This window comes from Xenopus laevis, chromosome 6S, assembly GCF_017654675.1.
Source record: "Xenopus laevis strain J_2021 chromosome 6S, Xenopus_laevis_v10.1, whole genome shotgun sequence".
In the NCBI taxonomy this organism is placed as follows: Eukaryota; Metazoa; Chordata; class Amphibia; order Anura; family Pipidae; genus Xenopus; species Xenopus laevis.
In genome coordinates, this window is record NC_054382.1 from 101,333,932 (window position 1) to 101,406,020 (window position 72,089).

At 37.4% G+C, this 72,089-nt stretch overlaps 1 protein-coding gene across 4 annotated transcripts; it reads right to left on the reverse strand.

Annotated features, from left to right (window-relative positions):
- Positions 1–11,781: 11,781 nt before the first annotated feature.
- Positions 11,782–37,512, reverse strand: plag1.S (PLAG1 zinc finger S homeolog). 4 transcript variants are annotated; one of them, XM_018223732.2, is made up of 4 exons: positions 37,148–37,508; positions 15,375–15,474; positions 13,658–14,021; positions 11,782–13,314 (listed from the first exon to the last, which is right to left on the reverse strand). In XM_018223732.2, exons 3-4 carry the CDS (start codon positions 13,897–13,899, stop codon positions 12,066–12,068), a joined length of 1,491 nt encoding a protein of 496 aa, XP_018079221.1. In that variant the 5' UTR covers positions 13,900–14,021; positions 15,375–15,474; positions 37,148–37,508; the 3' UTR covers positions 11,782–12,065. The 4 variants fall into 4 exon arrangements, with proteins under 4 accessions (XP_018079221.1, XP_018079220.1, XP_018079223.1 ...); XM_018223731.2 differs by having other exon boundaries at positions 15,337–15,474; XM_018223734.2 differs by lacking the exon at positions 13,658–14,021 and having other exon boundaries at positions 37,148–37,512.
- Between the last annotated feature and the right edge of the window lie 34,577 nt (positions 37,513–72,089).

A 72,089-nucleotide genomic window follows, 5' to 3' on the forward strand; every position in this document is an offset into this window, starting at 1 on the left:
TAAGAAAAAAAAAAAAAGACGACACAAGTGAACTAAATTTTTCACAGAGTTTCGCCACAAAAAAAAAAAAAAAAAAAAGACACCCGTAGAATCCAATGGGTGAAAAAAATTGTTTAAACAATGGTATATTATATTATTAGGTATATTATGTAAGGCATTCAAAGCAGAAGAAAATGAGAGGGACCAGGGAGTGTGTTAGTAAAGTTCCACAAAGCGACCACTTATTCCATTGTCAACAAGGAAATGCCAACCTGCAGTGTATTGGAATCTTAAAGGGGAAGGAAACCTAGTCGGCGCAAACCCCCCACCCCCCCTCCCGTTTGTTGCCCACCCTCCCTCCTCCCCCCTGGCCTACCCGTCCCGTTCACAGCAGGAAGAAGATCGTGTGGAAGAAGATGTCCTCTGTGAACTCCCTGGACTGGACATGCGCAGAAGGGTAAGTAACAAGTTAGGGGCATTTGCCCAGCGGGGCATGTAGGCCAGGGGAGAGGAGGGAGGGTGGGCAACAAACGGGTGGGGGGGGGTTTGCGCCCACTAGGTTTCCTTCCCCTTTAAGAGACCCACCAATTAATTGGCAAGATATGCAGTCATATGAAAAAGTTTGGGAACCCCTCTTAATTCTTTGGAGCTTTGTTTATCATTGGCTGAGCTTTCAAAGTAGCAACATCCTTTTACTATATAACAGGCCTTATGGAAACAGTAGTATTTCAACAGTGACTAGGTTTATTGGATTAACAGAAAATATGCTATATGCATCAAACTTCGTTGAGCCTACATTTGCAAATATAACGGCCTCTAGACACCTCCTATAATCTTTGATGATTTTCTGGAATCTGGATGGCGGCATTTTTGACCATTCAGCCATACAAAATCTCTCTAGTTCTGTTAAATTTTATGGCTGCCGAGCATGGACAGCCTGCTTCAAAACATCCCGTAGATTTTCGATAATATTCAAGTTGGGGGACTGTGATGCCCATTCCAGAATATTGTACTTCTGCCTCTGCATAAATGCCTTAGATTTCAATGTGTGTTTAGGGTCATCGTCTTGTTGGAATATCCAACCCCTGCTTAACTTCAACTTTGTGACTGATGCTTGAACATTATCCTGAAGAATTTGTTGATATTGGGTTAAATTCATCCAACCCTCTACCAACAAAGGCCCCAGTCCCTGAACTAGCCACACAGCCCCACAACATGATGGAAACTCCACAAAATTTGACAGTAGGTAGCAGGTGTTTTTCTTGGAATGCAGAGCGCTTTTTGTTATGACCAAATAACAAAATTTTTGTCTAATCAGTTCAAAGCACTTTATTCCAAAATGACTGTGGCTTGCTTTTGCATACAACAAGTGACTGTTTGTGGAGTGAGTGCAGAAAGGGCTTCTTTCTCATCACCCTGCCATACAGATGTTCTTTGTGCCAATTGTGCTGAATTGTAGAACGATGTACAGATACATCATCTGCAGCAAGATATTCTTGCAGGTCTTTGGAGGTGATCTTTGGGTTGTCTGTAACCACTCACAATCCTCCACATATGCCACTCCTTTATTTTTCCTGGCTTGGGTTTTACAGCAACTCTGCCTGTTACCTTTCATTTTCTGATTACATTCCTTACAGGTGAAACTGACCGTTTAAACCTCTGAGATAGCTTTTTGTTAGCCTTCCCCTAAACCATGATACTGAACAATCTTTGTTTTCAGATCTTTTGAGTTGCTTTGATGATTCTTCTTCAGAGAAGAGTCAAACAGAAGCACAATTTGCAATTAGCCACCTTAAATACCTTTTCTCATGATTGGACACACCTGCCTATGAAGTTCAAGGTTTATTGAGCCAATCCAGTCAATTAAGTGTTACCAGTAATCAGTAATGAGCAGTTACATGCATTCAAATTAGCAAAATTACAAGGGTGCCAAAATTTTTGCACAACCAGTTTTTCACATTTGATTTGATTTCATATAACTGAATACTGCTTCACAAAAAATCTTTGTTTGGAAAACACCCCAGTACTCAAGATGTTTCTGGTAAATGAAGACATATCACCATTATCTTTTTTGTGAAAGTGGAGTAAATTATTATGCAGGCTAAGGGGTTCCCAAACTATTTCATACAACTGTATACTTTCTACAGTGGCTTGGTGCAGAGAAAAGGGTAGTGACAAATATTGACCAAAACCCTCTATCAACAGCCTCAAGAAGACAAATTCCTCCTCCTCTTCTTTTCTACATTAACAATTTTACTTACCACTCTGTTCCACAGAAATCTTTATTTTAAAGGGCATGTAAAGTCTAAAATAGAATAAGGGTAGAAATGCTGTATTTTGTATACTAAATATTAACATGAACTTACTGCACCACAAGCCTAATCAAACAAATAACTTATGCTTTCAAAGTTGGCTACAGGGGGTCACCATCTTGTAACTTTGTTAAACATCTTTGCAAGACTAAGACTGTGCACATGCTCAGTGTGGTCTTGGCTGCTTAGGGATCGTCATAAACAAAGCTGCTTGAGTTCTGCATGGCTGGGAAGTAAGACGGGGGCTCCCCCTGCTGTTCATAATTATGATTGTTTCCCTGCTCAGCAGTTAGGGACTATCTGACAATTCCTATCCACAGCAGTAAATGAAGGGAGTATTTCACTGCATACAATCAGGTTTCTTATAAAAACGGTACACATTTTTTAATTAAAGTATATTGGAGATAGGTTTCTTTTTCATTAAAGAAAGTAAAAATGGGATTTTATTTTTTTGCCTTTACATGCCCTTTAAGCACCTTCTTTCTATGGTGGAAATATTGCACTTCCTCTTCTGGCTGCCAGGTATTTATTTTGATAGCTGCCTGTGGGGGCATGTAGAAGTAGTAAAACAAGATTGAGCTTTTGTAACCATTTTGGTTGCATTTTATCAAATACGATACCTGTAGCCAGTAGTGTTTTATTCAATGGACTAGCTTAATGTCTTTCAAACATTTCTTATTTGCATCTACCTTTAAATGTTTATTTACTAGTCACTGATTGCATAATGAGCCATTTATGAAGAAAAAAAACCCTCAAAGGAGAATCATACAATGTACAGTCGAATGGTAGCCAGCAAATTCACTCTGCCCCACATTCTGTGAAAATCATGAAGCAGGAGACCACATATAGGAAATACAATACTGAACTGAATTGATCTGACATTATGTCATGGCTGTTTAAAATATAAAAGAGAGAGCTCCTACAAACCATCTATAAGACGATTATAAAAAGAAATTAGTTACCCTTTTGTACTAATAAAAAGTTATTTTCGCTAACTGGGAAAGGCATCACAAAAATGTTTTATGGATAACTTGTTGGCAGAACAGCTGGTTCATTACATGGATGGGAAAATGTGACAGACATCTCTTGATTTTCAAAAATATGTAGTATTGCTGAGGCCCATTCAGAAGGTAAACCACGGAGAGGCAACATTCAGTGCTAAAGTTGAAGAACAACAACAATCAGAATACCTTAGAGTTTAGATGTCGAAATGGTAGGGGCAGAGCCAGATTTGCAGCAAGGCCACAAAGGCCCAGGCCTAAATTATGGCATAAATTAGGGGTGGCATAAATTGGGAGTAGCATGCCACCCAATCACATGGGTGATTTGTTTGATCTCAGATCATTGGAAAAAAGCTAAAGTTATAAGGAATAAAAAATGGTATCAAAAGAAAAAAGGCAAAGAGGTATGAGGCGATTGAGGAAAATGGGGAAAAAGACAAGGAAAAGAGACATTGAAGGATGAGAATAAAACTGTTAGACAGCAGGGAAATCACAGAGAAGTAGAATATAGGGTACTTAATAAGCTATTAAAGGGTAATATACTCACTTTTTAAAAAACAGTTTAAAATGTTTAGAAGGTAGTTAGCGTAGTTGATTCCACGTATAATGAGCTCCTTGCTTGTAAACTTGGCGGAGGGGGGGCGCTTGTTTATACACAGCTCATTACATCTATGTAACTTCTACTGATAATAGGACCTCCTCTGATGAAGCGCCCAATAGTGCAAAATGCATCAGGAGGGAGTGGCCGACACAAGGTATGCAGACAGGGAGGGAGACAATGCCATGTGGTATGTTATGCATGAACACTTGTATTGACTTTGTATTTCGGTGAATTTGCACAAATAAAATGTTTGATTTGAGATTCTGTGCATGTTGTTTCTAATTTGAGTGCATTTATATTTGGACCTGTGCACAGGACCCAGACATTGATAGCAATAACCCATATTATATATAAATTATTAAAAGGAGCAGGTAGTAAGAGTAAACAGCACTGCAACAATCCACTATATTTTTTGAAAATGATTTTTTTTTAAATGCAATAAACATTAAACACCAAGTCTTAAAGGGATACTGTCATGGGAAAACTTTTTTTTTCAAAACGCATCAGTTACTTGTGCTACTCCAGCAGAATTCTGCACTGAAATCCATTTCTCAAAAGAGCAAACAGATTTTTTTATATTCAATTTTGAAATCTGACATGGGGCTAGACATTTTGTCAATTTCCCAGCTGCCCCCAGTCATGTGACTTGTGCCTGCACTTTAGGAGAGAAATGCTTTCTGGCAGGCTGCTGTTTTTCCTTGTCACTGTAACTGAATGTGTCTCAGTGGGACATGGGTTTTTACTATTGAGTGTTGATCTTAGATCTACCAGGCAGCTGTTATCTTGTGTTAGGGAGCTGTTATCTGGTTACCTTCCCATTGTTCTTTTGTTAGGCTGCTGGGGGGGAAAGGGGAGGGGGGTGATATCACTCTAACTTGCAGTACAGCAGTAAAGAGTGATTGAAGTTTATCAGAGCACAAGTCACATGACTTGGGGCAGCTGGGAAATTGACAATATGTCTAGCCCCATGTCAGATTTCAAAATTGAATATAAAAAAATCTGTTTGCTCTTTTGAGAGATGGATTTCAGTGCAGAATTCTGCTGGAGCAGCACTATGATTAATTTTGAAAAAAATTTTTTTCCCATGACAGTATCCCTTTAAGTATATAGGTATATATTTCCCTTTAAATAAGGATATATTTTACAGGTTATTAAGGGATCATACACTGTAGCCTATGTTAAACATGGTTAGTATATTGGAAAAATACCAAGTGCCTCAATGCCTGCTCCACCTGTACTTTGCCAATGTATATGAGGAAAAAAAAACACAATCAGAACTGCATTAAAAGCAAGTGCATACATTTTCTCTAAAACCATTCTGTAATTTTATTTAATTTGTGGATTTCACATATTTTGTACAGCAAACACTGTAGGCCATGAAAAGCTGCAGCACTATTGTTAAAAATAGCAGCAAAGTATCTTTATATCAGAGAATCTGGACAATAAATAGCCTGTCTCTTTGGATGTGAATGCTTAACATGAAAAATTGCTGCAGCTTCATAACGTGATTGCTATTTTACAGAGCTTATACACAAAAATATATATGCAATCTTTTTGTCTATATTTTTATACAAATACAACAGTAGTTTGTGAATACATTGTAAGTACATTTACATGATAAGCAACACAACTTCCCATATCTCTTGATAACATTATTTAAATGCAAAAAAAAAAAAAGATAAAACAAAATTCAGTCTGGAATGCAATTTCTTCTACTTTAAAACTTTTACAAACTAGAACAATTTTTTTTAGCATGTGAGTCCTAACAGGTTTCCTTTTTTAATTTTTTTTTAACCACGGAATAACAAATTTAAATTTCAGCAAAAAAGTAAGAAGCGCATCATCCATTCTGATACTTTCCCAAACGATGTAAATGTTGAAGACTTCTCTTAATATATAGTAGGATCTTCACTCCACACTATATTTCATGCCCATCTCAAACACTTGTACAGAGGTTTAATGAACAAAAAGCTGTGTGTTAGAGAAAAATAAAGCGGCTTTCTGCCACCTTTCCATTTTTTACTATTTTTTTTTTTTTTTTTGCAAGTGCATATTAATACGCTGTGGTGTTTTACAAAGTTCAATGAGGGCAAACTAAGTCACAGTATAAAAATAGATCATACAACTATTGCTATAATAAAATAGTAAATTTTTTTTTCTATACGTAAAAATACATCTGTAAGTGACAGAAAGGTTGTAGCACCATGAGAGAGTTGTATCCCAAGTTACATTAGCAGCATGATGATCCAATATAACAATATTGCAGGAGTGTTTTTTGAAAAGAAACATTCATTCTGGTTGGATTGTACCACTGAAGCTTATTTCAAAAAAAAGTGTTAACATATGATTAGCAATAGTACTGTCACTTCCAAGGTTACAAAACTTATCAAAAGACACTGCCTTCCAACAATGAGAAAGGATTTTTTTTGCAAGAGTTTTGCCAATCCAAATAGGAGTACTAAATGACTGATATATTCCCCTTTTCCACAAGATATTATATAGAATATACAATGGTAATGAGATTTGATGAATAACTGCCGTTGCCCAGTGTATATTAGTCTTAAAATTGTAAGTGTGTGTATACATAATTTTTTTTTAATAATCTTATCTATGAAAGCAGCAAACAGATACACACAAATGTGTGCATGCGAGTACAGTAGAACACCCATTTTACGTTTTTCAGTGGAACAGAAAAAAAATGGTGTAAAATCTGAGAAAATGTAAAATCAGTGAACTGTATTATGAATTATAAACTGGTGGGATCAACGAAAAACAATGTAAAATGCAGGAAAACTTGTACTGAGGTTATATTTCATTTTATAAATATATACATGCATTTGAATGCAATTTAAGCACTATGTGCTTTGAAGCTGGGGACCCTGACAAATAATAGCGGTGTCAATAAACACTTCTTGTTATTGATAAGACCAGTGAGTGGGGATCCTAATCTCATATGGGGCCAACTACTACAATATTATATATATATATATATATATATATATATATATATATATATATATATATATATATATATATATATATATATATATATATATATATATATATATATATATATATATATATATATATATATATATATATTATATATATATATACACACACACACACACAAACAAACACACACTTACATTTAAATTGGGTTGAAAAAAGACAAAGTCCATCAAGTCCAACCCCTCCAAATGAAAAGCCAGGATCCATACACACACCCCTCCCTACTTTCACACAAATTATATATATCCATACCTATACTAACTATAGAGTTTAGTATCACAATAGCCTTTGATATTCTGTCTGTCCAAGAAATCATCCAAGCCATTCTTAAAGACATTAACTGAATCAGTCATCACAACATCACCCGGCAGTGCATTCGACAACCTCACTGTCCTGACTGTGAAGAACCACCTACGCTGCTTCAAATGAAAGTTCTTTTCTTCTAGTCTGAAGGGGAGGCCTCTGGTACGGTGATCCTCTTTATGGTTAAAAAGGTCCCCTGCTATTTGTCTATAATGTCCTCTAATGTACTTGTAAAATGTAATCATGTCCCCTCGCAAGCGCCTTTTTTCCCCAGAGAAACACACACACACACTTATTTGGGTAAGAGCTTATGTTTGATAAATTGGTCGGCATATTCACCAGACCAAACTGTTATTTCAGAGAAAAATGCCCCAGAAGTGGCACCTCTAGGAAGATTTACAGAAGGCACAGGTTGAACCCTCCACAAAACTTCAAAAACTGATGGCTAGAATACCAAAAGTCTTCAACATAGAAGATTCTTTGATGAATGTAATTTCTGATCAATTTTATGCGAAATAAAATTATCACATTTCTCTAAAAATTACGAAGAATTCTGTGTGATTTGAAACTTTGAATTATAAGTATAAATGCGTGTATCTGAAAAAGCAGCACCTAATACACAGCACCGTTTCGGAGGTGCGGAGAGAGCAATTGTGCTCTCTCACACTAGTAAAGCCGAATTTCGGATTTTAAAGGTACCAGGAGTGGCTTTTTGCCACCCCTGATAACCTATCTGGTGCTGATGCCTGAGGCGAGTTTTTCATTGGCTGAGCACCCCTGCTGATACACTTATATTTTGTGTGACATACTACAAACTATAAATGGGCTATTGCCCATTGTACAATAGAACATGTCAATGAAGGGAAGGTGCATATATACATAATAAATCCTGTGTAAAATACAAGAGAAACAATAAACACCTTGGTGTTGGTCTTTGGATTCATTGAAGAAGGCAGTGTGGATTGAAATGTGTAAACCTAATCAATAACCATTGGAGATAACGCAAAACACTTGTATCACCAGAATCTTTTATGAGATTCAGTAATGCTCCACAAGTGTCTCTGGCAGCAAAGGTGTTGACATTTTATATATATTTAAAAAGACACCGGTTTTGTGCAACATAGCAAACTGATAAGCAAACACTGTAAATAAGTTGTACCTGTTCCAAACTAAGGTCTATCATGTTGTACACTAAGCATTATTACCAGAGGCCTACATATCTGATCTAATGGCACTTGAAACAAATTATTCAGAAAGATTCTATAATAAAAAGCATTTTCATTAACGGTTCCATTGTTTTTAAAAGTGCTATATCTTGTAATAAGAGTGACATCGAGGTCAACCAAGCGAAGTTTCTTTACAATATTGGCCTATGACATATTTAGCTAACTAGGCCAGTGATCCTGAAAAGATCTATTAACATTCATTACTTTAACATCACAATCAGTTCTGGCTCATGTATCAGTCAGCACACTGTTTCTAACAAACAAAAAAAAAAAAAAAAAAAAAAAAAGAAAGAAAGGTACTGGCTAGATTTAAAATTCAACGTCCTCCACAAATCAAAGAGGGGCGAATATGTAACATCTGGAGTAAAAAAAAAATACATCAGTGATCAGAAACCAACAAGAGATGTTGCACAAATTAAACTGTGATGTAGCTTAGTAAAACAATATGCGTTCATTTAAATATTTGAACTTTTTCTGCCATGGAGAGTCTTGTAAGGCTCCAGAGAGGAGCACACAACATTGTTCCCCAGTAGAAAACGAGCAAGGGTCACCAATAACAACTGGTTACAAGGAGAGAGAAAAAAAAAAAAAACAGATTTACTACTACTATGAAGTGCGGAGCTAGATAATCGTCAGGCATTAGGAAAGCAGTAGCTTGTTAGGTCAAGGGTAAGAAGAATACAACATTATAGCCCATCTAAAGCCATGATGACCTTTTGAGGTTCAACATATTGTCCTGACTTTTTAATGGAATACAATTATATTGTAACCTAATTTTTTCCAATGAAATCCAATAATTCGCCATTTTTTTTTTTTTTTAAGGGTGTTGGCGAGCAGATACACAGAATATATATATATATATATATATATATATATATATATATACACATACATACATACATACATATATATATATATATATATATATATATATATATATATACATACATATACATACACACACACAAATACACACACATTACATAAAATAACTTTTGGAAAGATTAACTGACATGTTATACTATAATATTATAAATATATGGCACTTCCATTTGACCAAAACAAATCTCTTATAAGGCCATGATTTAAAGAGGTGTGGTTAAAGTAGGTTTAAGCCTTAAAATGCGGTCTTGAAATTTATATTTCCTAGCAAAACACTAGGTCTCCATGCAGCTATAATTTTTTTAGGTAGTCTTGCTTATAATTTGGATAATTTGGGAATACACAAGAGCAAATATGTGAAATATTTAAAGAGAAAGAATGGAATCATAGATGACCTATGATAGTAACCCCAAATTACACAATACAAGCAATGCTTCAGTTGTGTTTATCTATTATTCAAGAAAACCTGCCCTAGGTCCTTAAAATAAAAGGTACAAGTTACCAATTAAAAAAAAAAAAAAAAAATCATATTCCCTTCTGTAGTTTTTGTGCTCTGCTGGGTTTTTCTTTTGAGATAAAAAGGCACCTTTGAACCTCAATAGCTCAATAGTTTGTTTCACAGAAACCATAGGGTGAATGAAAATCATAGCTGAATAGATATGTCAGAGGTGTACAGAATTGAAACGGTTACTAAAAATGAGCAGTTGTACATTTTGAATTAAAGTTCCCTACAATATAATGCCTTTAGAAGAAAATACTGTTAGAAATAAAATGGATATATACACAATACATGAAAAAAATAACTACAGATTTACCAAGAAAATATAATATTACATTTTAATTCTCTTATTGTTTATATTTTTGCCCCTGCCATATTTTTCTGGTACGCAACTTCAACACAAATTCAATATATATTAAACCATCTAAATCTTAGGATATAGACTTTGTCTTTTTTCCTAATGCCTATAATTAGACAGCAGAGCAGGTTGAGGGGCAGACAAATATTGTGCTAAGCAATATGGTGCAAGCAATATGCTCTTACTTAACTCTTTAGAGTCCTATTTTAAAATCTTGGTAATAGGGAAAAAAATCCTACACCAAGTATTTATATTGCAAGTGCTGTATGCATCAATCTGTTGCATGGCAAAAAATGTCCTGAATACAGATTTCTGCTTAAAATAATATAAATGCTGTTTACACTTTCCTTATTAAAGACACACTTGTACATTTTTGATGCAAATATATATATATATATATATATATATATATATATTGTAGAAAGGATCAGCACACACTGTATGTCAGGTGAAAAAATCTTGTCATTTATTGTGAAAATATCAACATAATCCGACGTTTCGGTCCCACCTGGGGACCTTTTTCAAGGATTGAAAAAGGTCCCCAGGTGGGACCGAAACGTCGGATTATGTTGATATTTTCACAATAAATGACAAGATTTTTTCACCTGACATACAGTGTGTGCTGATCCTTTCTACAATATATATACTTCAATTGATCTTGCACCACTGGAATTACCTTCGTCTGGAGTGCTGGTACTGAGGGAAGAAAAAAAAAAAAATTATATATATATATATATATATATATATATATATATATATATATATATATATATATATATATATATATATATATATATATATATATATATATATATATATATATATATATATATATATATATATATATATATATATATATATATATATATATATGCTCTTGGTAAGAACAAACTGACTTACCTAATTTTTAAGTCTCTGCTTTGCAAAAAATAAAATGGCAAGCAGTAAGAACAACAAAAGGGGATAAGTACATTGTTATGCTAAGCTTAAAACAATTCTCATTAACAAACATTACAAGTGCCACTAGTTTTTCTAATTTTCAACTGATGCATGATAAACATTCAAAAAAAAAAGTTTGCAAAGACAAATAAATGGAGGTTTGGATATGCTTCACCTTGTGTCTTAAAATATAAAATCCAATTACATTTATTTCCCCCCCAATGACAAATTTTCAGCTATTTTTGTTATTTTAGAACAAATTTAACAGCAATGCTTAGAAAGGAGTTGCTTCTAAGGAGCTTCTAAGATATGACTTATGTGTAGAGTAATGCCGCTCTGCTTTACAGCAAGCCGTTCTCCCTTTCCCTTTTTTCCCCCCCAGCTACTTTTAGAATTTGCTAGTTTACAGTATTGACACTCAGTTGACCTTTTCATCTCCAGAGGACACATTGCCTACAAACCCAAAACACATCTTTGCCCATATAGGGCATCTGTCTCACTTACTTTGGAAGATGACCACAATAAAATCTTCCCAAGGAGAAATGGGGTTCTGGAAAGGTTGTCAACAAAATTAAGATATACAACACTAAATACAGAGCTCCTATATTAATATATGCACAATACTGTTGTTCAAACAAAAGCAACTGGATTTTAAGCAATACTGTTTTGAGATCAAGTCATACTTTGATTTTTTTTTATCAATTTATGGAGATCAATGTGTCTTTCCATTAGTTTTTTTAAAGCATTAGCTTTTTCCTTATAGAACAGAAACATGGCAGTGAAAAAATGCTAAAAGGAAAAAATCTCTCAAAGTAAACACATACACATTTGTAAAAATGTGAAAAGCTAAAGATGTACTGGCTTGAGGAGACTTAATGTATCAGATATTTAAAGTGTTCATTGGCACTAAGGTTAAAAACAGGCTAATCTAAATCAATCCATTTTTACCAATCCTATTGGAAAGCTTGATGGAAACGTGGCAATGTTGTTGTAGTGCTTAAACTACTTGTAAAAGCAGAGGACAATGGGTGTAGAGAGCCAAAACATAAATTATTGCTGGGGTCTTGAGGATCTTGTGGTTGCAGCATGAGGTGTGGCATTGAGGAATGGGCTTCCTCTGAGGAATAGCCCATTCCTAAATTACCAACAGATACAGGGACGTTGTATGGAGGACCATTGGCAGGTATAAAATTGAAAAGCTGATTAAAATCCAACGATGATGATTCACTTATCGAAACTGAACTTTTCGAGAGGGATACTCCATCAGAACAATCATCCAATGGCCCTACTTGAGGATCCATTCCTAATTTTGAAGAGGATGATGGAGAATCCTGGGATGAGGGTGGCATGCCACTTTGCAATTCCATAAGGTAACTTTCGATTTCCCCTTTCAACGGCTGTTCTTTCTCAGGCATCGAAATTGCATATGAGGTAGAATTAAGTGGGTATTTCAGAGACAGCTGGTGAGAAGGATGGACATGATCCATATCTATTGGGCAAGGCATACCCAAAGACAATGTTGGAGCGACCATTTGATGAGTAGTTGCAGAACTCTGCATGGATTGAATTTGTGTATTGTAAAGGTTTAATTGCATACTATTTGTGAATGGCTTTGATGTCAGCTCACTGGAAGATAAAGACATCACAGGAAGCAGCTCATCTTTAATAGGAACACCGCAGGTAAAATGGTCTAAGAGGTCCATGGGTTCTGTTTTGACTTTTAGCAGTTCTTGATTATGACTTTTCTTCATATGACGAGTTAGATGATCCTTACGCCCAAACCTCTGTGCACAATATTGACAAAGGAAGTCCTTTCTCCCAGTGTGCACTACCATGTGTCTACGGACATCTTTGCGTGTATAAAACCGCCGGTCACAATGCTCACATTGGTGTTTTTTTTCCTTAACACCACTGGAAGATTTGCCTGCATGGGTTTTTAGGTGCTCCAGCAGCACAACTGTGCTTTCAAAAGTCTGCAGGCATACTTTACAGGTGAGGTCTCCACTTGTTGCAGCATGCAAGGCCAAGTGACGTTTAAAACCAAGCTTTGTGTTATAGTTCTTTCCGCATTCTTCACACTTAAATGCCTCTTTATTAGGATCGTGGGTATGAAGGTGATTCTTTAAGTGATCTTTTCGGTGAAACATTTTCTCGCAATAATTGCACTTGTGTGTTTTCTCTGGAGAATGAGTAGCCATATGCCTATAAAAGAAAGATACCACCACATAAATTATTTGGGCTTAAAAATAGGAAAGAAAGAGAAAAAGAAAGAAAGAAAGCTAAAAAAAAAAAAAAAAATTAGTTTGTGCACACATTTTAAACTTGTGTGCAAACTTTTTAAAAATGGTGTGCGCAGGTCAGAATGAATGTAAAAGTTTGTGTTTTCAGACAAAATTCTTTGTGCGCACCACTGTTTGTGGTGTGCGCTGGCCTCAAATTTTGTGTGCATGCGTACAAGAGCACAGCTTAAAGGGAACATTGATATAAATTATTGTTATTCGATTTTTAATTACTTTAAGCGGAAAAGGTAAATAGAATGTAATACCTTAGTAATTTGTATTTAGAAACAAAGGCCTTGGTGCAGTCTTGTTGTGAGCACTTATAGGGCCTCTCTCCTGTGTGAGTGTAAGAATGAACTTTTAATTTTTCAACACTGTTAAATGCCTTTTCACACAGTTGGCAAGGGAAGTTTTTTCTTGGTTTTGTTTCACCACGCTTACGCTTCCCTGAAGGAACTGTTTGGGTCTCTCTTACGTCTGACAAATCACCAGGAATGACAGTGGCCATCGCAGCCTACACTAGGCCTTCTTGCTTGACACTTGGCAATCGCCCAATTCGACAAAGTGACAGCACTTTAGGTGGCTTCTCAAGTTCCATGTGGTCAAGAAAAAAAAAAAATCAAAGGGGGACTGGAAAAGAAAAAGAAAGTATACATTCATATATTAACTCTATTGCAGATGAGTTTCACTGTGAACAAGGTACAACTAGCTTTCAGTGAGCAATAAGTTAAATGTATTTGGAATGAAAAGTACTGTGTTAGAACATTCATGGTTCTGAATATATAAAGAAAACTATCACTTTATTGGGGAATAAAAAGTAAGGGCTCTAATTAGCCATATTATACAAATTTAAAGGGAGTAAGATGCCCAAATGTTTTAATTGTTTGAGGGCAGGGGGTTCCAAAAGGTTACCCTTTTACCCAGTATACATTTTATTATTAAATTTTCACAGTTCCAAAAGCCTAGAGAAAATTTTAATCATTTTGAATACGCAAAGAAAATTAAGGGAATTATGATACAGGACATTAATAACCAAATGCTACAGATTTAAAAGGAAAGAAATTGATGTTTGGAAAAAGATGTCAAGTGGTTATTTATAAAACATTTCACCCTTTTTTCCAGTATAAATGTTTTATTTTTGCTACAATTGTTTTTCAAAATGCTAAGGGCTATAAAATACTAGAAATTGCTGGGTGTGCTATTGCGCCTCTATTGTATTGTCAGTGGCCCACTTGGATGAAGCCTACAATTGACTGGACTGGCTATTGTATATACATACCAGTTCAATTTAAAGCACTTGGTTCTGTTCTAACTCTTGCCTAGGGTTGCCACCTGGCCGGTATTTTACCGGCCAGGCCGGTAAAAATTATGGTTGATTCCAGTGTTATTAATAGGGAAAAAAGATAAATATATAGGAACGCTGGTATTTTTTTTCCAGAAAAGGTGGCAACCCTACTCTTGTCCCAAACAATGGTCTATGCAATTTCAGGAAGGGTTATAATGCAACCATTGTTGTACTATGTACAAAAAAAAAAATCTGCTTGTCTACCCACATTATGCCATAGTTCCTGAAGACACTAAGAAAGCACACTGTAAAATGCTGCATGTGTTTTGGGGGATTACTTTGGTCTTTTGTTATGTGGTTTTCTAAGTAGTACCTGCGCCAGTACTTACCATTGCCATGAAAACACTGCGGTTTGCCGTTAAACAAAAATGGCCATGGGTCAACAGGCACCCAGGGTTTTGAAGCAGAATGTGTTTACAGCAGTAGAAATTAATTGCTGGAACCCTAATGGGGTCCCCCAACACACAGGTTGAACTTTTATGCTTGCACATGTCTAGGAACATACCATAAGAATGCCCTGGTTTTATTTCAATTATACAACAAAAAAAATTGGATAACAACAAATATGCTAACACAAATATTATATAAAATCCGTCATACTTAAAATTGTAATTTGATAGATTCCATAGGGTTCACACCTGGCGGTTGTCCGAAAAACTTCCCAGATCCTGTTCTTAACCAGTCTCACTAGCACTTCTTGGGGGAGACCAGACTCTAGACATTTCCATTTTTGTATGCCTTTAAGGATGAAAAAAAAAAATAAATAAAAATAAAAAAAAAAGTTACCAACACTGCAGCAATACATTGTGTTACCATTAGATGGAGGAGGAGCATATTGAAATTATTATTATAACTGCAAGTTCTAATTTTTTATGACAGAGGTCTTGTTTTGACATCTTTGTATTGTATTTAGTATTTCCTTTGTTTAAAGAGCAGATAAAATATGACTGAAAATCACACAGTCTTATATTTAGTGGGTCATCAGTTTATACTTTTTTCCCCAAAAAATTAAGAAAAACCTAAATGGATGTTACTGAATTTTACTTTTAAAAAGGGCTTAATAAAAACCTGTTTAACATACAAAAATACAGCTTGCCTATAAATGTATGCTGCTAAATAATTTAATTAAAAAAAAAAAAATCTTATCATGCAGCACAAAGAACATTGCTTTGATTTTACCTGCCAACTCATTATAAGGGTGGTGGCACATGTAGCAATTCAGGTAGAGGAGATTTGTCGCTGGGCGACTATTCTCTGCCCGAATCTGAGCATGTGCCACCACCCTAAAGAAAGCTGGTTTAAATGGAGATGATAAACTCTCTATAAAAAGAACCACACCATTTCCACCCTTGTTGCCTGTGCATTTGGTTTTCAAATAAGGAGAAATTCATTATACATGGGGTTCAAAGAATGTAATTTTCTGTGTAATGATAAAACAGTACCTTGTAATAGATCCGAACAAAAATGCAATTAATCCTTATTGGAAGCAAACCCAGCTTTTATTATTTAATGTTTACATGATTTGATTTTCTAGTAGACTTAAGGTATGAAGATCCAAATTATAGAAAGATCCATTATCCAGAAACCCCCATTCTGGATAACAGGCCCCATACCTTTACTTATTAATAGGGTAGATTTCCTTTTTCTGTGTAATAATAAAACAGTACCTTGTAAAAGATCCAAACTAAGATACAATTAATCCTTATTGGAAGCAAAACCAGCTTATATTGTTTATGTAATGTTTACATGATTTGATTTTCTAGTCAAGACTTAAGGTATGAAGATCCAAATTATAGAAAGATCTATTATCTAGAAAACCCCATTCTGGATAACAGGCCCCATACCTTTACTTATTAATATGATAGAAGCATGTTCAGCACAAGCCTAGTGAATTGAACTTTTGTCATACACATAATTATTATGAGCAAAAAGATCCACATTGTCATCAACTATTGAATGGGGGGGGGGAAGGTTATACTTCATAATTGATGTTCATGAACAAAAAGATGAACATCACTATTCAGAATTAATCATGTGCTATCTGAATGAACAGAGAATTGGGTCAGCCTTAAAATTTAGGGTAGAACTAAAAACTAAAGTTAAAATTGCCTCCTTTTCTTGGAAAAAAGTAGCAGCCTCCTTATTGTACCTTATCGTATCTATTAATATAATTCTATCATATCTAAAAAATTGCATAAATTTGCCAATAGAAAATTGCAAACTATATTTGGGATTTAGCTTATTTACTTTAGGTTTTACATTATGCAGGAGGGTAAATGTTTTGCTAAACTTTATTTCAGGTAGTCCGCTAGAAATTATTTCTTTAGCAGTTTAGTAACTGGCCAGGGGTACTAAGGTTCCCTAGTGTTTAAAAGCCACCAGATGCACTGTCGCTTTGGCCACTAGCTGGAGGAGATGGTGTGCTGAAGTGCCTGAGGAGGAAGTCAGCCTAAGTAGGTGAAGTGAGTGCTAAAAGTAATAGCTTGCTCTAGGAGAGAGAGGCAGGATCAGGGTAGTTAGTAATGTAGCAAGAGGCTCGGAGGAGGTCAGTAAGGGTTAGCACAATGCAGTGTCACCTGCCAATATAGGGACACAAGAGGTCAAGCTCAGGCATAGGAGATTCCTGGAGTAATACACCACTATTATTGTCTCGTGCAGGGGACTAGTTCACCAATTAGGATAAATCACTCCGGAGAACCATAGCCATCAATCAAGCATTTTTTTTTATTTAGTTGCACTTTTATTTATGCACCTAAATCAAAAATAACTTGTTTGATGGCTATGGTTCTCCAGATTGATTTATCCTTATTTGTGAAAACAAGTAAGTTTTGGCTCCTAACTCTTTTTGATACAGTGAGAAGCAAAGAAAGTTTTAACCTACACCGTATTGAACGGCTAGTTAACCAATCTGTGAGTACTACCACTGGAGTGTTGTGGGAACAGAGAGCTGTGATAGAGTATCATCTAAAGGATGGAAGTGTTTGAGCACTTACAAGATGATTGATGTTTGTACCTAAAAAGCACCAGCCAAGAGTTTGTGAACCAGTCAATAAAATATGTGTGGCATTCCTAGACAACACACTTTAAAAACATCACTGTTTCCTTCATAGTGCTTGCCCACTCCCTCACAATTCACTTCATTCACCTTCCACCACATGTATTTAGACCTGAGCAAAAACAGAAGCTAGTGGCAAAAGTTACCTTGACCACATGGTCGATTTATGAGCAAATGCAATTTGTACATTTGAGTATAAACAAGCTATTCTGCATGGTCATTCTTTCTTTTTCCAACCAGATATCATAATAGAAGCTTTATACTGCTACATTTGATCTGTGGTCCAGCAGATCTCTGAAGACCTATGATTCAAGTGTAAAATAAACATGTAGGCTGTTTCTTCTGTTACTGTCAACCAGGCCCCCACACACTCAATGAGAGTTTGATACCAGCACCATACAACAGCACCATATGGTTTGAAGTATGGTCAAAAATCAGGAAAGCCTATTTTTTCCCCAAAAATGTGTCAATTCTAACTCCAGCAGAGTTTCAGGTGCCGAGTTCACTGACCTAGTAAGCCAGGGTGAAGGTACACTTCAGTTCCAGTACGATGCAGCTGACTCTGGCACCAAGGCATCTTTAACTGTATGCCTACTAAAGAATGTAGCATCTACAGCAGTGGCTGTGAAGGAGCTAAATGCAATGCTCCACTGACCCTAAATTTTTGAGTTGACTGCACTGCCTAGCTGTCCATGGCCAGAAAACAAAAGAAAAAGTTTAAGGATACACTCATTGCATCGGAGACTGATTGGAACAAAGCTACAGGCGCTTGAAAGGATCACTTGAAAGGTCTTAAAATATGAGCAGACTAGTCATATTTAACTTTTGTTCATCTACCTTTAAGGTAGATACTGGTCTAAGGACAAGGCATCTTGAGAGGGATTATACTCATAGCCAAATCACCCCCACCCCCAGTCCTCCTCTGGTCACACTCAACTCTTTTTCTTAAAGGTGGCCATAGATGTTATAACTACAATTTTGGCTCTTCTCCCACTATACACACGCAAATATGTTTTATATGATATTATTGTTGCGTCTATGGCCACCTTAAGAATGTGTGCAAGTGGGGTCAACCGAATTCTCTCAGGAGTAAAAGGCCTGACAAATCTGCTCCTGGTCATTATTCCAAGTTATTAAAAAAAAATGCTATTACAAAATGTTGCCCCCACCCCTGATTCAAGCTTTTTGATGAAGTCAAAATATTTGCTAAAATCAAAATTTGTGAGCCTTAATGTTGTCCACATTCATCAGGTAGGTGTGAGGATGACTTTATTTTGGTAACACTTGTCATTTTTAGTAAAGGGATGCGGTTTGACTTCACCAATGAACCTTCTGCCAATGATGTTCTTTGTTCCCAATTCCAAAAGTAGACTTATTCTTTCAAGTTTGGTCAAGATTTGTCACCCCCACTCCAAAAAGAATTCTGGCATGCTTTAAACAATACTTTTGAAAGTCTTTGTCTTAAAGGGCATGTCAAGGCAAAAAAAAATCCCATTTTTACTTTCTTTAATGAAAAAGAAATCTATCTCCAATATACTTTAATTAAAAAATGTGTAACGTTTTTATAAGAAACCTGATTGTATGCAGTGAAATTCTCCCTTCATTTAATGCTGTGGATAGGAATTGTCAGATGGTCCCTAACTGCTGAGCAGGGAAACATACTTATGAACAGCAGGGGGAGCCCCCGCCTTACTTCCCAGCCATGCAGAACTCAAGCAGCTTTGTTTATGACGATCCCTAAGCAGCCCAGACCACACTGAGCATGTGCACAGTCTTGCAAAGATGTTTAACAAAGTTATAAGATGGTGACCCCCTGTAGCCAACTTTGAAAGCGTAAATTATATGTTTGATTAGGCTTGTGGTGCAGTAAGTTCATGTTTATATTTAGTATACAAAATACAGCATTTCTAGCCTTATTCTATTTTAGACTTTACATGCCCTTTAAGTCTCAGACTTAATTTTTGTATGTTTAGTTTGTGCCCAGCAGAAAACTCCTTATAGCTTATTATGTGGTGGTCTTCAACCTCATTATTTTATTGAACGACCTTGGACTATTTTGTCTACGAACTTCACTGTTTATCTTGCCTAAATCTTACAATACAATGCAAACCCATCTGCCTTAATCAGAAAACTGGGTCGAGCTCCTATGTTAGGCTGAATTTACACAAAATTGTATTGGGCATAACTACACAGACTCTTTTCTTCCAGGTTTATGGTCTCTATACTTCTAATTGACCCTTGTTTCACAGCTGAATGCTTTGCAAGGATTGTTAGGACATCAAGTATCAAGTCCATCAAGCCCTAAACTAGGTCTTTTGACAGAAGAACACTCCCTTTCAAGTTGAGGACTTTTTTCTGGCTGGCAAAATTTGCCAAGTGTACCGTTGGTACACTGGTTCATTTATTATAGCAGTCAGACATTAACCCAGTGTGTGAATGGGGCCATTCCTTCTAGCCTTGGTATCAAAAGATTCCTTCCATCCTACTTTGAATAAACTATGTACACAATTCCTTTTCTTCTTCCAGTATTCATCCTGCAGCTGTTTTGTTAGAAGGTCAGCAAGGATACACTGTTCAATATATTTTCAATTCTCACAAGTCCAAAGGTAAACTTCAGTTCACTGACTGGAAAAGGTTGGGTCCTGAAGGGAGGTCCTGTGTTGATGCTGAAGACATTTATGCTCCTCGGAAAATAAAAAAATGAATGCCAAGTTTTAAGTTCTAGAAGCTCCCAGAGGGTACTTGGGGGGGGGGAGGAGTTTAGAGTTATTTAAGCTGCTGAGCTGAATCTTGTTTGCACCAAAGCTTGTGTGGACTGGTCTGTTCACTAGTGGCTGTCTTTTCTGGCTTTAGCCACTACCTGTTTGGTGCCAGTGGGAGTTTACCTTTGAATTAACTTTTAGTATTTTTGTCAGACATATTCAACATATTCTGGGACAATTTGCGTTACTTTTATTTAAAAAAAAAAAAAAAATTAATTTCTATTCTGTAGTTCTCCAATTTGGAATGGCAGCAGCTAGCTGGATGCTAAGGGTCCAATGTAGCCTAGAATACAGATAGTATAAAGATATCTGATGAAAAAAAAACTAAAGAACAATTTCCACTCAGTGCTATAATGTTTGTAAGCTAGCATCAGTAAGCCCTTTCATTCAAAGGATGTATTCAAATTGTAATACTAATAAAAACAAGAAATTAAGTGAGGTATACACACCAATGCACAATAATGCTAATATATATAGTAGATAGATAGATAGATGATAGATAGAGATGATAGATAGATAGAGATGATAGATAGATAGATAGATAGATAGATAGATGATAGATAGATGAGAGATGATAGATAGATAGATAGATAGATAGATAGATAGATAGATAGATAGATAGATAGATAGATAGATAGATAGATAGATAGATAGATAGATAGATAGATGATAGATGATAGATGATAGATGATAGATGATAGATGATAGATGATAGATGATAGATAGACGATAGATAGATAGGCTGGGATGTCCACCAACAAATGAATAGATCTATATACACGACAAAAATTGGGACTTCACCCCCTGCCCATGTGGTTCAGATATACTCAATTAGAAGTAAATAACACCTGAACATGTAGTACAATAAAAGGCAATATTTATTCAAGAGTATGCCAAAACTCCTTATCTAAAACCAATTAAAATTAAGCAGTGCTGCATATGGAAAAGGAATCCCTTAATATAATATATAGTTCATGCACCAATGCAAAGAATCAGATATATCTAGGTTAATGTATGTAGTGGGATCCCCTCCTGGAGGTCTGTTACACAAATATTGCTACCCGGTGCGGATATCACACTGAGCCGCAGTGGAGACGCTATTGGACACTATTGGTCGGTGATATATTTTATGCTTCATAAAGGCGGGTTATCTTGGGAGATGTGAGTACCCCACTGAAACACTATATAGCGCGATGGCTTTTCCGCCTTTCCCGCAGACTTGGATTTAAACTAGGAGCAGCCCATCTATATACTATTGGGCTACCTGTACATGCCTGGACTTCGTCGCAGGCACACCCCTAAAACTTTCGTTATTGTACTACACTTATACTTAAGTATCCATGGACTGCATGTAACCTGTGAACGGCATAATTTACAGATCTTGGGATTTACAAACATGGTGCATATGCAATAATTGTCCTGGAGATTACCATCGGACACTTTGAGGCCGCCCACCTAATTACATATTGGGACTATTCTTCCATTATTGGACCGCCTTGTCCAGTCCTTAGGGACACACGTTACCTACATATATTTGATCCTTTGCATTAGTGCATGAACTAAATATTTATATTAAGGGATCCCTTTTCCATATGCAGCGCTGCTTAATTTTAATTGGTTTTAGATAAGGTGTTTTGGCATAGTGTTGAATAAATATTGCCTTTAATTTTACTACATGTTCAGGTGTTATTTACTTCTAATTGAGTATATTTTAACCACATGGGCAGGGGATGAAGTCCCAATTTTTGTTATGTATACAAATTGTAATACTGTTAAGAAGTAGAAACTTTCCCCACTACACAAAGTTGCCTTCAACTTTACTTATCCCCTAGCAGATGTAAAAATGAAATCAATCAAGGGTTGTATCAGGCTTGTGCTGAACATACATTTTGCCTATTCTTTTAATTAGAATATAATGATGTTGTTATTTCTTGAAAATGAAACCAAAGCTACATTCTACTTCCTGATCCAAAGGATCGAAATCAAACAAGCCAGCAGCCCAATGTGGCAGGGACTTTTAAGCTACAAGTTATGTTAGGGACCATTTTTTCTCACATTTAATTCTTCTACGCAAGTACAATAAATATCAAAGGGGTTGTTCACCTTTGAGTTCACTGAGACAATTTTCAATCGGTTTTCATGTTTTATTATCGGTGTTTTTTGAGTTAGCTTTTTATTCAACAGCTCTCCAGTTTGAAATTTCAGCAATCTGGTTGCTAGCGTCCAAATTACCCTAGCAACCATGCACTGATTTGGACGAGAGACTGGAATATGAATAGGAGGGGCCTGAATAGAAAGAGGAGTAATAAAAAGTAGCAATTACAATAAATTTGTAGCCTTACAGAGCATGTTTTTAGATGGGGTCAGTGACCCTCATTTGAAAACTGGAAGTCAGAAGAAGAATTCCAAAGAATTTAAAAACTGTAAAAAAAATAAATAATGAAGACCAGTTTAAAAGTTTCTGAACGCCTTAATTGCTGTGACTTTTTATTTTAAAGGAACAGTTCAGAGGTTAACTAAAAACCGTGTATATGGATAGGTTGTGCAAAATAAAAAAAAAATCCTAATATAGTTAGCCAAAAATGTAATGTATAAAGGCTGGAGTTTCTGGATGAGTAACATAACAGCCAGAACACTACTTCCTGCTTTTCAGCTCTGGAACTCTGAGCTAGTCAGCGACTTGAAGGGGGGCCACATGGTACATTTCTGTTCAGTGAGTTTGCAATTGATCCTCAGTATTCAGCTCAGATTCAAAAGCAACAGATATGACCCATGTGCCCCCCCCCCACAAGTCTCTGATTGGTTATTGCCTGGTAACTGGGGTAACCAGTCAGTGTAAACTAAGAGAGCTGAAAAGCAGGAAGTAGTGTTCTGGTAATTATGTAGGCAATTCAGTCACTCCAGCCTTTATACATTACATTTTTGCCTAACTAACTATATTAGAAACATTTTTTATTTTGCACATCCTATCCATTTACCCAGTTTTTATTTTTACACTGAACAATTCCTTTAAGAGTCATCCTAATCATTCATTAAAGAAACAGTAAGGTAAAAAAATGTTTTTTCTAAAACGTCTCTTAGCTGAAACATCAAACAATTCTTTTTATGAAATCATCAGCAACTAGTCAACATTCAGAGTTTTAGATGCTCTATTAGGGCTAGTCCACACGGGGAGATAGCGACGCGTTTGCGGTCGCGGCGACAAAGCGCCGCGACAGTCGCCGCGACCGGCGCAGACGACAGTTTTGTATGGGCGCCTATGTAAAAACGCCTGTGCTAACCACACGAGGCGATGCGCTTTTCAACAGTCGCCTGAAAAAGCCTGGCGAGGCATTTTCAGGCGACTGTTGAAAAGCGCATCGCCTCGTGTGGTTAGCACAGGCGTTTTTACATAGGCGCCCATACAAAACTGTCGCCTGCGCCGGTCGCGGCGACTGTCGCGGCGCTTTGTCGCCGCGACCGCAAACGCGTCGCTATCTCCCCGTGTGGAATAGCCCTTAAAGGTCTGCTTCAGGAGTATATCAGATAAGACCATAATACATTCAGCAAACAAAACAGCAGATAAGCTGCCATCTAAAAGTCTTGGAAAAGGCTTTTCTGCAAATGCTCTAGGCATCAGTAAGGCAACTCCCTTAAATATCTTGATAAACGACAATATTTTAAGCAGATTGGCTTTATAAAATTTGCAATACACAATTGTATTTGTTATGAGGATTTGTGGTGGGCATGCATTACACCTTTATTACATTTTATTTAAAGGGATTGTCATGATTTTATAGTTTACTTTTAATTTTAAATTACACAGTTTACATTGCAAATAATTCACTCCATTAAAACCATTAAAAATATAGCACCATGCCAAATTTCAAAAGTAAAGTGATACTGATAAAAAAAAACTACTCCTCAAAATATAAATATACATTAAAAGTTACCTTTAGATCATGTTAAATGGGACTTTTCACCCTAATTGACTCCAAATCCTATTTTGTGATGTTAGTCAAGCAAAATATACTTCATTTACACTATATAAATGATTTCAATCTCATTTTCTTTAAGTCTTGGAAATTACAAAATCATTGTGGACATTGTTATTAAGACAAGCTTTAGATCATGGCAAAATCTTGTTTGTGTGCCAAAAAGGGGCACTTAATGCCAATGCTCATGCACTGGCTGCAAAATAAGATGATGAGGAGGGGGGGGGGGGGAGATGTGAGAAAGGCAGAGACATTCAGTAAGTGCGGAATGGAAAGTGAAAGTAACTGCCTGCCCCACCTCTATGACTAAGGCATAGACAGCTGAGAGTTTTAAATGAGTTATTAGAGGTATAGGGAGCCTTTAAAGCTTTTTTTATGTCTGGGTGACAACTTCTCTAATAGTTTTTCACTAATAGGTCTGATTTTGTAAGTCATTTTTACTTGAAGTTCCTTAACCTAAATGTTTTACCAACATGACTGTCCCTACTCAACCTGGCAATAAGGGTTCCTTAGCTAGTCCCCTCATAGAGGAACATGGGGATCAAATCATGTGAAAGCACTAGGCAAAAATATATTTAGCATGCAAAGCCAATATTATGATTTTAAAAAAAAAAAGTAATTTCTAGTGTCAGTAGCTTTAATTATAAAAAAAAAAAAATTCTCTTACAAAAAAACAGCTTTCAGTGCAGCACTATTAAAGGACCCGCTTTTATTTCTAAGACTTTTCCCAAGTCTTTTTTTCCTCGATCATCCAAGGAAGGAACCATACCTAAATTGAAGCTCTGTGCTATACTATATTTTGGCATGCAAATACAAAAACAATGCAGAATTGGAAATCTCAAGATACAGAGAACTGTACTACAACGACAACACATTTGCAGCTGCCATTATAAATATAAATAAAAAGCTGCACTTGGGTTTTGACACCACTTTCACATTGAGAGATTACCGGAGGCTTCATAATAATCTTTTGGTCTGCATTTGTTGTTGCTTTAGACATTCTGTACTGTACAGAAGATGAGTAAAGACAAGGTCCTGTAACAAAATGTCCAAGAATGACAAAAGAGTGGATAAACCAGTTTATCTACAGTCATAACTAAGCCATGGCCAAAGGTCTGCTGATGAAAACACTTGCAGGTCTAACTTCCAGCATACAGACTGCATGCCATGAATTCCATTTACCCGCTGAAGGTAATTCAATTTTGTTTGGCAGACATGGAAATTGTAAACCCCCTAAACTACTTGCATCCAGCTCCATGAAAGTATGGTAGCAATATCTCAAAAAAAAAAAATAAATGTTGCGAGGAACAGCGTTACAACATCAAGAATATCTGCCACGCCTGCATCCTTGGTGGTGTCCAAAATAACCACAGGCAGCAGTTCATCTTTTTTTCTAATACAATGTCACACAGTCTCTTGCACAGAAGCCACAAGGTCCCACTAAACACACAAGATCACCTACTGCAACCACCGCTACTACCCATTACAGCTTTCACTGCCCCCACTCTCCACATGTGAGCACCACACCGCAAGTTGATATCAGTGTTGGGGTTCAAGGAATCAATTTATTTATAGGTCATAGCAAAAGTAATTGATCTCTTATTTATTCTTAGAAAAGTTTTGGAGTAGAACAGAGGAATAATAGGGGTGTATGAAGATGTTTGTCTGTGGAATACACTTACAGAAGATTAATTTGGTTAGGTCAGTCAATGAACAGGCAGAGTGGTTTCTTTTACTCCCACAATTACTAGTCTCAAATCAAAATACATATAACAGCAATTGATTCATGCGATTGATTGATGTGTATAAGGCAGATGATACAAGTCTTTGAACGGTTCCATATTAGTACAGTAATTATCCGTTAGCTACACAATAGTTAATAAAAGACAAACCCACCTAAATTAATAGAAGTTAAATGCAAGGTGCAGAAATCTGTAGACCCTATCGCACTAATGTTGTATTCAAAATTGTCCACAGCAGCTCTTTATCGTTGATCTTGTAAGGTCATCTTTATTGTGCCAATGACTGTGCACATTCTCAGTGTGGACTGCTGTTGAGAAGCTGAACTTAGAGGTTGAAACCTTCGCAGAAAATGTGCAAAGTCTACAGGGCTAATTATAAATGCATCTTGATGCAGAATGTATTATGTTTTGTATATATACAGACTGCAAATTTTGATTTAGTCCCTAAACTCTGGTAACAGAGTAGCCTACCGTATGTCCTGTAAATCAGCATAAAGAAGATAGGAAGCTGTTGGTGGCATCTTCAGAGGAACAGATCTTCACCTCTAAAGAGCAAGTCGCAGGCACAATTTTTTTTTCCAATTAAGGTACTTGCATCCAAAGATGTTCTTTGTACTTCAGTACAGTTAATCATGGTGGTCTCTGTCCCACCTCCTATTCTGAATTGTCTATTCATATACAGGCCCATAAATCTGTGGACAGAGACAACTTTTTGCTAATTTTGGTTCTGTAGATTACCACAATAAATTTTAAATGAAACAACTCAGATGCAGTTGAACTGCAGACTTTTCGCATTAATTCAGTTGGTTGAACAATAAGATTGCATAAAAATGCGAGGAATGTTTTTTTAACACAATCACTTCATTTCAGGCTCAAAAGTAATTGGACCATTGACTCAAATGCTATTTCATGGGTAGGTGTGGGCAATTCCTTAGTTATGTCATTATCAATGAAGCAGATAAAAGCCCTGGAGTTGATTTGAGGGGGGTGCCTGTATGTGGATGATTATACTATGAACAGAAAACATAAAGGATCTCTCCATTCAGGTGAAACAAGCCATTCTTAAGCTGCAAAAACAGAAAGAAAAACCATCCGAGAAATTGCTACAATATTAGGAACAAAATCTACAGTTTGGTACATCCAAAGAAAGAAAGGAAACCCCTTCACAACAGCCAAACAAGTGAACAACACTCTGCAGGAAGTAGGCATATCGATATTCAAGTCTACCATAAAGAGAAGACTGCATGAAAGTATCAAGAATAGAAAGGCTAGATTGGACTTTGCTTAAAAAAAAAGCATCTAAAAAAGCCAGCACAATTCTGGAAAAAAACAATTCTTTGGACAGATGAAACCAAGATCAACCTCTACCAGAATGATGGCAAGAAAAAAGTATGGAGAAGGTGTAGAACATCTTATGATCCAAAGCATACCACATCATCTGCAAAACATGGGGGAGGCAGTGTAATGGCTTGGTGTGCATGGCTGCCAGTGGCACTGGGAAGCTAGTGTTTATCGATGATGTGACACAGGACAAAAGCAGCCAAATGAATTCTGCTCAAATTCAGCTAAATGCAGTCAAATTGATTGATTGAGGCATTTCATAATGACCCAAAAACATACAGCCAAAGCAACCCAGGAGTTTATTAAAGCAAAGAAGTGGAATATTCTTGAATGGCCAAGTCAGTCACCTGATCTGAACCCAATTGAGCATGCATTTCACTTGTTAAAGACTAAACTTCGGACAGAAAGGCAAAACAGACAGCAACTGAAAGCCGCTGCAGTAAAGGCCTGGCAGGGCACTCAAAAGGAGGAAACCCAGAATCTGGTGATGTCCATGACTTCAAGACTTCAGGTTGTCATTGCACCGAACAGTTTCAGGAGTTATGATAAATGAACCTCTCTCCATCAAATGTAGTAGGGTTGCAAGTGCATAGCTGGAGGTTAAACTGCTACACAATGGGGGGTTTTTTTTTAAGAAACAAAACAGTTTCACCAGTCCAGGACATGGATTGGAATAATATATAGATGTATTAAAGTCAGTAGTGTGAATAAAGCCTTAATCTACATTCTGAAAATATAAATCTGCACATGTTTTTGACAATATATGATTATCTTACAATGGCAAGGTGCAATACTAGTCACGAAAAATGCTGAAGTTGCACAATAAAGCTCAAGGAGTAGCACTACCTCTGTTCAAGGGTTACTTTTGCATTGCATGGAGAAACTGTGCGAACACCAAGAGAATTGTATTGTCCTGTCAGGTTGCCCTCGAACTCTTACTTATGACAACATTGCAGTAGTATTTAGAATGGATAGTAAACTAGATTTAAAAAAAAAAAAAGTTATGGCCAAAATGACACACTTTTTGTTAGTAAGCCTCTAAAATTACCTGTGCGCCGTATTTGAAGTATAAGACTAATAGCACAAGAGAAGGGTATTCTCTAGGAGGCAAATTTCTGAAGTTGCCACTGCCCGTTTTCCACTTACTTGAGTATGAAAGGAGTGAAATACTAGTACGGTCACTTTTTCAATTCATGTGAAAGGGGGCAGGGGCAGCTTTAGGGGCTTTCCTGCCAGTGGAGAATATCCCTGTGTGTCCCATCAGCCTTACAGTAAATATAGGTACACATCATAAGCAATTATTGATCAAACAAAGCTTCTCAAGAAAACATTGTTCCTGCTACTGCCACAGAGGATTCAGATGTGTGAGAGATGAACTGGACTTTTTTTTGAGTTTTTTTTTACGTTCAACAATATGGATTACACACAAGCAGAAAAATAGCATTATTTGAGCTAGTTTGAATTCTAATTACTGTTCAAGATATTGAGTTTATGAAGGGAATATGCAGTTTTTACCAAAGCAGGCCAACAGCACATTATAGTTAAATACATACACAATTATCTTTCTTCTTACATTGGAAGGGAGAATCATCCTCTCTAAATAAATGCAACCAAATCAAGGGCAGTGGTAGTATACAAGGAATCAATTCACAGAGGTTTTTTTACTCAAAACATGAACATGCGGGTTAAAAACAAAAAAACAACAAAAAGAAAAACTTACACTGTTACATTTTCTTTTTAAAATTTTAATTTATATCTGCCATTCAGGAACTTTGATCACTATAATTAATTCAGTCTATTCATGGGTATATATTTACATTCATTAGGTTGTCTACAAATCAGGGGGGAAAACAGAAAAAGGTATACTTTATTTCATAAAATTTCATAAAAAAAATGAAAGCAAAGATCAGCAGCACAGCTTCTAAAAACACCCAAAATAGCAGTTGATTTTACACTTATAAGATTGGTTTAAATAAAAAAATTCTAATTTTAAAAAAAAAAGAAAATAGCTCAGGTTTTTTTTTTTAATTTGAAATCAGAACTAAAAACCGACAGATATTTAGTTCTGCAACACATTTCTATGTAGACATTAGCTTCTTTTGTGAAAGAGAGACACCAAAGGGCAGCACACACACACCCCCCAAAAAATCCCAGGTAGTTCTGCAAAAATCGGCATGAAGAACAGAGTACTCATGGGACTGAATTTATGTATAATAATTTAATGAAAATAGAAGACTTACACCATATTATATATATATATATATATATATATATATATATATATATATATATATATATATAAAAATCTGACATGGGGCTAGACATATTGTCAGTTTCCCAGCTGCCTCCAGTAATGCGACTTGTGCTCTGATAAACTTCAGTCACTTTTTACTGCAAGGTGGAGTGATATCACTCCCCCTTCCTTCCCCCCCCAGCAGCCTAACAACAGAACAATGGGAAGAGGTGACCTGGTATATCCAAGAAAAGCACTCAATGGCAAAAATACAAGTCCCACTGCAACACATTCAGTTACAATGAGTAGGAGAAACAACAGCCTGCCAGAAAGCAGTTCCATCCTAAAGTGCTGGCTCTTTCTGAAAGCACATAGCCAGGCAAATTACCACAGATGGCTGCCTACACACCAATATTATACATTTAAAAAAAAATTCACTTGCTGGTTCAGAAATTACATTTTATTTTGTAGAATGAATTATTTGCTGTGTAATTTATAAATAAAACTACAACATAAAAAATTGTGATAGAATCCCTTTAAAATATAGTATAAGGTTTGCTTTAAACAGGGACTCATCAGTTTTGGGTCCTGCAATGTTTGCAGAGGGGTCAGATTACAAGGCACATACCGAAATCCAATGGATCCATACTAAGAACAATAGGAGAAAGGTCAGATTACATACAGCCTGAACCAATGAGAATGAATTGCTTGTGGTTGTATGTAAATGAGAAAACTCAATAGAAAAAGCATCCTATAATTTATATAATACTACACACAATTTAGTTATACTCTCTCTTCCTGATTTACTTTAATGCCACCAAATACATATAGATTGATAAAAACATATACATTGATAGTGGGATGAAAGGAACAAGATTACTATAAGGAAAATAGTAAAAAGCACAGAATGCAGTGTGAACAGCACCATATGAGAACTGTTTTCACCCTACATCAAAATTAGGCTGAAGAAACATGTCCTTTTCCACAAAACAGGAAGGAAAAGAAGTTCAAAGTGGTCAGGTGAAAAATATGAATATACAAAGTGCATCAAAAAGAGGACTGTTTAATGTAATTATACAACAATCTATTTCACACAAGTATAATTAAAATATATGTCATTTGCTCTCTTTAAGAAAGAGAACTTCGTCAAAACAAATTATATATACTTTGGCAAGGGCTATTTATTCTTTACGTGGCAGAGGTAGCTGGTGCTGTCATCCATGTGGTTGCAAAACAATGACAAACACTACCCGAGACTTGAGAAAAAAGACTGTAAAATAGTAAAATTATTCTTATTCACTCACTGTCCACTTCTGATTTCTATAGATCAATAACAAAGTTTAAGGGACTTCCCCAGTTCCCAGGCAGTCCATATGCAAAACAATTTATATCAAGATATATTTGTGCCAAAGCTTTTTAGTAGTAAAAATAAGTTATTTATTCAAATAAATATTAAAAATAGGATACATACGGACCCCACCTTACACGTTTCATACCATCCGGCACTTAGTCATAGGTGTCTCATGAGAGAATAAATTGTTTTGCATGTAAAATAGTAAAAGCCTGCAATTCAATCCAAATTAGATTGTTCACTATTATATACGTGATTTTTATTCTATATTGTTTGCACGATTTCTCTCTCCCTCTTAGAGATCATGTAGTTGTTCTTATATCAGTACAGACTTCTGCTGTTCCCACAAATAATTTCCAATTCTAAATATTTCTTATATGTTAATTTAATAATGGTGTACAGATAACAACAAATTAAGCTATACACGCACTGAAATGCTTGTTTTAATGAATTCAGAGCTTATATATTTGTAGGCTTAAAGAAAATATATTTTATCCTTAATTCAACAGGATCTTAAAACATTCGTGTCAATACAGGAAGCAGAACATGTTTCTCTATGCACCTAAATAGTCAGAAAGCAATAATAAAAAAGTGTTTAAAAATGCAACAAATTGTCATCAAACTATCTCCTAGTATAGTTTAAGGACATAAAAAGCATTCCAACAAGTGATACTGCACGAGTAATTCCCTTTCTAACTTTTATTTAAGTAATAGCCAGTACAAGTGAATAGTTAACTTCATACACTGAATATCAAAAAAGTATAATTTTTTAATCCAAGTGAGGTAATAGTTTTCTCCATATCACACCATCAGAGTGTACAGTCACCATATAAAACACAATTTAATCAGTTAGAGATCACAATATTCACAACAGATAAATATTATTTCATCATAGATCATAAGGTTTATATTCATATTCTAAGCACTCAATATCCTTTGTCATAAGCATCTTAAATGACAGCTAGAAAGTGTTAAAACAGCAGAAGTTATGTACTTGTATTTCTAACACTTTTATTAAAAAAAAAAAAAAAATAAGTTTTGTGAATATACAAAGAAGGCAAACAGATAAAATACATTTTTGTTCTTTGCGAAGTGCTACAATGTACACCTACACATCAACACAGCAAGAGGCAATTTGCATGCTGCCAAATGTAAATAGTTACTCGTCCAAAATGCAGGAAAGATGTTGACAACAAAAGCTAAACATATACTGGATCATTCAGTAAAATGATCAGCAATCAGCTTTCATAACAATCAGTGAATTTACATGGCACTGTACACATGTATTCATGTTAAATGTTAATGCCCAGTACCTCTGACTGGTTGTAATTAAAGCCACTGGACCTGGCCCAGCTGCAAAAAATAATTCAAATGATATCACTCAATCACAATAAACTCTACTCACAAAGATTATACTTGACTTGTTCTTAGATAAAGCACAGAAATCAAGCTGTAACCATGTTTTATATTTGCCAGGCTTACATAAAGTCTGCCATGGACTAATGCAGCAAGAATCAGTTTAAAATACTAATATACTGTAATGAATTATTTTAAGCCTTGTTAAAAATCAAAATAAACCGCTTGTTGTGATAAAACAGGACAGGCTCAAATTTTAATTTGTAATACACATCATTCATATACAAATTACAAATAGTGAAGTATAAAATGTCAGTGTATTACTTATATGAAACATGATTGAATGTGTGTGCAAAACGTTAAACTATCCAACCTCCAACTTTTTAAAATGTCAAATCTACAACTGAGTAGCAAAACAAATTCAACAATGAACTCTATAATGTTACTACTAGGAAACCAGGAGTGATAATTTATGTTAAGCTTTGATACAAAGTGAAAACTTTGTAATATATAAATTGCATGAGAACAGGCAGACTTCCTGTAAATGACAAACAGTTGGACATTTCTATAATACACTATTATCAGGTGATTTAAAATCTTTATTTAGATGCTGCAAATACCATTAAAGATTCCTTAAAAGGAAATAAAACTACATTACATTAATTTTAAACATTTCTGTTTTTTTTTTTAAAAAGAGACATTTCTGTAAGAAATTGATTAATGGGTTTTTTATTTTATTTTTTTTAGTTACACAAGTTAAGAAACATAGCCCTACCTCAGAAGACACCTTTCTACCAATTATCTTGAGTCACTATTAGACAAAACGATTATAGAAAAATATGAAAGTGTGCACAATTTTAAGAGCAGAGCACCAGTGCAATAATTAGAATAATTTCCAGCAGAGGGTGCCTAAAAAAAAATCTACATTGGGCTATGAAATTTTCACTAGTCACTGGAGTGAGGGTATTTAATGCAGATATGATGCCTCATTATCAGGCAATGCAAAGAAGAAAATGCAAGAATAGCTTTTAAAGGAAAAGAGCACCTTAAGCAACCTGATATTTTCCTTGGGGTTCAAACATCAGATATCTACCACTGTTACGATTATTTGACAGTCACTCTTCAACATTTTTCCTCTGAAATACTAAAACACACACATATTTGGCCAGATTTGCATTTCTGCCACTGTTCTAACAGTAGGTGTGATTGTAACTTCTCACTGGACCATGGAGGAAGTAGTAAAAAAAATGATCAGTATTTTTGTTGATAAAAATTAACTACATTCATAAATCCCAGTCCATAACACCACAAGCATGCATCTAGTTACAAAAAGCCAAAACTAGAATAGTCAAAAAACAAATGTTTATGGGAAGAAGCAACCACAAATGTACAGTCTCCTAAATTACAATTGTGAGAAGCGGATTTGTAAAGCAATTCACACAACCTACATAAACTCCCCTATATACCTTACATGGCTACTTGCATAGAGAAAACAGCTTCATTAAAATATTCTACTACACCAATAAAAAAGCTGCTTCCAAGTAATATGCTCAGCAAGAGATAACAAAAATGTTATATACAGTGAAACCTCAATTTACATCCTCTGATTTTAAGTTTTCACTTATTTAAATTGTTTTTTGTGGTCCCACCTTTATATTAATACATTTCCCTAATTTTCCATAATTGTCCATGATTTTATTCTGGTCCCTTAAAAAAAATGTAAAATGGGGGTTCTACTGTATAACATAGCAAACACATGCATTCAGGAACCAAAAGCTACACATTTAGAGGCATTATTAGAAGCAAATAACTCTTCAGCACAACTAACACACAAATAAAAAGAACAAAATAAATTCTATAATTTTCATATGAGAAGGTGCTTTTTTTGTCCTTTGAACATATTTTTGATGATACATTTTTAATGACAATCCTATTATACACTATAGAGAATGCTGGCTTATTAGCAAGCAACCAAGCCTCAGTGCACAAGTATTGGTGTGCAAAAAGCTGTATTGCTTCAGCCCTGATCCCACGTGGAAGCAGCACCAGCAACTCTTTTACATGCATGTAGTGCAAGAGACAAACAACAATGCAAAGGGCACAGCTGCATTATTCACTATGGGAGGATTATTAAAGCAGGCGAAGTATATGTTGCACATAAAAAAAAAAAAAATAACCAAAACACTTGATGGGCTAGTTTCCTAGCAAAGAGCAGCCCAGCCATGCACTATCACAAGCATAAGGGGAATGGATAAGCCACAAGCAGCCCTCCTACTGAAAAGTAATGGCTGAGTGGCAGGAGCTTGCATTGAAAAGATAAGGAATTTGTAGCATGCAGAAAGGTGACAAGGACGATAATTTACATCTAAGGGAAAAAGCACCCTGCTTTAAGACAGGCAAGAAAACAGTCATTATAAACCCAGTACTGGAATACATCTGTAAGAAAGCCCCCCCCCCCCAACATCAGCATCTCTTTGCACAAAACCATCAGTCAAGCAACCCCTCCTGCACATCTACTTTAGCACTTGATACAGAAAAATAACTTTAAAACACCAAAAACACGTTGCATAATGTTGGAAGGGGAGATCAGACCTATTGGGGGTAACTCAGGCTCTTTTCAGCAGATGCAACTATATATATGTTTTTTTTAAAGGGTTTTTTTTCGGTTTGGAATAGAATTGGGGGTCCCCTGCCCACGAATCGGACATGCAGTCAATGTTAAACTACAACTCCCAGATATTACCAGGACGATGCTGGGACTTGTATGCAGCAAGAGCTGAAGGGCTGGAAATCCTGATTCAGTTCTCTCACTCTAGAATTTTTTTTAGCAATTATTTTATGGTGTTTCTGTTCACCCTCCATTTTGGTTGTTTATGAGACTAACAACATGCTGGTCCTCTGTACATGCTGCCTCCTGACTAGTGGCAGGGCCAGAGCTACAGGAGAGTGGGCCTTGCAGGAAGGGGGGGGGAGAATACATACAGCAAAGGGGGATAAATACATACAGCAAAGGGGGATAAATACATACAGCAGGGGGGAGAATACATACAGCAGGGGGGAGAATACATACAGCAGGGGGGGGGGAGAATACATACAGGCAGGGGGGGGGGGAGAATACATACAGCAGGGGGGGGGAGAATACATACAGCAGGGGGGGGGGAGAATACATACAGCAGGGGGGGGGGAGAATACATACAGCAGGGGGGGGGAGAATACATACAGCAGGGGGGGGAGAATACATACAGCAGGGGGGGGAGAATACATACAGCAGGGGGGGAGAATACATACAGCAGGGGGGGGAGAATACATACAGCAGGGGGGGAGAATACATACAGCAGGGGGGGAGAATACATACAGCAGGGGGGGAGAATACATACAGCAGGGGGGGAGAATACATACAGCAGGGGGGGAGAATACATACAGCAGGGGGGGAGAATACATACAGCAGGGGGGGAGAATACATACAGCAGGGGGGAGAATACATACAGCAGGGGGGGAGAATACATACAGCAGGGGGGAGAATACATACAGCAGGGGGGGAGAATACATACAGCAGGGGGGGAGAATACATACAGCAGGGGGGGAGAATACATACAGCAGGGGGGAAGAATACATACAGCAGGGGGGAAGAATACATACATACATAGGGGGGGGGAAGAATACATACATAGGGGGGGGGGAATACATACAGAAGAAGCAGTGGCTAAACTACTACTCCCAACATCCCCCGACAGCTGGAATGCTGCAGGTTGGACAGCCCTGATGTGAATATACTGTGAATATATAGAAACAATTGTTCCACACGGGGTGCCGGGGGTAAATGCCTCTCTGGCTTATACTTAAAGCGTCCGTGACTATTGGTGAGCCTGTGGGGGGCGCAGTGCAAGCTATCTGCTCACCCGTCTCACATGGAGCCCCCTAGCTCCCTCTCTGCAGCACTGACCTAATCTTACTCCCCCACTTTAAGAAAAGTGCATGGAAATCCTGCAGAAATCCACAATTTCCCATTCCAACCCCTGACGCCTGTGTGGAACCCCCAGACTAACTTTGAGGGCAATTTGGGGGGGTCTAGAACACAAGAGCGAATTTTAAAACATTTTTCTCTTGCAATTTCCCCCCAAGCACGGGCTCAGTCTCTCCGCTTTCATGTCTCCCCCCTCTCCCAGCCTCTCCTGCTGCTGCTGTCACAATATTGCAGGAAAGAAAGGAGAACGTTTCCCACCAAGCACCCCCAGACGTGGAATAGTTTTGCCCCGGCAGCAGCGCATTATAGCCGGGGCTCCAGATCACTCAGTGCACATTTCTGTGCCACAGCCTGAGAGACATTCGCTAAAATCCACACAAGCCAAAAAATTTCCCTGTTGCTCCCAAACTTTTCCTTTGGTGCACCCCGTCATTTGACTCGGCCGGGGAAGTTATTGCACACAACAAGAAGTAGAAGAAGAAGGGGCTTCATATGCAATAACTTTTTTTCTTCCTCTCTTCCCCCTCCTCCTCCTCCTCCTTTCCCTCGCCCCCCCTCTCCCATAATTTAAATAACCCTGATTTTCTATGCTTCAAAGGCGGCAGCGAACGTCCAAACCACTTGCAAACTCACCGCGGGAGCCTTAACATCCTTCCTGCGGTCGATTTCCGGGGTTTAGGTGCCTTTCCGATTTTTTAATAATTTTTTTCCCATATTTTTGCCTGGACGGTGCGGGCCTGGAAATTGTTTGCTTTCCCCTCTCTCCAGCAGCCATTGTAGTGTAAGCGCTGCGGTGCAGCCCAACCTGACTCACGAGACGCGCCCACCTCAAACACCGCCTCCATCGCGTCCTACTAACCAGCCCTGTTTTCCGCCGCTCACGCTTGTTTCCCAAACCTTATTGGTTAACAGAGACCGGATCGTATTCTCATTGGGTGCATCGACTGTCAATTATCAAGAAGACGCCATGTAGTAGGCGTTTTGGGCTGACACGAGGGGTTCATTAGCATTGGTCGTCTTTGCTGCCAATCAACAGTACAAGCGATGCAAGTGGACCGTCACAGTGTCATTAATTGCGCTGAGCAGCAAGTTACTATGTGCCACTACTTAAAGCACATTGAGGAAAGAAGTTGACGTATTTCGAATTTGAGTCGGTCGCTCGCTTCAGTGAAGGGTGTTGTTGTTGTTATCAACAGCCTCGTGAGTAGTGGTGCCCTCAGCACTGTGGTCTTAAGGCAGTTTGTAAAAAAAACAAAAAACTTTCCTAATCTCCCGACCGACTTGGGTCTGGGATAAACGGGAAGGTGAACACGAACACTACTCTGCACAGGTCCGCAAAGACCTTAGACAATTATGCCAGAGCTCCATATGTTGTTATGTCAGTAGTAGCGAGCCAGGGAGTGCGGCCGGGTGTGTGAGGATAACGCGGACCTCCGCTTGTGTTTCTAACTGTTCATAGGGGGATGCTGGGAGTAGTAGTAGTAGGTGCTCAGTGCTGTTAAGTCTTTCAAAAGCCAGCATTTAAGTTAATTGTGATCCGCTTTGTCTCCCATCCTTTTACTAGAGGGATGTCCTGCGACCCTCAAATCCTTAAACTACAACTCCCAGCAGCCATTGTTCGCTGGGGGGAGGGGCTGCCCTTATTACTTTCTCTCAGGGTCATGGCTGTAGTGGGGCCTGCACGTGGTTCTTCCCATCTAGGGTTACCAGGCCACCTGATAGGAGGACTTACTAAATACTCCAAGACATTGGCTGAGGGCTCCATTTAAATGGCACAGCTGATTCAGTCCTGCCTGTGTTGTCGCCTATGTTGCTCTAATAACCTGGTTTGTTGTCAGCCACTCTACATCTATACACCCCTAGTAAAGGGATGGTTCACCTTCAAACAATTAGTATTAGTTGTTTTCAGACAGATCACCAGAAATAACTTTTTCCAATTACTTGTTTTTCAGTGTTGAGTGTAATTTTTCACCTTCTTAAGCAGCTCTAGGAGGAGGGGGGGGGGGTCGCCGACCCTGTAAACTGTTCTAAATGGATACATTTAGTTGATACATTTCTTATCTGTGTCTAGGGTTGCCACCTGGTCGGTATTTTACCGACCTTGCCAGTAAAAATGATGGCTGATCTCAATGTTATTATTTTTTTCCAGAAAAGGTGGCAACCCTATCTGTGTCCCTGTTGAGCAAAATCTTTGGGTTTCATTAATGCACTGAATCCACTTTTTTTGGATTCGGCCGAATCCTTTGTGAAAGATACGTCTGAAAACCGAATCAGAACCCTAATTTGCATATGAAAATCAGCGAGGGGTGGGAAAAAGATCCGCGCTAAGTGCGCAGCTAAACATTTTTTACTTGCTTGTTTTGTGACGAAAAGTCACATGATTTTAAGGATTCAGTTCGGCCAGGCACAAGGATTTGGCCGAATCCCGTGATCCTGCTGAAAATGGCCGAATCCAGGATTCGGTGCATCCCTAATTATAGCTAGTTGTTACAATAGTTGCTAATACTCCAGAGATGCTGCTGAGAAATGTATCAACTCAATGTTGCAAAATTGTAACAGTTTAGAGTCTGCACCTGAATTACTGAGCTGCCAGACTCAAACACCAGAGACACGAACATTCAACTTTAAACTTCAATTTTGGAAAAACAGTAAAAAAATAAATAATGCAAAGTAATTAAAAAAAAAAAAAAAACTTTATTTCTGGGGAACAATCTAAAAACAACTGAATCGAAAAAAGTGTTTGGAAGGTGCAAATTATTAAGTGCAAATGTAGAATTGTTTCATGCTATTATTGTTACCTTTTTACTACCTAGAAAGGTCCAAATCTCAGCATCCACTATGTTCAGGCTGGTGTTATGTGGTTACTTGGTGGGCTAATCTTTATCGTCTCATTAGTTGAGTTGTATTTTGGGATGTCTATCTGGAGCTACTATATTGTAGCAGAAATATTAAATATATAATAGTTAATGCAGGCAGAGCAGTGTTCTCTGCATTACTGGCTGCCTGCTGTCTCTTCTTGTGGCCATTTTAAAAATAAATTGTGCTTGTTGTTTACCATTGATGAGAATGCGATGCTGTAGAAGTCTCTCCACAAAGTTGGCATCAACGTATAACCCTAGAACTACTTCCCTTCCAACCCCCCATGCTTAGAATGCAGGCTGCAGAATCACCTTTCAGATTCCCTGTCCGTGAATACACTGGAATGTGTTCATGTGACACCTAGCGGACATCCGGATTATTTATCATAAAAAAAGCATCCTCTGCTTTGTTAAAATTCACCATATACAAAATTGCAAAGGCTGATCAAATACCAAAAAGTTCCATGAGACCTATAACAAACAAGGGAAAGTTGTGCTCACCACTAATTTTTAAAACCATTAGGCGGGGGTGCAATGAGGCTGTGACCACAAAATACGTATAGTCAAATACAAGAGTCCTCTGCACTCAACCCATTATCAATATATTTAAGACAGCGACATTTTGTGCATACTGCTACTGAAAATGCCTTACCCTTTAAACAAAACAGGACTTGTTTGTCCATGTATTGCAATATATTTAAGCTGGCCAACTACGTAAAAGTCATCCCATACCAGTCCTATGCTCAATTTTCATCTGATTCATTAAGAATTCAATTGCTTAATTATACATTTTACAAAGGGACTACGTTTTACCTGCCACTTACTAGCTGTTTTCAAAGTAAAACTCCCAAACTTGGCTGCCCTTTTATTAGACACCAGTGAGATCACCTGACTATAGCTGGGAAGGGTGGGAGCTACAACATGGAGCTGGTCAATGCTCCTGTATAGCAGTATGCACAAAATGCCTCTGTCTTAAATATATTGATAATGGGTTGAGTGCAGAGGACTCTTATATAAGTTCCATGAGACCGTTGAATAGTAATGCATACCATTTAAAAATGTCTGTGCATTATATAAAAGTTACGTTAATTGTCATATTTATAAATGTGTATAAGGGAGGCATTGAAAAAAGCAATGTAGATTAAGGATTTCGCCAAATTCCAGACTGTTTTTTTTTCTTTTTGGTTTGTGCTTGGCCAAACTGAATCCAAACCCCTATTATGACATATCTTTTTACTACTGTAATTTTTTTGTGGCGGCAGTTTATTATACTCGCTTGCATGTGCTGATTAGGATTTGAACTTGGTTCTGGATTCGTTACAATGTATTGCAGTGGATTTAGTATTATGCTGAACTCTAAAATAGGGTATTCTGTTCATTACTAAATGAAATAAACTGCTTTTACCATGGTACACTAAGTGAAATCATGTGTAGGTCTAAAACTGTGTAATGGATTTTGGTTTATGGTAACCTAAAGTAAACTATACCCCCTAACAATGTAGGTCTCTATAAAAATATATTGCATAAAACAGCTCATGTAAAAACCTGTAAAACCATTTTCTAGTAGTATGTGCCATTGGGTAATCATCAATAGAAAATTGCCATTTTAAAAAATAAGGGCCGCCCCCTGGGATCGTACGAATTACTGTGCACACAAACATACCAAACAAACTATACTTCTTGGGTCACATGAGCCAATTAACACAGAGTTGTGTCTTTTGCTTTCACACTTCTTCCTGTTACAGTTAGAGTTGTAGTATTTCTGAGACAGCACACAGACCATCATGAAATGGTGATTCAAGGCAAGAGATGTAAAATGGCAATATTTACTTAAATATATATTCCAGTTTGGTTACATTTTTTAATGTGCCACTTAATATGATATAAATATATATTCCAGTTTGGTTACATTTTTTAATGTGCCACTTAATATGATATAAATATATATTCCAGTTTGGTAATATTTTTTGATATGCAAACTATCTTGCTTAAGTATTAATTTTTGGGGTATAGTTTTCCTTTTACGGAGTTTTTTGGTTAGAGGGAGAAACGCCCTATGTTTTAAAGTAATGTTCCTTTGGGGGTAGGATTATTATTATTAACATGTATTTTTAATGCCAACATATTGCGTAGCACTGTAAAGTAAATGTGATTATACAACTAAATCACATGAATTCTATACATAGAACATATGGAGTTACATACATCACAATCAATACTGGTACAAAAGGTGAGGAAGGCAAAAGAGCATACACTCTAAAGGGAAGCGAGTAAGGTGTGGGAGTGGGCAAGATCGAATTAAGTGGGTGAGAAATGTGGTACTGTATGTGGTGTTACATTTGGTAGTTAAGCAGAGTGAGGGTAGGCTTCTCGAAAGAAGTGCGTTTTAAGAGATTTCTTGAAAGCAGAAAATTTGGGAGAAAGTCAGACAGACCGGTGACAGTTTCTGGAGGGGAAGGACAATTAAAAGAGAGTTACAGTAGTCTAAACGTGATATGACAAGAGAGTGAATAAGAATTTTGGCAGCATCTTGGGTGATAAATGATCGTATTTTGGATATGTTCCTCATGTGGAAGTGACATGATTTAATAAGTGACTGGATATGAGGAGTGAAGGACAGGGCAGAATTTTGGATAACCCCAAGGCACCTGGCCTGGGGAGAGGGGGTGATAGTGAAATTTTTAGCTATGATGTATACTTCCCGGGTGTTACTGGTGTTAGTTGGAGGAAAGAGAACCATTTCAGTTTTAGAGAGGTTTAATTTAAGGTAGCGTTGCAACATCCAGGTAGAGATAGCGGACAGGCAGGAGGAGACGCGAGTTAGGAGTTCTGGGTTGAGATCAGGAGATGAGAGATAGATCTGAGTATTGTCAGCATAGAGGTGGTAGTGGAAACCATACGAGTTGATTAATTTGCCGAGGGAGAATAGTAATGGTCCCAGGACAGAGCCTTGAGGAACCCCAACAGAAAAAGGTAGGGGTGAAGATGATACTCTGTTGTAGGAGACACTGAAGGAACGATTGGTGATGTAAGAAGAGAACCAGGACAGGGCTGTGTCATGAAGGCCAAGTGAATGGAGGGACTGGAGGAGGAGAGGGTGATCTACAGTGTCAATTGCAGCTGAGAGATCAAGCAGTATTAGTAGTGAGAAATGATTGTTGGCTTTAGCCAAGTTAGTCGAGTCAGGGCAGTTTCAGTGGAGTGTTTGAGATTGTAGGGGGTCCAGCAGGTTATTGTCAGAGAGGAATGTTAGGATGTGACATGCCTGCTAAAATGTGACACATTAAAGATTTTTTAATATAGATAAAAAGAATTGCAGATGTCAGCCACAGATCCATATGTAAAGACATATTGATCTCTGCCAAAAGTTTTCAATTGCCTGCACATCTCATTTGCATAGGTATGGAACTAACATGCAGTACTGACCAACTTTTCCAGGGGCAGTTGTCGTCAAGCACCCTTTGTTGTATAATGACAGAAGAAAAACTTCATTGTAGTTGCCTTTCATCCTTATTGCTGTTCATTTAGACTATGGCATAGTTATAAAATACCATTTGATAGTGTTGAAAATTGAGATATTTCCAAATAATGTTCATAGTGTAGGCTGTGAAACAAAATATATGGAGCCTGACTTTAATTTGGGCCAAAAATATACCTCATATACCTTAATTGGCACTCCTCTGGTTTTTTTTTTAGTTCATTAAGCTACTGCAAGGCAGCAGTGCTTACCTTTGTGCCTTGCTTGACTTGTCTACCAGCACCTTTCTTACCAAGTCGAAGAAGGTACTGTAGGGGTACATATGACAGAGACTCAGGGCACTTGAATATCTGTTAAGTTTAACAAATCTGCCCCTATATAATTCTATGCATGTAATTTATGAAAAGAATAGACTAGTGTAATATTATCTTGGAATCATTTCCATGACATCCGTGTTCGCTCAGCAGGAGCTATATGGATTTGTCTACTAGACAGTTGTCCTTGTAGTAATCCTAGACCACTGAAGGAGGTTACAGGGGTTGTTCACCTTCCAACACTTTTTTCAATTCAGCTGGTTTCAGATAGTTCACCAGAAACAAAAATTTTTACTTTCTATTTTCTAAAATTGAAGAGTAAAGTGTAATTTTTCACCTTCTAAAGCAGTTCTGGGAGGATACATTTAGTTGATACATTTCTTATCTCTGAATTTCATTGCAGGCAGGCTGTAAGGGTGGTGTAGGCTTGCGGATTCGGGGAGATTAGTCGCCCAGCGACAAATCTCTTCTTCGGGCGATTAATCTCCCTGAAATGCCTTTCCGCTGGCAAGAATATGAATTACTGCCGGAATGACATACAAATCCCTTCGGAGAGTGAGGCAACTTTGGGCGACTAAGGAAAATAAATCGTTACGAATGCCATCCTGCCGGCGATTCACATTCTTGGGAAGGCATTTCCGAAAGATTAGTCGCCCGAAGATTAAATTTGTCATTGGGAGACTAATCTCCCCTGAATCTTCACTTGTGCCACCACCCTATGGGGGAAAATATCTCTGGGGTACAGTCGTAGATTACTATTTTTTTGTTTCTGAGTTCTTTTAGCTCTCTTGCCAATTATTGGTTCAGAAGCCATTTCCAATGTTAAAAATGTATCTTTTGTAAAATTTAATCTTTTTATATATAATGCCAAGCGACACATGGGTGTCAACTGCGACATTTGATAGTGAACATAGTCAACTGTGATTTTTTTCAGAGCTTTTCCACCTGTGTGAACATAAAAGACCCTTTCTACCTTCATTACGTTGTATCCTGAAGACTACAGTGATCCTGAATCTGTATACTTTGCAGGTTCCATATATGATGTCTAGGATCAGGAAGATGAGGGACCTAGACACAAATCCCTGTTTAGAGTTTAGTTAAACTATTTGATACACATTTTAACATTTTATTTTTCAGAAACGTCACTATTATTGTTCAAAAACTGTTTTTACACATATTATATGACTTAGATTCTGTCTTTAAATTCCCTCAGTCTTATTGAGCCTAACACATGCCTGGTATATTCATATATAAAATATATTATTTAAGTATGCAAGCCGATGAGGACGATTGACTTCCACAGACTATAGAAAGTTGCCCCAAAATCTAAATACATAAACTAGTCGCACAAAAAAGTATAAAGGGGTTGTTCATCTTTAACCTTTTTTAAGTTTTTTAACTTTATTATGATGTAGAGAGTGCTCTTCTGAGTCAATGTGCAGTTGCTTTTAATTTTTTATTCGTGGTTTTTGAGCTTTTAGATTTTTATTCAGCAGTTCTCCAATTTGTAATTTCAGCAACCTGGTTGCTAAAGCTCAAATTATCCTAGCAACCATGCCTTGTTTTGAACGAGAGACTGGAATGTGAATGCAAAAGGCCTGAATAGAAAGACGAGTAATAAAAAGTAGCAATAATAATAAATTTGTAGTCTTACAGAGCATTTTTTTTTTTTTTTTGATAGGGTCATTGACCCCATTTAAAAGCTGGAAAGAGTCCGTAGAATAAGGCAAATAATTAAACTATAAAACAGAAAAAAATGAAAGCTAATTGAAAATTTGCTTATAATTAAAGATTCTATAACATAATAAAAGTTAACTTAAAAGTGAACCACCCCTAATTGGGTATTGGATACAGCAATGAACGAAGCATATACAGCATACATAGTTTTACAACACAAGTCAAATATATAATAATGCTTGAAATTAAGGAGCATCGATAAAACTTTAAGGCAGTCAATCATATAAATGTTGGCTTTTTCCATTTAGGAATTTGAAAAATGGCATTGCTTCAAACGTGTTTCCAAATTGCCCTGGATTTTGAATTCTTCCTGAAATTAAAGATTAAGTTTTTGAGTCAAATGATTGTGGTTCCTAAACTAACCTCTTGGTGCCAAAAAAAAAACCCAATTGTGATGGTGTATGGATACCGACAAGACCAAATTACTAGGTCACATTGAAATGTAAGACCAGGTGCATGTGTTTGCAGCAGAAAAAAACCTAAAAAATCAGCCGAGCAAAATATTTCTCTTAAACAATGTCTTTTATTATACACCCAATTAAGTTTAATGTTTTTTTATGATAGTCCCATTTTAAATATTTTTCCATGTGTATGAGATACTTCCTGAAACAGCATTTCAAAGGCATAAACAATGCTAGATGTGGGAAGTGTGTATATTTTAAGTACTGCACATGCCAGTGAACATAATAAAATTTATCAGAGTTAAAAATCATAGTGTTTGTTGTTATATTTAATAATCTGTGTTGCATCTACTAAGTGCTTGAATGAAAATCCGTACCAAAAGGATTTGTGCACCTCTTATTTTATCAAATACAAAAATTGCAGGTAATTTTGGGTAAGTATAAACTTACCGGTGTAATATCAGAAAGATGTCCAATAGTTATGGATTTTACTTTACATTACTATCTGAAAATAAGTGTGTATACCCATAATATGAGTTGTTATATAGGCATTTCATTACACTCTAATTCTAGTTACTACTATAAATGCTTTAAACAATTATAGTATAAAATATAAATAAAGGAATGTTATTGCAAAAGTTCAGACCCATTCATTACATCATCCAAATAAATGCAGAGGATGGGGGAGCATTAAATCAAGATGCAGAGGTATGTGGGTGGTTTTGTAGGTGTGCACAAATATTTTATCAGGCATTCATTCTGATTGATTGAATATTTTTGTTTTGATTCTTAACTTTTCAAAAAGAAGATTTTCTTTTGCACTTGTAATATGTAGAGAATGTCTTTCTACAAGTGGGAAGTGGATGTGGGCAATATTTCAGATGAGGAATGGCAGGAAGGGCAAGAATCTATTCTTTTGGTATCCCCCAACTATAGATTACGTACCATCCAACTATATATCTTCCATAGAGCATATTATACCCTAGCCAGACTCCACCTCATCAATGCTGATACTCCTGATCTCTGTACCAGATGTGCCCTAGAAAAGGGGCCCTTCATACATATGTTGTGGAGTTGTAACAAGATTACTTCATACTGGGGATCCATCTTAGATACTTTGGATATGGTTATGCAAATTAAAATCATTACCCGTTGCTTTTCTTGCAGGAGGCTCTGTTACTGCCTAAGAGACTTATTACTCGGAATTGGAGGAACATTGCCCCTCCTACATTTGCCTGCTGGAAACAAACCATGATGGATATATCCAATATTGAACAACTGGTCTATATAAAAAGGGGGGTCCCTACTAAATTTCTTAAAATTTGGGGCCCTTGGTTGGATGTATTCCCCCTTCCACACACTCGCCTGATAGTCGGGCAATAAAGGTTAGGAAGCTATGCTACTACTATGTTGTGATGTTTGACATTACTTGCTTTTTGATATATGTACCACCCAGATACATGTTGTTTCCCTATAAAGTCTTAAGCAGGGATATTGATGTATCGGTTAACATCCTTGTAATCATTTATGTGATCTCTGTAACTGACATGCTGAACAGTGATATGTCTTATACTTTCTGTTGTAAAATATTTTTTTTCAATAAACTACCTGAGTTTAAAAAAAAAAGAGAATGTCTTACTAATCAAGCACCATTGATGAAATATTCCAATAAAGAACTCTGGCACGTTTTCAGTGGATGGCTACTATGACAAATATCTTTGACAAATTATAACTGTGACAGATGAGTTATAACTGCTTCAGAATGCATTTCTAGTTTTAATGTATGAAAACTTGTTTCAGTGGCGTTAGATGAAATTGCTGTGTGTATAATACAGGTATGGGATCCATTATTCGAAACCCGTTATCCAGAAAGCTCCAAATGACTCCATTTTATCCAAATAATCCAAATATTTAAAAAAATTTCCCTTTTCTCTGTAATAATAAAACAGTAACTTGTACTTGATACCAACTAAGATATAATTAATCACGTTAATTAATGTTTACGTGATTTTCTAGTAGACTACGGTATGTAGATCCAATTTACGGAAAGATCCGTTATCTGAAAACCCCCAGGTTCTGACCATTCTGAATAACTATTGTAAGGATTGACTACTTTTGTGTAGTGAAAGTATACGTTTAATAAAAGATGAATTGATGCTGTGTCTAAAAATTCAACAAATGAGCAGAAACAATTGCTACCTTCTGCACTGTTAGTGCTCTAAAAATTCATTATAAATAATTTGCAAGACCAGTAGATTTAGGTTCTTACGGTATTTGGTTTTAGGATATTTTCAAAGCCTCCGTCAAAGCTTCTGCAATTAGACATCTATTCAGTTTTTCATTATCTGTCACCAAAGCAAATAAACTGTACAGAATCAAATACATTTCTCCTTAAATTGTGCAAAATACTTTTTAAATTCTTATTTTTCCAAATGGCTTTTTGAATATAGTATGTTTAGCATGAGAGCCATATATTACAGACTTCGTGATTTCTAATTTAATGGTTTTCGCTGGTATACAAAAACAGGCCATGAAATTATTGGAACTGTTACTCTTTTGGGGGGGTTTATTTATATTCTGGTTTAAAGTCTATTGTAAGAAGTAGGGGATGTGATATTGTGCCAATGTGAAAATGTGTTCTAAAAAACAAGAATGTGTTGAGCAGCCTAGTCGAGGTCAAAGATTACGGAGTATAGGTTGTAGTATTTTGCAGTGCATATACACTGACCATTTAGTGGTAAAAATGCATAGATCAAAGGCTGCACATTTAAATGCCTTTGGTAAGGGGTATGAGAAAATTTTCTAAACAATCCGTATGTGCAAACACAGTATCACTGGTGATTTTCACACAGATTTATGCATTTTACTCCTTGTATTCAGTCAGCATTCAACCTTTCACTGCCCTTTGGTTACCCATAAGAAATGAGTTTAGCGTGCTGACCCCCCCCCTCCCCGTATGTCCTCTGAGGCAAGAAAACTGGTAAGTCAGCGCACAGCACAGCCCCCAGCACGCCAATTGTACCCAGTGTGTTGTGTTGAAATAAAGCCACAATTTGCACCGTAACCATGTCTCAATATTGCTGTCCGGATTACCGCCTATCTTGCGGGGAAATCTGTTGTGTGAAGAACACTACTTTTCATGTCGTCACTTTATTGCTGTAAGATTCAGTAGGTGTCTGTGTTACACCCCATGTGCATAATCCAAGGAAAATAATTGAATCAAAACAGCTCCAGACAGTAATTTTCAACTGCAATTTGTTTAATTCAGCAGTGTAGGCACACTACATGTTTCGGGCAGAGCCCTTTATCAAGTGTAACACACACAAAGCATTGTGGGAATTAAATACCTTCCTGGAACCAGGACACCACCTCCCCCACTTAAAGTGACAGTGTGGAAAATACAATGATTTCACAAGTTAAAAACTCAAAAATTCTGAAAAATTCTAAATATTATAACTTCACTGTGAATCTTAAATATTCAATAGTTCATAGTGTCCAAAGTCAAGGAGACTGCCTCTTTCAGCCTATCCTTGTATGGAGTAAGAAAAAACAAAACCAAAAAAGAACAAAAAACGGTAATCTTTTTTTTTTCTCTTAGGTACTAGTGGCCAGCTAGAATTGAAGCAACACGGAACTCGTGCCGTGTGTAGGAATCAAATAAATAATTTTAAGTACAGGAGTTATGGTTACTAATGCTGGCAGGTTAAGCAGATAAAGTACCTCACAATTAACTACATGCTTTGTACATCCCTGGGTAGGCTAATATAATAGCAGTACCAATTGTCATGGTTTGGATCACTGTTTTTTGTTCTTTTTTGGTTTTGGTTTTTCTTACTCCATACAAGGATAGGCTGAAAGAGGCAGTCTCCTTGACTTTGCACACTATGAACTATTGAATATTTAAGATTCACAGTGAAGTTATCTGAATATTTAGAATTTTTGAGTTTTTAACTTGTGAAATCATTGTATTTTCCACACTGTCACTTTAAGTGGGGGAGGTGGTGTCCTGGTTCCAGGAAGGTATTTAATTCCCACAATGCTTTGTGTGTGTTACACTTGATAAAGGGCTCTGCCCGAAACATGTAGTGTGCCTACACTGCTGAATTAAACAAATTGCAGTTGAAAATTACTGTCTGGAGCTGTTTTGATTCAATTATTTTCCTTGAATTAAGTATGGAGTATGGGGCATTTCCCCTGGGAGGGTAGTTAGTCTGGGGGGAGGAGGGAGGTCTACCTGGGGTGGGGGGTAGGGTTTTTTTCCCCACAGGTTGATTTCTCCTTTAAAGGGCTCCTGTTGGGTGAAAATGTTATCCCCAACCAATGGTGTGGGCTAATAGAGCCCGCATTCCGGTTGGGGATCACAGTAGTTTTTTTCAAAAAAATGCCCCCCCACCAGCGCTAGGCTAACCACACCAGGATGGAGCTCCCGGTGCGAGCAGCCATGTCCAGTTACTCACATGTGCATAATGAGCAATTCGGGGCAGATTTTCATTATGTGAGTGAGTGGCTGATCGCACCGGGAGCTCCCTCCCAGTGCGGATAGCCTAGCGCTGGCGGGGGGATTTTTTTAAAAAAAAAAAACAACAGTAAAGGAACAGTTCAGTGTAAATAAAAACTGGGCAAATAGGTAGGTTGTGCAAAATAAAAACTGTTTCTAATATAGTTAGCCAAAAATGTAATCTGTAAAGGCCAGAGTGACAAACTACTGTTATCCCTAACCGGAATGCAGGCTCTATTAGCCGGCACCTTTGGTTGGGGATAACATTTTTACCCAACAGATGCTCTTTAATGAAACTCAGGGATTCTGCTCAGTAGGGACAAAGATAACAAATGTATCAATTTAGCACTGTTAAAGAATCGGCAAACCACCCCCCCAGCTGATTTAGAAGGCAAAAAATAAAACTTTACACTTCAATATTAGAAAAACTGTCAAAAATAGCAAGTGTTTGGAAAAAGTGTTTGAAGGTGAACAACCTCTTTAACTGAAAAGTTGGTAACATACTAACTGCAAACTTTGGGGAGAATAACCCCTGTAAAGGCTTAAATTATATCACACTGATGAATAAAAAGTGATTTGGGGGAATCAATGCTCTGTTGCAGTGGGAAGAATATACAACAGTTAGCTTGGGGTTATATTTGCAGCTCCATCTTGTGTCCTCTTCTACTATTTTTGGGTATACTGTGAAATCCAGGCTGATGATAAACACATTTCACATATCAATGTGTGCACTTACATAGGTAAATTCATTAAAGTATTCTCATTGAATGTATTGACACTCTCCACAGATTATGAAGGGACGTGTATGGAACAAGCACTTTTGTCAATAGTGTCCGTACTTACTGAAATTTGATTTGGGCTACTGCTTCTGCTTTGCACAAACAATGTTTATGGGGGTTTTGTTGAGTAAATCAACAGTACTGTTAGAGAGCTGTAAAACATGAAATACTTGTATTTGTAAGGCACAGATAGCCAAAAATGTGGCTGCAGATGCTTCTTCATGCATCATTTGCGTGACATTGTTTTGAGCAATTCTGGCAGCTCCTATTACTAAACATGCTCAAAAGACATTTCTAAACACAATTTGTATCCCCTTTAGGTACAACATGGTTATAATACAGTTGCACCAGTTAAATGCAATGAAACATAGGGTATTTTATACTCATGGATACCATACAGAACAATGGCAGTCTGTAAAATACCATCACCCAGGGTGTGCAATAATCCATTTTGGGCATTAATATGTGAAAAACAAATCTCTTCTCAAAGTAGCTCATCTTGGCATTAGGCTTGTGGCATAATAATGGGGACTTTATTCCTGTATTGCTGGTGTTCAAGGGATTTCCATGCAAGACAATATTAGGGCTGATTTTAGGTATTTTAAGGCTGTGGGGGGGGGGAACACAGCGGACAAAATTCATGCAGTGTGCCATTGGCCTTATGCATATGAATGTCAGTGTTTCTTCTGTCTGTACAAAAATGTTTGTAGGACCACACAAAGTTGCAGATCCATTATCCAACTAATTTTGATGTGGAAGAGGATGTTTAGGGGTACAGGTATAGGATCCTTATCGGGAAACCCGATATCCAGAAAGCTCCGAATTATGGAATGGCTGTCTCCCATAGACTCCATTTTATCCAAATAATCCAAATTTTTAAAAATGATTTCCTTTTTCTCTGTGATAATAAAACAGCAGCTTGTACTTTATCCCAACTAAGATATAATTAACCCTTACTGGAAACAAAACCAGCCTATCGGGTTTATTTAATGTTTAAATGAATTTCTAGTAGACTTAAGGCATGAAGACCCAAATTATGGAAAGATCCGTTATCCTTAAAACCCCAGGTTCCGAGCATTCTTGAAAACAGGTCCCATACCTGTACAAACAAAATTGTTTGTTCAGTCTTAAAAATACTCTGAAGTCTGGATAGGAGAAGTTGGGACACAATGTAGCTTTTGGCCCATATAAATGGGCATTTTAATGTTCAACTGTTGAAATACATGCTAATCACCCATATACTCCAGTATTACTTGTCTTAACATAAATTTGTACATTGTATTACTTTTAATCTGTGTCTTTTTTTAATATATATTGAACACATCAATTGCACACAAATACAGCAGATAAAAAGCAGGAGTACCAAATGAAATGAATAACATGTAATCAGTTATCTGATGCACTTTAAAGGAACAGTTCAATGTAAAGAAAAAAAACTGGGCACATAGGTAGGTTGTGCAAAATAAAAACTGTTTCTAATATAGTTAGTTAGCCAAAAATGTAATCTGTAAGGCTGGAGTGACTGGATGTCTAACAGAACAGAACACAACTTCCTGCTTTTCAGCTCTCTAACTCTGAGTTAGTCAGCAACTTGAAGGGGGGCTATATGGGACATAACTGTTCACTAATCTTGCAATTGATCCTCAGTATTCAGCTCAGATTCAAAAGCAATGACCTATATGCCCCCCTCCCTCAAGTCACTGATTGGTTACTGCCTGGACTACATTATAGTCAATGTAATGCATTAGAGAAGCAAAGTGAAGTGTCAGAAATTGAATTACCTGCTCTCGAGAGTTAAGGTGGTGAAAAGGAAAATAAATATATTTATATGTTTTATTACTGAAGATTCAGGCAGTAAATACATGAATTGCTTGATGGAGAATGAACTAAATCTGCAGAATGGCGTCTTGATCACACATACAAGCAAGTAGCATTTTAATTGGTGAACTCCTAAGAGAGTGTTTATATATTTTTATTTGTATAGCGCTTCTTGAGGGCAAAGCACTGTACAGCAAAACAATAAATTAGGGGTCACTGCATTTATAAGTAACAATAAGTGCAATATTAGAAAAACAATTCACATAAACATAAAATATAATTACAATACAGATTGAGGGGCCGATTCATGAAGCTCGAGTGAAGGATTCGAATGAAAAAAATTCGAATTTCGAAGTATTTTTTTGGTACTTCGACCATCGAATTGGTTAAATTCGTTCGAATTCGAACGAAATCGAACGAATCGAACGAAAAATCGTTCGACTATTCGACCATTCGATAGTCGAAGTACTTCCCCTTTAAAAAAAACTTCGACCCTCTACTTCGGCAGGTAAAACCTACCGAAGTCAATGTTAGCCTATGGGGAAGGTCCCCATAGGCTTGCCTGTGATTTTTTGATCGAAGGATTTTCCTTCGATCGTTGGATTAAAATCGTTCGAATCGTTCGATTCGAAGGATTTAATCGTTCGATCGAACGAAAAATCCTTCGATCGATCGATCGCAGGATTAGCGCTAAATCCTTCGACTTCGATATTCGAAGTCGAAGGATTTCAATTCGAGGGTCGAATTTCGAAGTATTTTTAACTTCGAAATTCGACCCTTAATGAATCTGCCCCTGAGTGTCAGTTTTAAGGAGACAAAAGGATGGAGGACCCTACCCCGTGGGGCTTATAGTCTAAATGGGAATAGTAATTTACAGACACAATTCGGAGGGGTATTAAAGCGCTGTAGGTTACAGTGGGTGACACTGCGATATAAGAGCCAGTTCAGGTGTAATTTAGTTGCTCCCAGAGGTAGTCTTGTTTTAAAAACACTGAAGGAGGATTCTCTCCTGAGAGATTCAGGAAAGGCATTCCAGATATAAGTCGCAAGAGAGAAGGGTTTGATACGGAAAACAGCAGTAGTAGTGGGGAATGAAACCAAGCTGTTGCTCTAAGAGGAGCGGAGGTTTTGGCCAGGAACATATAGAGAAACAAGAGATGAGATGTAGTTAGCTGCAGAGGAATGAAGGGCTTTGAAAGTTATGAGGAGGAGTTCATAAGTTATTCTTTGATTTATAGGAAGCCATGATAAGGACTTCAGCAGGGGAGGGTCCTGTACCCTTTTGGGTGAGAGGAAGATAATTCTGTCAGCAGTGTTTAATACAGACTGTAGAGGCGAGAGATAGGAGTTAGGGAGGCCAGTTAGTAGAAGGTTACAGTAATCTAGTTGGGATAGGATGAGAGCATGCATGAGGGTCTTGGCTGTAGCAATATTGCATAAGAAAAGTGACAGGTTTTGACAATGGTGTTAATATGATCAGAGAAGGAGAGAGAGGAGTCAAATATTAGCCCCAGACAGCATGCTGAGTTGACAGGGTTAATGAGCATGCCATCAATAGAGATAGTATAAAAGGGAATTGGACGAGGTGTAGGTGGGAAGATGATTAGTTCAGTTTTTGTTAGGTTGAGTTTGAAGCTGCACTGGTTCTTCCAATTACATATAGCTAAGAGGCAGTTTTAGCCTCTGTTTCAGCTGTTAATGAAGGGGTGGATAAATATATTTGAGTATCATCAGCATACAGATGATAATTAAAGCCAAATGATCGGATGAGATCTCCCAAAGACAGAGTGTACAGGGAGAACCAAATACAGATCCTTGTGGCACCCCTACATTAAGTGGAACCAGAGTTTTGTTAGCATAGGAGACAGTAAATGATCGGTTAGAAAGGTAAGCAGAAAGCCAAGATGCAACCTGGTTACAGATGCCAAGCAAATACAGAATTTGCATCAGGAGAGATTGGTCAACTGTATCAAATGCAGATGATAGGTCAAGGAGGATTGGCTTTGGCAACCTGAAGATCGTTTGTAACTCAGCACAAAGCAGTCTCAGTAGAGTGACCAGGCCGGGAACCAAATTGAAAGGCAGGCGCAGGTTTTGATGGATATGTAAAGAAACCAAATTACAGTGAGATGTAAGATATGAATATCTTTAGTAATAAGTCAAATCAACTGGACTTGCTGTGTTTTTCTTGAAGACATTTCACCAGTCATCCAACTGGCTTTCTCAATTCAGAATGACCAATATCTTTCTGGAATAATTACTCTGGAATGTTGCTCCAATCAGCATAATCTGTTTATCATAATCATCAAGGATCTGATGGAGGCAAGGTGTTGATTGTATTAGCATGATTTGAGCTATTAAACCTTCCAGGGAGAATCTATAGAAATAATTAAAATCAACTGGACTTGCTGTATTTTTCTTGATGACATTTCACCAGTCATCCAACTGGTTTTTTCAATTCAGAATAACTTGTATATAGGATCTTGCTTCGCTATATATCCTCTGGAATGTTGCTCCAATCAGCATAATAACATAATCCACAACGATATCATTAAATTAGGTGTTGATTGTATTAGCAAGATTGGAGCTTTGATGTGTTATTAAACCATCCAGGGAGAGGTGTCAAACCAGCATTGTATGTGGCAGACAATAGATGTCGCCCCCCCGCCTCTATTCAGACTTGGTTTTTCAGTTTTTACATATATGCCTTCTTTAACAACTCTTTTGAACCAGTCACTCTTCTGGTCTAGAATCTGGATTTGGCAGTCTTCAAGCGTGTGTCCTTCTTTAGATGTAGGTACACGGCTGAGTTTATCTAACACCGCAACTACATATGGGAGGACCAAGTTCTTTCTCCTGTCCTGTTTTCCACCTTCACCGGTAGTCTTGGTGTTATTGCTTCTTTTTCTACCGGTTTTCACAAAAGCCCAATCTGGATACTCACATGTCTTCAGGGCCCTTCTGAGATGTCCCCTCTCTTTCAACTTAGCCTCTGTGCTGGTGGGGATCAGGGAGAGGTGCCAAAACAGCATTGTATGTGGCACCTCCCCGCCTCTATTCAAAATAGTTTTTACCATTTTTACATGTATGGCTTCTTTAACACCTCTTTTGAACTAGTTGTTCTGGTCTAGAATCTGGACTAAGCAGTCTTCAACTGTGTGTCCTTTTTTCTTTTGCCTCCACTTGTAACCACCTGCACGCTGCCGCCTGAGGCAAAGTTCTCACCATGCCTCATGGCAGGAGCAGCCCTGAAAACATGCTAAATAATTCTAAAAGAAAGAATATCACTGTTTACATCATACTAAAAGTGTAAGATGCCTTTACTATGCCTTTAATTAAGATGAGGGTGTCATCGGGCTATAAATAACAGAGCTTCAAATATGTTAGGTATAGAACATCCAAACATCTGCAGCTGTTGCCTCAAGGAACGGAATCAAACATATTTCATATAAACTTACTCAGGGTGCTTCTTAAAATACTTACTAATCTCTTTAAAAGAAGCCAATAAAATAGAAAATGTATTATTAAAAATTTTTCTTAGGGAACCAATCTGTATAAGTCCATCAATTCATTTTCTTGGATTTAAGAAGCAGCTGCGCCCATCTTCCTTTACCCCTGAAACAAAATCTTAGAGCCTTACCTAGCTGTTGTAACTAACACATATCATGGTGCCACTGCCATATGCTTTAAGCTCATATAACTTCTGTGACCTAACAGAAACACAATCACCCTAAAACAACACAGTCATATGCTTATACCCTTGTTGGCTAGTCACAAAAGCATGAGTGGTGGCAATTCTCTGAATACAGGCAAAATATGTCTGCAGACAAATATTCATCTACACTAAGATGCAAACGACCCCCAGATCTCTGGGAATATATTTATCAAAACAAAAGGTCATGTCTCCCATCCAAAGACAACCAGAAGGTCCTTACTCCCACGGAGGCAGGATACTCCCCAGCGCTGGCATTTTTCACATGCTGGATGTTCAGGCCTGGCTTGCTGGAAATATTCAAACTCACCTTATAGGTGTTGGACCAGTACATTTCTTCAATTTCATAGGAAGTGCTCATAGGAAAGGATCCACCCACTGTGGCTTATAAACACTGGGCACAATTGTGTTTGGGCAATAACCCATGGCAACCAATCAAACATGTTATCATTATTCAACCTGCAGTTGTCTGTAAAAAAACATCAACCATTGGTTGCTATGGGTTACAAGGCAGTCGGTGGTGTTGGTGAAGTGCACAAGACAACTTGGGTTCTGTGAAATGTGATGTGCAGGGATATTGGGCCTCTGTTGGGTTGAGATGTGCAGCAGTGGGGAGGTGGAGGCAGATGGAGGTGTGTGGTGCAATGAGGTGCACAGGGGGGACTGGGGTTAGTGGCGGGGCAGTGTTGTGTGTGGCAGGCAGGGGGCTGGTGGCACTGGAAGATTGGCCCTTGGGGATAAGGTTAACCGGTGGGCCCCCACCCCTGTGTAACACTGGGCAGAGAGAACAGAGATATGGACTACTACTGCCCCTTTGAGAGTGAGCACAGGGTGAATTTTGGCCAGAAAATGTCCAACTATGCATTTATTGTCTGAAATGTGTGTCAAAGGGATGCCAGTCCCATCTCTGCCTTTACACATGGGCTGTAGTAGGCTATATTGACCTGCTGACAGAGAAAACTGAAAACAGAAATTAGCCTCATAGGTCTCAGTTGGTGAGCTTATTGGTGTCAGTCTTCCTGGCACCTTGGCTTCTGTGCTTTTGTTAAAAGGCACCGGATTCCTTCTCCTTGCCTCTACTGACCTTTCCCCCTGTCTGTCATGTGCTTGCTTCTGTCCATTTGGCATTTGAATGGCTTATGAGTCCTGCAGTGGGTTTGATACCCATGGGATACCTGCAAAAAAAGCAGGTTAGTGGGTCTCATTTACAGCAAATTCAACTCCTTTACACATTGCATTTTTAAAAACTTTTGTCTGTCCCTCCTACTTTGATGTAACTTCCACTTGCAGCAAAAGCACTTCCTGTTTCATGGTGGTCAGCTGGTTGAGGATGGAGTTGCAGATGAGGTAGTGGATCGAAGTGGGTAAAAATGTGGGTTACATGTCCAGGTTTCAGAAATTTAACCTGCACAGGCCTCTTGACTATTCACCTACGTCATCACTTGTGCATGTACCATGCCTGTAAAACTTTAACCTGTCTGAATTTTTCTTCAATATATATGGCAACCTCGGGGGTTGGACTACCATATGTGACAGCACCATGGCCATACTAAACTGAGCCCAGAGTTACCTGTCTGTCCCTGCACAATAGCTGATTTCACTAAGAATGTCTTTGCCATGGTAAATAACTGTTATTTTGATGGACATACAAGCAATTTCCTACATTTTTGGCGGGGTTCAACCTCTTTCTCAGTTTAAAGCTTTCCAGGTATTTCCTTAGAATATCTCCTATTTTTAGTCTCATAACATATATATATATATATACGCTGATTATGGCTATAGGATTATTGAGATCATCACTATATACAGTATATCAAAATGTTTCCTGTTAAAAATTAATTTCATTTTATGTTAACTGTAATACTGCACTTTGTTACTCTGTACAAGAAATCCAAATCAACTAGATATTAACACAATACTGGGTGGGGACAATTTATCATCTTTTATCATCCCTCATCTGACTGCTACATTTCATGCTTGTTACATGCATGTTATACAGAGGAGGAAGTAGTGAAGACTGTACTTGGCAGACTTGTCTCTTTAAAAATTCGGCTTCGACCATTCGCCATCTAAAACCTGCTGAATTGCTGTTTTAGCCTATGGGGGACCTCCTAGAACTTATATGGAGTCAATTGGTGGACTTTGAAAAATCAAAGTTTTTTTGGGAAAAACTTCTAGTCGAATTAGATCGAATGCGCTATTCCTTCGATTCGTACGATTCCAATTTGGCTGAATACGGACCTATTCGATCGAAACGGACCTATTCATCCAAAAAAAACCTTCAAATTCATTTTGGTTGGTCTTTTTGGATTTGAATTTTTACGTTTTTTCAATTCAAAAATTCGATCCTTGATAAATATGCCCATAATAGTCAGCCCTGTAGTGTCAGCTTATATGGCAGATAAACCTCATTTTCTGCTTAATGATTTGTGAACTTAGCTTCTCAGAAGCTGCTCAAAGCCCACTGAGCATGTGCGTGTCATTGACACTCCTAAAAAAATCCAAGGTGGGAAACTTTTGTGACAACTTTGAAGTCCTGGATCATTACTACTATAGAGATGCTGAACCTTTATGCTGGTTCTGTATATGAAATACGGCCATGGTTTCTGGCCATATTTGGTTTTATTGTTATGTTCTCCTTTAAGTATATTGTAGAAGTGCATAATGCATTGTGAAAATCTTCCTATTTTTAAAGACGCATTTTGTCCTATGTAATTAATTTCTTAATGAGAGCTTGATTTGTTACACAATACATACAGTGGTGATGGAATTAAGAGAAAAGTGTCTTTCTCATGTCCACTAGATGGCAGCAATTGCTAAATTGTAAATGGATCTGTAAGGGCGTTTTAACCAAAATGTTGATATATCTGCAAACGAGTTCATGTTTTTTTTTCCATTTTACTGCAGTAAATAAGATAAGTGCTTTATTCCATGCAAAATGTTTACACGCTCTGCCCAAAGACTGATAAGGGTTAGTTTTTGTGTAATGGCTGCTAGTGTGCAGTATATCATTAGATATCAGTTTGACTTTCTAAATAATGTGCTACCCACTGGCTATCATTAAACAAATTTGTACAGTTTATTGTGCTGAACTTATTATGAACTTATTGTCATTGAACAGAGAGATGCTTGTGTAGCAAGAATATGCCAAAAAACTGACCGGTTTATTATTAGTATAATAAGTGCTTATGCCCAAAAGAGCTTACAATCAAAACAAATCAACAGTCTACTGAGAAACCACTGCATCATGAACTGCTCCATATTGCAAAGCCTAACATTCTGCCGGTGGGTGGGTAGTATGGGGTTTGTTTATATGAAGACTTCTAAGTGGACTGCTGATTTGGTTAAATGTGATTTTACTTTAACTTTCAGATTTTGCCCTGTTAATGGAAAAAATAAGAAATACTATAGCTATTTGATAATTAAGTAAGTATTTAAATAAATGAATAAGCAGAAAGTATGTTCAGCCCAAGCACTTTGTAAGCATTGAAGTTGAATAAGGGGGTATTCTGGCCCTTTAAGGCATATACCATATCTGTTGGTTATTTATCTTAATAGGAGCTTGCTTGTTTTTTATATATAAGAAAATATTTTTTACTTATATTACATACTGAATTTATTTTATGCTGCAAAATCCACTAGAGAAAGGTCACTTTGCTCGCAATGCTCATTTACATGAGTGATAGAAAATATAGGTAGAATTCTTATTTTAAGACAGGGGCATTCTTCTGTGTGACTGCTAGATGGTGGTGTGACTCTTGGAAATGAAAATGCTATACATATATATACTGTACATATATTTCTTTTGCTTCTGTATGGCAAGATAATGATTTCTTTGGGAACTTCAAAACTCCCCAAGAGGAAATAATGCTTATGTGTCATTTAAAGCTTGCATTCAAGGGGAAAAGATGTATTCATTAATCTGTATGCTATTCAGATTTTCTACTTTATTTGTTAAATAACGTTTGGACTGATATGACTTATGCTTATATTTCTAGTTATTATAATGTATTTCCTAGGTAGGTTGACAAATATGCAAAATGTCTGTATTTTATGCTAATTTCCTTATCACTATCTGGGTTTGTTAAAGTCCTGCACCCCAACCTCATCTTTTTTTGTACTTTACACACTGCACTCTGGTGTTCTAGCATTGTCTTTTCAGCGGAAAGAGACTTACCTGTCACCCCTAGAATACACTGTCCTTACCTCCTGCTCTAAATCAGGCTCAGCTGCACCCACTGATGCTCTGCTGCTCCCATTGGATTTCTAATCTGGCATGAGGAGCAGAGCACGGTTTACCCCAGGTTACCCCAGGTTACCCCAGGGTAACACAAATGACCCCTTTAATGTTATCAACATCAACCAAAGTAGACTTTGCAGTGCGCCTACATGTTCATTGCAGTGAAAAAAAATGTAGCTGCACCTTCAGCCTGTGATGATTTAAAACCTAAAGTTTTTCAACATAAATCTAAAAATATTAAAAGATGATGAGGCCAATGACACGCTGGTTCAAAACAACACCTAACAGTTTGAGACCAACCCAGTTCCTAATGATAGACATAGAACAAGGGCTCCAGAACTGCTATATCTCAAGAGATCCACAGAGAAGAGCAGAGCACAGTTTACCCCAGGGTAACGTAAATGACCCCTTTAATGTTATCAACCAAAGTAGACTTTGTGGTGCCTACATGTTCATTGCAGTGGATACAGTTAATATTATTCATCAATTCAACTTCTTCCAACTGTCACAATAGGTTCCTGCTTTGGATCTAGAACACTAAAATATAACAAAACCAATGATATACAGTAGATACAGCTTCATTGTATAATTATAATGATTCCATATTTTATTCATGCAGGCAACAGCAATGTTTGGTCAACAGGGATTGCCATATGCTCTTGCCATGTAGTCTGATAATCCTCTCTGCTCTCTACCATAAGTACCCTGTGCAGGTCCTAGCAGGAGGACAGATAACATGGGGTAGGCAATGTACTTGTACAAGTGGTCCAGTTTCCAATATAACTATAACTTTACAAATTGATGCAATGCACAATACTGGTTGGAGCAATAGAGGCTGTAGATAACATATCATGCTTGCCCAGTCATGCTGTAGTTCAGGGCTCCTCCATTTCACTCCAGGGGGAAATAAGCTTACATGTAGTACACACTGTTATCTCTTCGGTAATATAAAGCAAAAAAAAAATGTAGCTGCACCTTCAGCCTGTGATGATTTAAAACCTAATGTTTTTCAACATAAATCTAAAAATATGAAAAGATGATGAGGCCAATAACACACTGGTTCAAAACAACACCTTACAGTTTCAGACCAACCCAGTTCTTAATGATAGACATAGAACAAAGGCTCCAGAACTGCTATATCTCAAGAGATACTCATCAAATTATAGTCCCATAATATAAAAAGCTGTTGGCATCCCACTTTCTGTTCAAACACTGAAGACTTTTGGTCTGCAAATTAAAAATCCAGAAACAGTGATTTATCATAACTTTAAGTTTTCCATGTATAACTGGTGACATTACCTTAACTTGATCCTTAAGGTAAAAAATGCTTGCCTGGTTTCTTTATTCACATTCCCAGTGGGTACAGTGTGCTTCCTTACACTATCTTTTAATTTGCACACAATACGACCAACATACTGGACATGTCACTTTTTGCATTCCAACTGATGACCAACCTTGGGGCCGATTCATCAAGAGTCGAATATCGAGGGTTAATTAACCCTCGATATTCGACTGGGAACTAAAATTGTTCGACTTCGAACATCGAAGTCGAACGATTTTGCGCAAATCCTGCGATCGATCGATCGATTCGAAGGATTTTAATCCAACGATCGAAGGAAAATCCTTCGATCAAAAAATCACAGGCAAGCCTATGGGGACATTCCCCATAGGCTAACATTGACTTCGGTAGGTTTTATCTACCGAAGTAGGTGGTCGAAGTATTTTTTAAAGAGACAGTACTTCGATTATCGAATGGTCGAATAGTCGAACGATTTTTACTTCGAATCGTTCGAATCGTTCGACTTCGATCGAATTTAACCAATTCGATGGTCGAAGTACCCAAAAAATACTTCGAAATTCGAAGTTTTTTACATTCGAATTCTTCACTCGAATTTTGTAAATCTGCCCCCTTGTGTTACTCGTATGTTATACTTGTATTTCTGATCTTAAAATCGTGAAAATCGGATGAAAAAGTCAGAAAAATTCATAATAATCAGATTTTTTTCCCGCAAAGCAAATTTTCAGCAAAATTTAATAATAAATAAGCATAAAAAAACCTGAGTGGATTTGATCGGAGTTTGTAGCAGAAAATATTGAGATAAATTTGGACTTTGATAAATAACCCCCTACCTGTCCAATACCTGCATTGCACTGCTGGTCCCCACCAGTACCCAAAAGAGCTTTCATGCTTATGCTGTAGATTATTTTTCTACAAGGAAATACTGTGCAAAGTCAAATCAAAATAACAGTCATTGTTTTTAAGAAGAAATAAAAGTGTTTATTTTGAAGACAGGGACGCTAAGACATTAGCTAAACTGTAATTTTCTAGTTAACAGAAGCGGATGAACAGATGGCAACTTCATCTAAGCTAATATACCGAATGAGGCAATTTGAATTCTAATCATTTCAGTGAAGATCTTCAGTATTTGTAAAAATGAAAATAGTCTAAAATGTACCATTGTTTTCTACAGTCACAACACCAGCAGAATATTTGTTACGGTGCCGCTTGCTGATCCTCTAAGGTTTCTGACTGATTGGCCCAAAGAATAAGCACGGAATGTTAGAGTGTAAAATATTGTCAGCAATGATGGGTGTGATTTAAATAGCCAATTATAATATAATATAGTATATAATATATATACTATAGTTAGAAGAGGTCCCCATATACTTTTGGTCATTTAGAGGTACATTTATCAAGGGTCGAAGTTCAAATTTATTTGAGTTTTTTTTAACTTACATGAATTTTGATTTTACTGGAAACTCGATTTAGGGAGATTTAATTAAAAAAAATCTAATTTTTAAAACTTGGATGAATTTTACCGATCTGGAAACTGGAACCGAATTTGTTTTGAATTATACAAAACTCGAATTTTATCTGACAAAAGCTTGAATGTCAGAAAGTCTACAAACATCACCAAATTGACCCCTAAACCTCTCCCTTTGACTTATACAGTAATTCGGCAGGTTTTAGGTGGCGAATAGTCAAATTCAAATTCAGAGCATAATAAATCTCGAAAACCAAATTCAAATTTTAAAAAAACTCGAATTCATATCAATTGAAGAAGTAGTTTAGAATTAGCCATTCTGTAATTTACTAAAAGTAACTTAAAGGTGAACTACCCCTTTAAAAGAAAACATCTTATTGGTTGCTGTGGGTTATTTTGTGCCTTTTATTGCATAAGTAGGTAAGTGCCTTATTACATTCACATCCACACACATCTGGGGGCACATTTACTTAGCTCGAGTGAAGGAATAGAATAAAAAATACTCAAAATTTGAAGTATTTTTTTGGCTACTTCGACCATCGAATTGGCTACTTCGACCACCTACTTCGCCACCTAAAACCTACCGAGGCACAATGTTAGCCTATGGGGAAGGTCTAAGTATTTTTTTATCGAAGGAAAATCGTTTGATCGGTTAATTAAAATCCTTTGAATCGTTCGATTCGAAGGATTTAATCGTTCGTTCGAACGATTTTTCCTCCGATCGTTCGCAATTTGAAGTCGAAGGATTTTACTTCGACGGTCGAATATCGAGGGTTACTTAACCCTCGATATTTGACCCTAAGTAAATGTGCCCCTTACTGTATTTACTGCTCATGTAGGGTAAAAAATTAAAGCAAAAACATTCTGCATGATCTGCTTTATTTTTTGTTCTTATGATAATGCATTTATAACTCCCAAAAGCATGATATGTAATTTTTCTTGTTCAGTTCTTACTTCTAGCTCAATGTATGATGTCAATGGGAAGCTAGGAGACAGTTCTTCTCTACGTGAATAACAAAATCGGCAGGGATAGAATGGTCTTGGCATTCTATCTAGAACCTTGAAAATAAACAAATACTGTATATGATTAGGATGCCAATAAGATAAGAAGGAGGAGGAGGGTAAACAAAGGAACGTAATGGCAGACATGGGACAAGTTCATAGAATCCAATGGTAGCAGCTAAGCTGTGTCTATACTAACACATTGCAAGAAGAAGTCTATTTCCTGCTGGCTTTCATTAGGTCAGTGGCTTTTATTTACTTGGTCAGTGAGTGAATGTTACTAATAAATAATTTCCTACAGGTAATAAAGTTTTTAAACATTTCAAGCTACAGCACCTGCTACATTTATATTGCATCCATTGTCACAGTCATGTCCCGTTCAGAGAAGAACCACTAAGACAATAAGGGTTTGAGCGCCAGTGCTTGTGAATGAGCCTGCTGAAATAGTTCACTTTTGGAGCGTATAATATGCATTGTAATTATTTAATGTAGAGTAGAAATTGACATTGTACTTCTAGCCTGTAGTTTTCTTCTTTTGGACATTTTATGGTTTAAGAATTATGGCTTGCAGTTGTCTGGGACATGCTTCAAAGTCTACATTCACCAGCAATACATTACACTTTTTTTTTTTTTCTGTTGCGAACATCGAATAGCAGAGTTTATCTTTGGTTGACTAAACATACACATTCCTCTGGCAACTCCATCATTTCCTGTGACTGGAACTGAGACAAAACCTTTCTGTTCTGCTGTTCCACTCACATTGTTCTGATTACCAAGTTGCTTTGATACTGAATAATACGGAATAATTAAAAGTTCAGAAATGTTCAAAAAAAATTTGGGGGGGAGATACAAAAAAATGGACTTATGGGTCGTTGCGTGATATTTTATTCTTCATATTGTTAAATACATTTTGGCCTAAAAAAGGGAATGCTATGAGGAGGACCTATTTGGCAAGGCAAGAGTTAAGGGCATAGTTCTGCACATATGGTATTGATCATGCACTTTCTTGTCCCAGCACTGAAGCTTTTTTCTGTTTCATGGACAGACAAACTTACCTTAGTCATTATTAAAATGCACGTGTGGAGCAGTGCGCCGGCTCTCTTTGTCATGTTATGTACAAGGAAGCAATAAATCCCATACTATTATTTGTGGTTTTTAAGGAAGTCCTGGGTGACTGATAAGGAAAAGGGACTGAAAAGGGAATTAGACCTCAGCCATCAGAGGAGAAAGGTAGATAAACGTGTAGGTATGGAACCTGTTATCCATAATGCTTAGGACAAGGGGGTTTCCTGTAATTTGGATCTCCATACCTTAAAGGAGAACTAAAGCTTACCTAAGTAGCTAGAAATGTTGTACATTATGTTCTGAGCTTCTATACCAGCCCAAGGCAACAACAGGCCTTTATCAGGTAAGATCTGTGCCTCTAAAGATGCCCCAGTAGCTCCCCATCTTCTTATCTGCTGATTCAATGCACATGCTCTGTGCTGCTGTCACTTACTGAGCTCAGGGACCCACTCACAAAATACAGTACACATAGAATATAAATGTCACAATATCAGGCTGATTAGTAATTAATACAGATAATTACTACATGGCAGCACAGAAACCAGTACAACCAGCATCAGAATTTAATAATCAGCCCTGTAACATCTGCTTATATTACAGATAAACCTCATTTTCTGCTTGATAATTTGCGACGACCCCTAAATTTAGCTTCTCAACAGCTGCTCAGAGCCCACTGAGCATGTGAGTGTCACAGACACTTTCCAAGATGGTGACCCCCCTGTGACAAGTTTGAAGTCCTGGATCATTGCTGCTATTGAGAAGCTGAAACTTTAGGCTGGTGCAATAAGTTCATTATAAATTCATTATATAAAATATGGCCAAATTCATCGTTACAGTTTAGTTCTCCTTAAAGTATACTTAAAAATAATCTAAACATTAAATAAACCCAATATGATTGTGTTGCCTCCAATATGGATCGATAGTTTCTCAGCTGGGATCAAGTACAAGGTACTGTTTTATTATTAAAGAGGAAAAGAAAATCATTTTTTACATTTTTAAATTAAATAAAACCATCAATGAAAAATTGTTGTTAAATTACGATCATTGAAGCATTCTAGTTCTGAAAATGGCATGTTTGTCATTTCTAAATTGTTCTTTATTATATTTTACACTGCATTTGATAATACAAAAAAAACCTTTGTTTACCGGAACAATAAGTCCCATGTCCTCCTAACATGGTAGGAAATGTTATATTTTGATTGGCCCAGCTAAACTACAAGCATTGTCCTAAATTCCAGCATTAATGTATTTGTTCCCTCCCATCAGCAGCTCGCTGCTATTTGTAAAAGTGACTGCATATGAATCATATTTGTTGCACATGTAAAATATGTTCCAAGGGGTTTCCTTTGTTCATCTACAGATAAACGCTACATATTGCAAGGTTTTGTTTGTCTGGGACAAATCTGGTCCATTGCTCATGATTTGTTACACTTCATTCACCTAATGTATATTTTGCCAAGAGACTCTACAGTTACAGGCTCACTCATATGTATTTGATTTTGTTAATATATCAAGTCTGGAAATGTGCACTAGATGTAAATTACAAGCCATAAGATCACCAAGCTACCGCATACCTGCATTACAATGGATATCACTGGCCATGAGCTACAACAAATGGCAGGCATGTGATTTAGAAGTATCACTTATGCAGATGAGATGATCGGTATCAGAGTTGATATACTGTTTTTACAAAACATAATTAGGGTCAGAGTTTAGCTTACTTGTATACTTTACCAAACAAAATGATTGGCTGCAAGAAAATTGGACATGGGCAGTAGGAGAAGCAAAAGCTTTAAGGAATTCAGGATAAGTAGTGAAGAGCAATGTTTTTCGCCGCAAAAATGACGCCCATAGACTCTAATGGGTGAAAAAAATTGTTGAGTGTCAAAAACATTTTGTCGCCCATAGACTTCAATGCATTTCAGCAAATTTTTGGCATTTCGCAAATTTTCAGCGAAACGAAACGGGTTAGATTCACTCATCACTAAGGATAAGTAATGTACAGGTATGGGATCCATTATCCTGAAACTCGAATGCTCCGGATTATGGAAAGTCTGTCTCCCATAGACTCCATTTTTTCCAAATAATTTCTAAAAATAATTTCCTTTTTCTCTGTAATAATACAACAGTAGCTGGTACTTGATCCCAACTAAGATATACTTAATCCTTATTGGAAGCAATACCAGCCTATTGGGTTTAGTTAATTATTACATGATTTTCTAGTAGACTTAAGGTATGAAGATCCAAATTACAGAAAGATCCATTATCTGGAAAACCCCAGGTCCCAAGCATTCTGGATAACAGGTCCCAACTAAGATATAATTAATCCTTATTGGAAGCAAAACCAGCCTATTGGGTTTAGTTAATTATTACATGATTTTCTAGTAGACTTAAGGTATGAAGATCCAAATTACTGAAAGATCCATTATCTGGAAAACCCCAGGTCCCAAGCATTCTGGATAACAGGTCCCATACCTGTACTTCATCAAGGAATAATTTCTATTGAATAATCTCTTTCTACAGACAATGATTTTTCCATAATGGACTGCAAGAGGTCAGGCTTGAAAAAAAGGCTAGTTTAAAACCTTCTTAAGAAGACAAAATTTGGTTCAATGCATCCCCCGAGCACCATGATCCTTGTATGGAGCCATTGGATCAGAGTACTGTATGTTGCTTCCTACACAAGACACGTCTAGTCATGACTATGAGAGTAAAGTAGCTGCAAGGCCTATACCACGTCTAGTTAGTCAATGAATGCTATTTGTTTGTTGCTTAAGTTATATCATGCAAACTCTGGTTCTTAAGAAACTGTGAAATAAGGACAAAAAGGTTAAACTGTTTCATTGTTTCAATATGCCACAGGTCAACAATGTTTGCTGCTTTCATTCTGAAAAGTGTTTCTTAGTACAGGTATATGATCTGTGAACCGGAAACCCAATATCCAGAAGGCCATTTCCCATAAACTTTTAAAAATTATATCCATTTTCATAGTAAGAAAAAAGCAGTACGGTACCTTATACTTCATCCTAACTAAGATAGAAGCAATCCTTTATGGAGGTAAAACAATCCTGTTGGGTTTATTTAATTTTTAAATGATTTTTTAGTAGACTTAAGGTATGGTGATCCAAATGACATAAAGTTCTGGATAACAGATATGGGACCTGTTATCCAGAATGCTTGGGACCTGGGGTAATAATTAATTTTCTGCTCCTATTCCTCCATCATTTTGGTATGACCAACCCTGCTGCTCTGATTTACCCCATTGATAAGGGCAGCCACATAGAAGCCATATAAGCACTGTCCAGGGGCGATTCTAGGGCTGATGCTGCCTCCCCTTTCCGCTTCATGCTTAAAACATCAGCATTGGAGTGGGTCAAAGGGGGGCCCATCGCTAATGCAATGAGCGCAATAGCATAGCCGAATGTCCGGGCTAAAACCTGGAAATTTGTCTGTTAAAGTTACAAGAGGCAGCTTTTTTTTGTCCCTTGTAACTGGCCGCTCACTGCTGCTTGAGGCAAGGTAAGGAGCTGCCCTGGCACTGTCACATTCTAGCTAGCTGGTGATCAAGAGACAAGATAATTTAAGGTATCAAGAGAAGCACCACTTTATTTCCAAAATGAAAATCCACAAGCTATACACATCTATCTATCTATCTATCTATCTATCTATCTATCTATCTATCTATCTATCTATCTTCTCTCTCTCTCTCTCTCTCTCTCTCTCTCTCTCTCTCTCTCTCTCTCTCTCTCTCTCTCTCTCTCTCTCTCTCTCTGTCTATATATCTATGTCATCTATCTACATATCTATCATCTAAACCTAACGCTTGCAAGCCAACGAACAAGCACAGCATTAAAAAGCATCAAAGGGAATACTTAAAGTGGAAACCTTAATGTGCCATTATTGCATACCACTATGCAGAAAGGATACATGCATTTTTTTATTTTGTAATCCCTTTGGTAAACACAATCTATGCTACAACACAAATGTACTAACACATACAGACAGGGCAGCCATCAGGGGGGGACAGGGGGGGAGAGTTGTAGGGGGCCTGAGGGTAAGGGGGCCCCGGCCACGCCACAGTTACCTGATTAGCCGGGCCCCCATCTTTCTGAGAGCTGCTGACTTTGGGAAGGCATGGACGTTTAAGGGGCCCTGGCCACCAATTTTCTTATAATGTGGGGAGGGGGGAGCCCTGGCCACCAATTTTGGCCACCAATTTTTTTTCTCATGTGGGGTCCTAGCCACCAATATTTTTTAATGGGGGGGCCCTGGCCACAAATGTTTTTTTTATGGGGGGCCCTGACCACCAATATCTTTTTATTTTTTATTAACATGTGGGAACCCTAGCCACCAATATTTGTTTTGTTTTTTGGTGTGTGGTGGGGAGGGCGGACTTGTAGGTGGGGCTTGCGGTGGGCGCAGCCCAGGGGGCCCAGGAAATTTTGTTGTACGGGGCCCTGCGATTTCTGATGGCGGTCCTGCATACAGATTAAAAGAATCTTGCCCCTGCAATATTTAAGAGAATACTGTTGAGAAGCCCTCCCCCTTCCTAAACATGGCTCTGTTCAGTATCTCAGGGTCTGAATGCAACAAACCTACATGTTGACATCAAGCATTTTTCTTTCGTACCATGTTCATCTGTTTTTCATTTTATCTGTGTAATTTTTAGAGTTTAGCCTAAATGTTGTGTTTTTCAAAACATTTTACATTTCAGCAGCTCTGGGCAGAAGTGCACTGCGACATTGTTCTGTAGCGTTTTGTAAAATGAGCTGGAGCTGCTTCTGCCCACCATATGCTTGGAATTTAGACTTCCACCAAAGCCAACACAGAACAGAAACGTTTAACATTGCATCACTTTCAAAGAAACTATTTCAGCTACAGAATGACTGTTGCCAGAATCAGTATTTTTGGGAAGTGCCTCATTTCCTGATTTCTGCAGTCCTTTGGTTTTAAGGCAAAGGGCTTAAACATTATGTTTAACAACAAATCCTGACTGCACATTGCCAGGCTTTTCTCCTACACTCAAAAAAAAAATCAGAAGAGCGCTCAGTGTTTTACTACTGACCTCAATTTGCCTCTGATGACTGCATTTTAGAAACTCTAGGTATTTTTGCAGGGAGAAAAGGAAAAAAATATGTATACAATGTGTAAATTGTTGAGGCAAGGGTTTACTGAGATCCTAGAGGTCTGACTTATGGTTCCAAAGGACCTCTAATGGGGTTAAAATACAGGAACAGGAACCAACTATCCATAGTGCAAATTTCAACAAATCTTGCTAAATCTCAGTTTAGAGACAGATTCTTCATATATTCAATTAAATTTCTGCTTTTGTTGTTGAAGGTAAGTCCAGTGCACAGAAATGTTGTGTATGTTGCTGTGTAAACCTAAGCCTGAACATTTTAGAATAGAGGCAGAATTTTCATCTTCAGCACCTGACAACCTAGGCATCTAGAATTTATTTAAAGTGGACCTGTCACCCAGACACAGAAATCTGTATAAATAATCAAATTAAACATGAAGTCCAATTTCTATTTTTTATTAAAGCATTCATAGCTGTTGTAAGCTCATTTAAACATCTCAGCTGTCAATCAAATATTGTCTGCCCCTCCTCTATGCCCTGGGCATAGAGGCGGGGCAGACAATTACTTTCACTTTCCATACAGCACTTCCTAGATGTCACTGCTCTCCACACATTCCCCCATTCTCTTTTCCATTTGATTGTGTAGCCAGGGCATGGGGATGGACATCAGGTCCCCCATTCTGGTGCACAAACAAGATTCTGAGATGATGCAAGGCTTGTCTTAATAACAGTGTGCACAAAATGGCTGCTGCCTGCTTGCTATCATTTTGAATTCCCAGACTGAAGTAAACAAGATTCAAATAATTTATACAGTGTAATTAAAGTTCTTTTTGCTTTACTAATGTGATAAAATAGGATTTTGAATACTTTTTGGTGACGGGTCCCCTTTAAAACCAAGAATAGTTACCTGTTTGTGGATATGCTGTATTGATCCAAGTTTAATTTCATTTCGAGCCTGCCTGTCCAGAAATTAGCAGTCGTTAAAATGTTATGAGCTCAACCATGTACGCATAAGTAAAATATAATCTAATTTATTGTTGTGTTTTGTCATCATTTTGTACACATAGCAGGAAAAAGGGAAAAAAAATAAGCTTTGGTTTGCATCAGAAAGAATAGGCAACATTTGCAGGTTTCAGGTGTGCAAGGCTGGAAGAGACTTTAACACTTGGTGGTTCTACCAAGTATTAACTGGGGGGAAGGGATACTTATGCATCAAACACGTCTGCTTTTTGTTTATCTTTTTTACTACAACTACAAATATTTTGCACCTTCATTAAATTTGTTGTGCAAATCATTTGGTAACAATCCTAATAAAATCCAGATTTAAGACAACAAAAAGGGGAAAGGTCCAAGGGTTTACACTGTTTTGACGCCATCCCCTGGGAAACGTAAAATCTGCGTTTTACTATATACGAAAAACCATGGCTTTATTTAGGTCTCCTAAAATAAAAAAAAAACATACTTTTACCGGCTGTAAATGAGCAAACTTCTCTATTACCCAAGTAAATATAGCACTAAATCTTCCTAAAATGTAATTATTGGAAAAATTAGCGTTCCATTCCCTTTATCCGTTATCTGCCTGCTAGGTCTATTTTTCTGTTAATTTCCAAGTTAGAGAACTTCCTTTATACAAACCAAACACTTTAACAAATTGGAGCTGATTTAATAACATAGGTGCAACATTGTATCATTACCCATAAGCCTGAAAATCTTCATAGTTCATACCCATAAAATCATTAATTCCTTGATCTCATTTTCTTGCAGTTATAGTAAAGCAAGTCCATCAGTTTTAACTGCAATGCTGCTTGGAGCTGTGCAGATCAGAGGG

Coding starts and splice junctions, on each gene's coding strand:
- plag1.S (XM_018223732.2), bottom strand. CDS start 13,899: ATGGCCACTGTCATTCCTGGTGATTTGTCAGACGTAAGAGAGACCCAA. Junction 13,315..13,657: donor TCTAAATACAAATTACTAAG/GTATTACATTCT, acceptor TTTCTTTTATAG/GCATATGGCTACTCATTCTC.